The 60,948-nt window shown below is 38.4% G+C and overlaps 3 protein-coding genes across 3 annotated transcripts; 1 reads left to right on the forward strand and 2 right to left on the reverse strand.

The window, feature by feature from the left end:
* Positions 1 to 15,146: 15,146 nt before the first annotated feature.
* LOC110942155 (NDR1/HIN1-like protein 10) lies at positions 15,147 to 16,251 on the reverse strand. Its single transcript, XM_022183886.2, has one exon. It carries the CDS (start codon positions 16,098 to 16,100, stop codon positions 15,246 to 15,248), a length of 855 nt encoding a protein of 284 aa, XP_022039578.1. The 5' UTR covers positions 16,101 to 16,251; the 3' UTR covers positions 15,147 to 15,245.
* A 26,249-nt stretch (positions 16,252 to 42,500) lies between these two features.
* Positions 42,501 to 46,995, forward strand: LOC110942154 (BTB/POZ domain-containing protein At1g55760). The gene is made up of 5 exons (XM_022183885.2): positions 42,501 to 42,624; positions 42,964 to 43,401; positions 43,802 to 43,953; positions 44,042 to 44,160; positions 46,242 to 46,995. The coding sequence occupies exons 2-5, from the start codon at positions 43,262 to 43,264 to the stop codon at positions 46,842 to 46,844; spliced, it is 1,014 nt and encodes a 337-aa protein (XP_022039577.1). The 5' UTR covers positions 42,501 to 42,624; positions 42,964 to 43,261; the 3' UTR covers positions 46,845 to 46,995.
* A 2,876-nt stretch (positions 46,996 to 49,871) lies between these two features.
* LOC110942153 (protein DNA-DAMAGE INDUCIBLE 1) lies at positions 49,872 to 60,744 on the reverse strand. The gene is made up of 16 exons (XM_022183883.2): positions 60,528 to 60,744; positions 60,410 to 60,442; positions 59,194 to 59,321; positions 58,186 to 58,291; positions 57,997 to 58,113; positions 56,863 to 56,928; positions 56,589 to 56,651; positions 56,456 to 56,500; positions 55,573 to 55,634; positions 55,312 to 55,405; positions 54,643 to 54,735; positions 54,500 to 54,569; positions 52,971 to 53,041; positions 52,382 to 52,445; positions 51,427 to 51,452; positions 49,872 to 50,169 (listed from the first exon to the last, which is right to left on the reverse strand). Exons 1-16 carry the CDS (start codon positions 60,591 to 60,593, stop codon positions 50,041 to 50,043), a joined length of 1,233 nt encoding a protein of 410 aa, XP_022039575.1. The 5' UTR covers positions 60,594 to 60,744; the 3' UTR covers positions 49,872 to 50,040.
* Positions 60,745 to 60,948: the final 204 nt, after the last annotated feature.

Genomic DNA, 60,948 nt, shown 5'->3' on the forward strand with positions numbered 1-60,948 from the left:
AGATCATGTCTGGACGAATTAACATGACTCAAGCCCAGTTGACGGCTCTCATTAACGAACAAGTTGCTGCGGCACTTACAGCCGCACAAGCAGGGGGTATATCCTGTAGTCATAGCACACACTAGGATCTTTAGATCCTACACTCCTAAACTAGCTCTCGTGTTTAAACTTTGTCCTATTCGTACACAATAGGTCAACCCGCGCAGCAGCCTGTCTGCACTTTCAAGAACTTCATGGACTATCGTCCAAGCACCTTCAGTGGCACCGAGGGAGCGGTGGGACTCCTCCACTGGTTTGAAAAGCTCGAGTCTGTGTTCGAGATGTGTGAATGCCCTGAGGCTCGCAGGGTCAAATACGCCACTGGTACTTTGGAAGGAATCGCGCTAACCTGGTGGAACGCCCAAGTTCAGATTCTCGGGTTGGCAGCTGCTAACGCCACCCCATGGAACGATTTTAAAGAACTCATTAAGAGGGAATACTGCACGCGTGATGACATCCACAAGTTGGAAGTGGAGCTGTATCACCTGAAAATGACGGGGTCAGAGATTGAAGCTTATACGAAACGGTCAAACGAGCTGGCCATCCTGTGCCCCACTATGGTAGACCCACCGATCAAGCATATCGAACTGTACCTCAAGGGTCTAGCCTCAGAAATTCAGAGCCATGTTACATCGGCTAACCTCGACAACATCCAAGACATTCAGCGTCTTGCTCATCGCCTCACGGATCAGGCGGTGGAATAGAACAAGTTGCCCAAATGCAACAGTGCTACCATTTCAGCCGCTACTCCCACTACCCCCAGTGACAGCAAAAGAAAGTGGGATTGGGATTCTAGCAAAGGTTCAGCAACAGTTCAATCTCAAGCTCAGCAGCAGAAGACTGACCACTACCAGAGTCCTAGTCAGCAATTCTCAATTCTCTGGTGGTCATAGACAGAGAAGATATCAAGGGTTTCACCCCAAGTGTCACAACTGCAACAGACATCACAGCGGCCAGTGCAACAAGAGTCGTTGTCAAAGATGTCTCAAGATGGGTCACGAGGCCAAAGACTGTAGGAGCCCACGACCTGCAAATCAGAATCAGCAACCGCAACTACCAGCTCCACAGAACCCACAGCAGCAGCAGCCACAGCGTGGAAACCGGGGATGTTTCCAGTGTGGGGCTGAAGGTCATTTCAAACGCGATTGCCCTCAACTGAACCAGAACCAGAATCGCAACAACAACAATCACCAGGGCAACGGGAACAACAACGGTGGGAACAACAACAACAATGGCAACGAGGCAAGGGGACGAGCTTTCGTGCTGGGGCGAGGAGACGCAATGAACGATCCCAATGTGGTTATGGGTAAGTTTCTCCTCGACGATATTTATGTTACTGTTTTGTTTGATTCGGGTGCTGATACAAGTTATATATCGCTAAAAGTCAGTAAATTGTTAAAACGTGCACCAACACTCTTAACCACCAAACATGTAGTAGAACTAGCTAATGGTAAGAGCCTAGAAGCCACGCAAGTAGTCAAGGGTTGTAGTATTGTTTTAGCCGGTCAACCATTCTCTATCGATCTTATTCCCATAGTCTTGGGAAGCTTCGATATCGTTATTGGGATGGATTGGTTATCCCAACATCAGGCAGAAATCATATGCAGCGAGAAGATCATTCGTATTCCCCGTACTGGTCAAGAACCTCTCGAAGTTCAAGGCGACAAGAGTGGTGCTGTGGTTGGCATCATCTCTTTCTTGAAGGCTCAGAAATGCTTACGAAAGGGGCACACTGCAATTCTGGCACTTGTCACTGACGCATCAGCAAAGGAAAAGAAGCTGGAGGATATTCCAGTAGTACGCGATTTTCCTCAGGTGTTTCCTGAAGATTTGCCTGGTTTACCTCCTCATCGTCAGGTCGAATTTCAAATCGAGCTCGCTCCAGGAGCAGCACCCATAGCTAGAGCACCGTATCGATTAGCTCCAACCGAACTGGAAGAACTGTCGAAGCAGCTACAAGAGCTCTTGGAAAAGGGCTTTATTCGTCCAAGCTCATCGCCTTGGGGAGCTCCAGTACTTTTCGTGAAAAAGAAGGATGGCATTTTCAGGATTTGCATCGACTACCGTGAACTGAACAAGGTGACGGTGAAGAACCGTTATCCTCTTCCGCGTATAGACGACTTATTCGACCAGTTGCAGGGGTCGAGATACTACTCCAAGATAGACTTGAGGTCAGGGTATCATCAGCTGAGAGTCCGGGATGAGGACGTCTCCAAAACCGCATTCAGAACTCGCTACGGCCACTACGAGTTTCTTGTCATGCCGTTCGGGTTAACGAACGCACCTGCCGTATTTATGGATCTTATGAACAGGGTGTGCAAGCCGTACTTAGACAAGTTTGTGATTGTCTTCATCGACGACATTCTGATCTACTCCAAGAGTCAGGAGGAACACGAGCAACACTTACGACTTATTTTGGAACTCCTTCGGAAGGAACAGCTGTACGCTAAGTTTTTGAAATGTGACTTCTGGCTTCGTGAAGTCCACTTTCTTGGCCACGTAGTGAACAAGGATGGGATCCATGTCGATCCATCCAAGGTAGACTCGATCAGAAACTGGCCTGCACCGCGTACACCAACGGAAATACGCCAATTTTTGGGTTTGGCGGGATATTACCGACGGTTCATCAAGGATTTCTCAAAGATTGCTCAGCCGCTTACACTATTGACACAGAAGGGTGTCACCTACCGTTGGGGCAACACTCAGGAAACTGCTTTTCAGCACCTAAAGGATAGACTTTGCAGTGCACCTATCCTCTCATTGCCTGAGGGCACGGACGATTTTGTAGTCTATTGTGATGCATCCATCCAAGGTCTGGGATGTGTGTTAATGCAGCGCGACAAGGTCATTGCTTACGCTTCGCGCCAACTCAAGGTTCATGAACGAAACTACACGACGCACGATTTAGAGCTGGGAGCTGTTGTTTTCGCGCTCAAGATATGGCGACACTACCTGTACGGTACCAAGTGCACTATTTACACCGATCACAGGAGTCTCGAGCATATTTTCAAGCAGAAGGAATTGAACATGCGTCAACGTCGATGGGTTGAATTACTTAACGATTACGAATGCGCTATCAAGTACCATCCAGGCAAAGCCAACGTTGTGGCTGACGCCCTCAGTTGAAAGGACACACTACCTAAGCGCGTGCGAGCGCTACAGCTTACGATTCAGTCTAGCCTTCCTGCACAGATACGAAATGCTCAGGTAGAAGCGTTGAAACCAGAAAACATTAGGGCTGAAGCCCTACGCGGCTCAAGGCAACGATTAGAACAGAAGGCAGACGGCGCCTACTATGTAACGGGGCGTATTTGGGTCCCACTTTATGGCGGACTACGCGAACTTGTGATGGATGAAGCTCACAAGTCTCGCTACTCGGTACATCCAGGGTCGGATAAGATGTACCACGATCTCAAAACAACTTATTGGTGGCCTAGCATGAAGGCCCACATCGCTACTTACGTTGGCAAGTGCTTGACCTGTGCGAGAGTCAAGGTTGAATACCAGAAACCAGCGGGCCTACTTCAGCAACCCAAGATACCGCAATGGAAATGGGAAGAAATTTCCATGGATTTTGTTACAGGCCTACCCAGATCCCAGCGTGGGAATGATACTATATGGGTGATCGTGGATCGACTCACCAAGTCTGCACACTTCCTGGCTATTAAGGAAACGGATAAGTTCTCCACTCTCGCAGACGTTTATCTTAAAGAAGTCGTTTCGAGGCACGGGGTGCCCACCTCTATCATTTCGGATCGGGATGCACGATTCACGTCAGAGCTATGGCAAGCAATGCACAAATCTTTTGGCTCACGATTAGACATGAGCACAGCATATCATCCTCAGACGGATGGGCAGTCTGAGCGAACGATCCAAACTCTCGAAGACATGCTTCGGGCATGTGTTATTGATTTCGGCAACGGCTGGGAAAAGCATCTCCCTTTGGTGGAGTTTTCGTATAATAACAGTTATCACACCAGCATACAAGCCGCTCCATTCGAGGCATTGTACGGACGTAAATGCCGGTCACCTCTCTGTTGGGCAGAGGTGGGGGATAGTCAGATCACGGGTCCAGAGATTGTAGTGGACGCCACAGAAAAGATTGCACAGATAAGACAACGCATGGCGGCAGCACGCGACCGTCAGAAAGCCTACGCGGATAAGCGTAGGAAGCCATTGGAATTTTAGGTCGGGGACCGGGTTTTATTAAAAGTCTCACCCTGGAAGGGTGTGGTTCGTTTTGGCAAACGGGGCAAACTAAATCCGCGGTACGTCGGACCATTCGAGATCATTGAGAAAATAGGCAAAGTGGCTTACAAGCTAAACCTACCAGCTGAACTCGGTGCAGTTCATAATGTCTTTCACGTGTCGAATCTGAAGAAGTGCCTGTCAGATGAGACCCTCATAGTTCCTTTTAAGGAACTCACTATCGATGAGCGGTTGCAGTTCGTCGAGGAACCTGTAGAAATCACGGACCGGGATGTTAAGGTCCTCAAACACAAGAGAATCCCTCTTGTTCGAGTTCGTCGGAACTCTAAACGTGGCCCAGAGTACACCTGGGAACGCGAAGACCAGATGACAGAAAAGTACCCCCAGTTATTCGGAACCAGTGCAACCACTACTGAGGCTGAAGCTACTACTGCGGAATTTCGGGACGAAATTCCAGATCAACGGGGGGAGGATGTGACACCCCAGGAAAACAAGTGAACGATATAACTTACCTAGCTTCCTCAGTGAGTGCGTACCAAATTTCGGGACGAAATTTCTTTTTAGTTGGGGATAATGTGACAACTCGTATATCGAACCCGTCTTTGTAATGAATGTAACGTATGTGTACATGTGAACTTTGATGTATTGAATGCTATTATGTATGTATGTATGTTATGTGCAATGTGTATTATGTGTATTTATACAAACAAGCCCAAACGCACAACACCGCTCGATCGCACAAGCCCATTTGGGCCACACCTTGTAATCGGACTATAGGGCAGCCCATGTAAGGGTCGGCCCACTCCTCTTAAACGTGTAAACACCCATCATTGGGGTTTGTTCTTTCATTTGTTACAATTACCTCTCACACACGAAAACCCTAGTTCTCTCTCTCCCTCACGAACTCGCGGCAGCCGGACTTGCTTCCTCGAAGACTCTCTTGTTCGTTATTCGGATCACCTACTTCCAACCGGTTAGTGTGTGATGTTATTTGCTTTGATAGATGATGCCTTGATTATATATGATTACATGATAAATCGTGATGTTTTATATGTATGGAAATCGGATGTCTTGTAAGTAATCGGTTGGATATAAGTTGTTTGAATTTTGTTAAGGTGATTGTAAACCGTATGCTTTTTAATCGGTTATATGTTTGTGTTAATCGGGATTCATACTATGTTCGGATTCGGATGCTTGAATTAATCGGCTGTGTTATATTTGAACTTGGTTAATATGTTTAGATGGTAGGGTTTAATCCGGTTGAATGATGATAAGTTGTTCATGCTTGTTCGATTAGAAATTGTGTGAAAAATGCTTGTTTGATCGGTTATGAATCATGATAGGAACTACAATTGTGTTGATTGATAAAATCTCAGTTATGGAAACTATTGAGTTTGTTCAAAACAAATTAATTGAAATTGTAACCGATTGCCTGATTTACGGAATGCTTAATCGGATCACACAAGCCGGATCGCACAAGACCTTCTAAGCGCACAAGAGGCCACTCGCACAAGGCTTTGTGTCGCACAAGGTACCCCAGTCGCACAAGGTTGTCGGATCGCACAAGCTTGACCAGTCGTACAAGCTTGACTGGATCGCACAAGTTGCTTTATTTTATTGGGCCGTAGACTTGGGCTGGGTAATAAAGCTGATCGCACAAGTTGTTGTTCGGGTTAATTGTTGGGCTTACTTAATGTTTGGGCCGGGCTGTTACGGATCGCACAACATGTTGTGGATCGCACAACATGTTGGGCCGATTACTTTTGGGCCTAGTTTTACTCGCACAAGTTGAATGCATTGTTTAACTGTTATGTGTTTACCATGATCTTCACATGTTCGTACTGTGTTAACTTGCTATGATACATACGTGTATTACTTGAGTCAAAACCTGACTTGTATGGTAACCCTGTTAGGACGAGGTTGACCACTTTAGTTCAAGAACCTTTTTGTGTATCTGCCGAGCAAACCAAGGTGAGTTCACACAGCCAAGGCATGGGATTCCCGGGTTGGGAATTGGGTTGGATTATTTGAAATGGATGATTACTCGTACTTACGCTATTGCTAGACTATAGACCATCGTCCTCAGGATAGCCAGGACACTTACGTAAAACCTACGTAAACTAGTATCTACCATTGTCTCCCGGGTCGGGAGGACACTTACGTAAAACCTACATAAACTAATACCTACTACTGTCTTCCGGGTCGGAAGGACACTTACGTAAATCCTACGTAAACCCCACACGTACCACTGTCCTCGGGGAAGGGCACTCACGTAAATCCTACGTGACCTTGTACGTATTCCTGTTCTCGGTTTAAGAAGAACACATGGTTGCAAATAGTCTAGTAAGTACCATAATGGGAAGCCCCCATTAGTAAAGATAAATGTGGGAATCCCCCACTAGTGATATATATATAAGCATGGGAAACCCCCACCATTAGTACATACATGCATGGGAAGCCCCCAACTAGATAAACATACTCATTATTATTACGAACTTACTTTTTGTGAACTCGCTCAACTAGTTGTTGACTCTCTGCTGCATGCCTTGCAGGACCTTAGGTACTTATGGAGCTTGCACAAGGAGGAGCAGGTCGTTGTGGGCATGGATCACGAATGCGTAATTAAACACTTATGACATTCATACATTAATACTTATGATTTGGGCTTTTACTTACATGCTTCCGCTACTTAAACAAAGTTTGGTTTGAATATCAATCGTATTGATTTGGGTTTTATGAACTACTTTAACTATTATATGCTTGTTCAATATGATTGGTGGCTTGATCCTGGTCATGTCACGTCTCCAAGCGGTGGTACTCTGTGTGTGGATTTTGGGGGTGTGACATTAAAGGGGGATATTTTTCTCTCTATATTGATGTTTTTTGTAGGGTGTTAGGATCTTTTTTTATTCATCTATGTAACTGTTGAAGGAAAACGATAAAGAATCTGATCATTCTGATCAGATGTGATTATGAATGAGTCAACATGTCAAAACTAAGGAAGATACTTGACAAAGGACAAAAAAAGAAACAAACAAACTTCAAGGAAGGATGAGGAGGTTCTGATCAATCTGGTGATAATCTGATAATTAGCATCAGATCTGATCTGATCAGAACAAGTAATCAGAAATCTGATGATCAGAATCATCAGAGGCCAGAGACCTGATGATGAATCATTAGAATTCTGATGTCCCTACTTGCCATAAGTGATAAGGTATGCACAACTTCCAAGACGACCAGTGGAATGACAGATTCAATGAATATGCCCAAAAAAAAAAAAAAAAAAAAAAAAAAAAAAAAAAAAACCTTTTTTACAAATCAAGTGTATGAATAAACAAGTTTATTAATACCAAATATTCTCTATAAAGAGAGAATAAAATCCTACACACTCAACTACCCTTTGCTTACATAGAATTCTTTAAGCATTTGTTTTGTAATAGCAAATAACCATCAATTCCCTTGTAATATTTCAAGGTGATATAAACTTGAAAATTTTGTATTTGCCTCTTGAAAGTTTGATTTCTAATCCCACACACTATTTTCTATCTTGTTGAAATTAGTTACCATGTTCATTAAACATTGTTTATCTGGGATCAACATAGGGTCTTTCACATATGGTGTTAGAATTGTAACATTTTCACAAACGGTGTCCACATACTTCCCAATTCAGGGGTGTTTTCACCCACATTCAATTATCTATGGGTCGTGCCCTAAAACATGGGTTGGCTATACCAGATTTCCCAAATCCAGGTTCCACTTCAAAATTGTTGATTCGGACTTTCGAAGTGTGGGTTGTTCTTGAGTCACGGAGTTTGAGTGATATCATGTTAAGAGAAAGAGAAGCATGGATGATGGGATGGGTTGTACCACTTGTTTAACGGATCTAGATTACCTATTTTATTCTTGTTATTTTCAAATTCTCAGTTACTTTAAATAATTCTGGCAATGTCAAAAGTAATTAAAGGTAAATTTTAGAGTAAATTACGTTTTTGGTCTTTGTGGTTATATCACTTTTACTATATTAGCCTAAAATAAGAATTTTTAACATATTTGCCCCCATGGTTTCTATAACTAACTATTTTGGCCCCTAAGTCTAGAGATCATGGGGGCCAAAATGGTTAGTTATAGAGACCATGGGGGCTAAAATGGTTTGACTTAGGGGTCAAAATGGTTAGTTATAGTCTTATAGAGACCATGGGGGCAGATATATTAAAAATTCTTATTTTAGGCTAATATAGTAAAAGTGATACAACCACAGGGGCTAAAAACGTAATTTACTCGTAAATTTTTATCAAACCCTTATAGTGCGGTAAAATTACAAATTAAACCTTTTAATTTAATTTCAATTTTAAATAGCCTCATAGTTAAATATTTTAATATTAGGTATTAGTAAAAACTAATCCTGTAAGCTTTTTTCAATTTGTTTTTACCTGTTTTATAGGCCGTTTACCTATGGCTTTGGCACATATTGTTGGTGCAAAACCTACATATTATTGGTGCTAAACCTATTTATGGTTTTCTCCTAATCATAGTATAATATTCTGATTAATATTAGGCACTTCTCAAGAGATAACTTGATTATATTCTCTTCTTACTGAATTGTTTTTGTTTTGTTTTAACCATAAAATGTTGCTTTCTGTTAGAGTCTCTTTTAGTTTTGATCAATACCTGATATATAAATGTTTGAAGAGTAAATTGTCAAAATGGTCACTGAGGTTTGGTCATTTTTGTCCAAAACTCAAACCTTTTGAATCTGAGTCCCTGTGGTTTCAATTTTGTTGCCATTTTCATCCAAAAGCAAAATCTGATCAAATTTTTTCGGTTAACATCCAATTTTTTCAGTTAAAATCTAGTCAGATTTTTTTAAATTGTTATAATAAAACGTTAAAAACCATTTTGCCCTTTATTGAAAGGGAGGAAAAGGAAAAAAAGTTGGATGTTAACTGAAAAAATCTGACCAGATTTTGATTTTGAATGAAAAATAGCAACAAAATTGAAACCACATGAATACAAATTCAAAAAGTTTGAGTTTTGGAGTAAAGTGGTAAAAGTGACAAAATCTCAGGGACCATTTTAGCAGTTTACTCAATGTTTGAATTTAACGTTTTTCTTAAATTTAATCAAACTAAAAGGTTTAAGTTGTAATTTTATTCAATAAAAAATGGTCAATATAAAATTTGCCTTTGAGTGGACCCAGACTTGGGAATCTAAAAAAACCATAAAAGAAAGCATATTCTTAATTTGTGACAAAACTACAAGTATAATGGTTAAAAAGCTCATTGATGGGGTACGGTACTAAACCCGACCCGAGCGGTCGGACTTCCCGTTACTTATTGCTTTTATATTAATTATTTATTATTGTTGCTACTAACCCAACCGCGAGGCCCAACGCGCTGTAGTTTACTCTACTTTGGGTCGGGGCTTGTAGAGATAACCCCTAACTGGGCCTGGCCCATTGAGGTTAGGGGAGGCCCATATCCCCCTATATAAAGAGGTCTTCACCTCTTGAATAGGGTAGAGCATATGGAGCCACCACACTTTTTGTAGCTGGAAACAGGAGAATCTTCTCCTACCGGCAATCTCTACAGCTCCACTTTCTTCTCTTCTCCATTGCAGATCTAGGTTCAAGAGGAAGAACAAGGTGTGATTCTTTACCCTCATGTAGAACGCGGTCCAGTCATCCCGGGATGATACCGTGTTTGGCGCCCACCGAATCAAAATCTAGTTAAAAAAAAAAGAAATCACATTTCGTTTTTTCTCTCTGTTTCTAGATCTCCTTCTTCACACATACTTTTCGGGTTTAAACTTCAAGGTCTGTTTTAGAGCTAAAAAGAGAATTATTGATGGGACACTTTCCAGATCTGTTTCCTTTTGGAGTTTTACTCAGGAATTTCTAGATTCAAAAATCAATCTTTCCATCACATCTCTTTGTTTATTTAAAGATCATAATACTAAAGAGCAGCAAAGATATATTCGATGAATGAATTAGTACCACATCTTTTTTGAAAAAAAAAAAAAAAAAAAAGACATAAAAGGGGAAATGTACAGCTAGCAAGGTACAACTCATATTGCACAAGGTATTACCTTATTGCACATCCATCTTTTCTTTAGGAGACACATCCTGACATTTGGCAGTAAAAAGGGTACAATGTGTTCGTACATCTGGATACCCTCATTTTTGTCATCTTGCATATTGAACTTTCTTTTACTATGCGATCGTCGACAACCCCATCGCCATGCCTGTGCTTCCATCACCTACCATCTCTGGTGAGCTACCATCACGCTCCACCCAGCTCCACCGCGCAATCGGTCCTGTACGCCAACCATCTGCATGTCAACAGCGGCCGCGCGTTTACGTGTCACAGGCATCCATGGTCTGTGACTCTGTTCTGTTTGTATCACCTACGTTTCAAACATCCAACATCCATGGCGAACAACTCTATCACGTCGCGTGTACCAACTGACCACCTTCCATCTTCGGCATCAACCACGTGCGCATCAATCACCTGCACATGCCATCAAGGATATGCCTCCTCCACCCTACGCACAATGAACAGTCTTTCTCCTACATGTGATGCAAGTACGCTTCAAACAAGGTACAACCTTTGCCTTCGTCTCTATTATGTCTCAAACAAAGTACAACCTACACCGCTCAATCCAGCACCCGCTGCGCGAGCAAGTCTTCATGCGCGGACACGGGTCCGCCGCATGAGTACTTCTACGTGCGCGAGCAAGTCTTCATGCGCGGATACGGTCCCGCCGCATGAGTACTTCTACGTGCGCGAGCAAGCCTTCATGCGCGGACACGGTTCCCGCCGCGCAAGCACTTCTACGTGCGCGAGCAAGTCTTCATGCGCGGATACGGTTCCGCCGCATGAGTACTTCTACGTGCGCGAGCAAGCCTTCATGCGCGGACACGGTTCCGCCGCGCAAGCATTTCTACATGCGCGTGCAAGTCTTCGTGCGCGGACACGGTTCCGCCGCGTAAGCACTTCTACGTGCGCGAGCAAGTCTTCATGCGCGGACACGGGCCGTCGCACGAGTACTTCTACGTGCGCGAACAAGTCTTCATGCGCGGATTCGGTTCCGCCGCATGAGCACTTCTACGTGCGCGAGCAAGCCTTCATGCGCGGACACGGTTCCGCCGCGCGAGCACTTCAACATGCGTGAACACGCCGCCATGCGCGGGTACGGTTCCGCCGCATATGCATTCTTACATGCGCGAGCAAGTTTTTCATGCGCGGACTCGCCCTACATGCGTGAGCAAGCTCACTGAGAAATATCATAAACAACCCAAGTGTGGGTGTCGTCTTGCTGCAGCAAGTGACCTTTTTCCCGCCAGTAGAAACCTCGCGGGCGACATTACTTCACAATCAAATATGCTTGCTAAATATTCAAACGAATTTGACTGTTTTCTAAGACTTCGTTTTCTAGGAAGATGGTAAATGGAAATCATTTAATATAATGAAAGAGAAAGCCTAGATACATGTTATTATCCAGTTAATTAATGCTGTTTGACTTTAGCAAAATGTTGGTCATCATGACGTCAGTAACCATTCTATACACGTTTGTGTTCAAATTCAATTCAATTTAATAATGACAAGGATTAAATAAAAGACCACTAGCAAAAAGGTCCCTTCCTTATCGGTTTTTTTTTAATGACAAAAGCGTGAAAACGTTCATTATATCTATAAATTGTGCACATATTGGTTATGTACAACCAATATTTTAACATAACGCTGGTAACATTTTATTTAGTAGCAATAAAATAAAAAACTAGCATAATGTAACATTCTCATGAAGGTCAAAATTGTTTTCACGAATTACAAGAATAAGAATACTCCTTATAAGGGCAACGTTTTGGTACAATCCTTTCCATACATCAAACTCATTATAATTTATCTTGTCAACTTACTCTAAGTTCAAGCAAATCGAATCAATTCATGTGATTTTTCGATTTAACAGCCATGTGATTTTTCTAGAAACACTCATATCACTGTTTATTATTATTCTATTTCAATGCTACTAACATCTATTTAGCGGCATAAACTGCCATCCCTGCATGGGAGCAACTCAGGACTCGCCGAGCAGATATCTCAGCTGCGCGAGCATACTTCGCCGCGCGGGTCATCTCTGCTGTGCCAGCACACTCCGCCGTGCGGTCATCTCTGTTGTGTTAGCATAATCCGCCGCGAGTCATCTCTATAGCACAACCTTGTTATTGTCAAATTTATTTAAGGCTACGATGATATATAAAGTTACTTTACAAATAAACCTCACAATACATGCCTATCTACATACATATTGTTATTTCACAGTGGTCCGACATGTATTACGTGGAAACATTACAAATAATTAAGCCCACTGCAATATAATTATGGACATCCCCATTTTAGTACAATGCAACTAACAGTTATGTGACAGCAATAGACAATCACACTAGCACGCATGGTGTAACACCATTTCGAGGTTCAAAATTGCTTTCAGAATATCGCGAAGTACGAATGCACGGAACAAACACCTCCTAAGGATGAAGTTTTCGGTATAACGCTTTCCACATATCACTCTTTATTACAATTTAACATGTCAACTTATTTGCAGGATAGGCAATACATTCAATCGGTGAAACGCAACGAGCGATCCTCACGCACACCGATGAAAGCCTAAAAAGCGCCTTCACACATGAGCACGTAAGTCGCCGGCTGGCGCATGCTCCGTTACTTATGAGCACGTAAGTCGCCGGCTGGCGCATGCTCCGTTACTTATGAGCACGTAAGTCGCCGGCTGGCGCATGCTCCTTTACATTGAGCACGTAAGTCGCCGGCTGGCGCCTGCTCCATTACTTACGAGCACGTAAGTCGCCATGCGCGCAAGCTCTTTTACATACCAACACGTTGATCTCCATACGAGTCTGTTGTTCTACAGACGATCATCTCAGCCTCCATGCGACTCTTGATGCTACACATGTAAGCACGCTAATCTCCACGCGACCCTGCTGCTTTACATACGAGCGTGTGTGTCACCCGCGCGCGCATGCTCAGCCATATATGAAAACGCTTACAAAACGTAAACTGTGCTACAAATGCACGCACCACTTTGGGTATACGCAAAAACACATTGGCTGAAATAAAGTTTCGCTTACACCTACAATCTTCAAGACAAGCCACATCTCCTTGCTTCATGCCACATTGTTGTTGTGTCACACCAGAGGATTAGCGCAGGCTCGGGTCTCCACTTCATTATTCCTAACGCAACTTTATGCCAATTCTCATTCGCGATAACCTGTTCAAAGTGGAGTAGCACGTGCAACTATTGTAGACAGCAGTTTACAAAGATTCAAACACTATAAATACACACGCTTCATGGCTTAAGACACGTGCGCACCTTGCGCTAACCAACAGAAGTCACACCATAGGGTGAATATTTTACAATAGCCACACGACTGTGTGCGCACCGCTAAAGCTGGGCCACACTCACCTGACAAAGGCGAACCATCAGTGACAGCATAATGATCGTTGTGTCAGTAGTCAACTCAAGGGTCGCTATCAAACGACATTTGCACCAACCTGTCAGAATTCAAAATTCGAAAAATTTCCCGCTTAAACTTACAACGAGACTTCACACTGAAGCTAGCAAGGGTTGCGCCGTATGCATCATCAGTCGATGATCATGCGCCCCAACCCTCAAAAGCAACACCGATCAGTAAGCAAGCCAGGTGGCTGCGCTGTATTAATTAACAAACACTTACACGCGCACCGGCTACCATAACCTAACAAATGCTTCAAAGAACAATACGCTCTTTTTTCTTAGTCCAGAGCTCCAACCATTTACTCCGCGCATGGAAGCAGCACTGGACTGGGGGGACTTGAAGGGTTATGGTCCCAAAAAGCCGCGCCGACCAATCAGGTCGCACGAAGGACCATACTACTTATATATTAATTTGACTAATCAAGAAACACCCTGAACGAAGGCCCTCAGCCCATCTCCTAAACTACTCCGACTAAAGATAAGGTCCTTCATACACAGGAAGGACCGTAGCTAAGCTCAGGAAGGATTAAGAAGATTAACCCTTATGGTCGAAACATGGGTTACTTAACTAACAAACCTAAAACTAGTTACGTATGCGCAACCTTGAGAAGCTCATGGCAATGCGCCAATAGCAACTACCCGCAATCAGACAGCGTGCGCCAGTTTTGCCCAATCAATTTCCATGATGAACAACCAGGGGATATTCATTACCCCATTTATCTCTACTCACAGTGAAGGACAGACGCAACAAGCATGGACAACAACTTTCCCGCATCTGGGCGACTGGTAAGCCTAAAACTCAATCTTTACTTTCGAGCACTCCTAACAAGTCTAGTACTCCTACCACGCTTGCACGCGGAGCAGCACTAGACTGGGGGACTTGATGGGGTACGGTACTAAACCCGACCCGAGCGGTCGGACTTCCCGTTACTTATTGCTTTTATATTAATTATTTATTATTGTTGCTACTAACCCAACCGCGAGGCCCAACGCGCTGTAGTTTACTCTACTTTGGGTCGGGGCTTGTAGAGATAACCCCTAACTGGGCCTGGCCCATTGAGGTTAGGGGAGGCCCATATCCCCCTATATAAAGAGGTCTTCACCTCTTGAATAGGGTAGAGCATATGGAGCCACCACACTTTTTGTAGCTGGAAACAGGAGAATCTTCTCCTACCGGCAATCTCTACAGCTCCACTTTCTTCTCTTCTCCATTGCAGATCTAGGTTCAAGAGGAAAAACAAGGTGTGATTCTTTACCCTCATGTAGAACGCGGTCCAGTCATCCCGGGATGATACCGTGTTTCTTCACTCATCCTTAATTATGGTTTAATTTTAATCTCTCTAACTACTTAAATGTATGTTTTCAATATATACACATGAAAACATAAATTGAGCTAATTCACATCTCAATTCTCAACCCATTTAACAAAACCATAATATAAATAAAATAAGCAAACAAAAATATCTTTTTCATCTCTTGGTCTTGCAAGTTCGAGCCCTGAGTGAACCGGATGGAGGACTACTCATTTGCAACTCACACCATCCATGCAACCAATAAGAAAAGTGAACCGCACCCCAACTAGCTCGCACCTTAAAGGTCCCTCTCACACTATATAAAACTTTATTACTCAAAACTTGTGTTTGAAGTTCCTTTGCATAGCTTGGTGGCAAAGTGACCAAACTTGATATGAAGTGAATCACCACCACTCCAGTCTCCTTACTTCTTTGGCTAAATGGTTGAATTGATTGCGTAGCGATCACATCATCTTTGAAGTATAGTTGCATGAACGCATGCTCGAATTTAACGTTGAGTTTCTTGTTGGGATTGGAGAAATTTGCAATGAAAGTGAAGTCACCGTTGAAATGGCCCGGCGAGTCGAAATATATACCGTTTAGGGTTGCATGGCTAGTGTCAAGAATGGGTGTTTTTGGCTTGACAACTAGAAAAATGATCAAAGTTGCAATTCCAAAGAATATTACAAGTAGGCAAAATATTAAACATATTATAGCAACACACCACACGGCTGGATTCGTGCGGCGGTGTTTCCTTAACAAGAGTCGAACTCTTGATTTCGTGGTGTCATGTTCGTGTGGAAACTCGGGTGATAACACGTTTGAAATTGTGGAATTTGATGATTGTAGTCTTGACAAGACATGTTTGGTAAGAGGGGATGGTTTGATATATGAGTGTTGTCTTGAAAGGAAACTACGCGTGGTGGGAGAGGGGGTGGTGGCTTTCGATTGCGGCGAAGGCGTGCAATAGACGGATGGCGCCTCTGGTGGTTCTGGCGGCGACGGTGGTGGTGGTGATATGAGGGGTGACATGTTAATAAGAAGTGTTTGGAAGTATAATAATCACACCAAATAAAACAATGACAAATAAAAAGAAAATGAATCATTACATGCATTAATATAGAGGATGTTATTAGGTGGGATTATAGAAAAGATAAAAGGGAACGTGAGTGCTTCTTTGTTGATTGAGACATGACAATGGTGGTGGTGGCTAGTGGGTCCATGATGGTTCCATGGTGGTGTTTTTGAAATGCAAGTAAAGGGGGTGGTGAGGCAGCCATATTCAATTTTTTGTGTCTTTCTTGCACTTTATTGAACCTTGGAGTTGGTGTGGGCTTTGACCTTCCATAATCAAAGGCTTTGATTGAATCTTTATTGGTGATTGTTTATTACTTACTCATTAAGAAAGCAAGCAAAATACATATTTTCTTGAAAATATAAAAACAAATATCATTTTTAGGGTTTTGAGTTTTGGATGGTGACAACAAGTTCAAAAAATGTGGGTTTTCTTTTTATATAATCTAATCTTTATTGTGCTAGAAATTATTGTGTCTTTAAGGTACCTAAAAGTGTATCCTTTATGTAACTTGTATTATGGGCGTATAGTTAGGCAATATCACAATCAAAATCCCCACCATTATAGGTTGCGGAGGAAAAAACAAGATCAAATCAATTTAGTATTAGATTATGTGATCATTAACTTTATTCGTCTAGATTGATCATTAACTAACGTCATATATTTTTGACTATTTTACTTAATGCGTTAAAAATTAATAAAAACTTCGTTAATAAACTAAAACTCTAATATGTGTGACTATTTGATCAATTTCTTTTGTAACAAAGTTTATATCTCATGCCGAAAAATGTAAATCTCAAAGATATATGCTACTTTTTGGTATAGGAATGATAGTTCATGTAAGCTTATATGCTTTTCTTGACGAGGTTACATTATCCTAGTCTCGTGGATCGTGTTCCCTTCATTGAGCTCATTTTAATGATCAAGATGGGTCCATATGCTTTGTAACGAAAGCCTTCATGATATGCCTTATTGCCTTGGGTCATGGGGCTTATCTCGATGATAAAATAATAATACAAAAAGGTTGAATCATATACTCTTATTAAAGGTTGGTCTTGAGAGAAGGATTTTAGTTTACCCAAATTCACATAGAAAAATATAAGTGTAAAAGCTAACACATATAAGGTTGTTCCATGGAATTATAGTCTAGTGAGCAGAAAGTTTATCAGATTCAAAGTGAGTTCTAACTCATTTTCTCAACTATTTTCTTTTTGTTTCTTCTTCCTTAACACTTGGATAACCTCTAGAAAGGTTTTCACAAGATTACCATGGTGATCTAAGGTGAAACCTCACCACATTTAACCAAAGTATGTTTTATTTTCTGATTTTATTTATGTTCATGTAACTTCAATTTTTTCATACTTTCTTCACCACATCTTCTTCTACATAGCTTGGAATACCTATTGGAGTGTTTCCACAAGATTACCAAGGTAATCTAAGGTGGAACATCACCATATATGTATATTGTCAAATCTTAAATTACACACATATGTATATAGTTAATTTTAAACTATATATATGTGTATATTATGAAAAGCTTAAGGAAAATGTGTGGACTTCTCAAGTTTCTCAACTAGCCTAATACTTCTAACACGATCCTAACCCATATATATAAGGTAAGTTAAAATAGTAAAGTTTCATTCTTTTCACAATATAAAATTTTCATTTACACTTCATGCACTTTCATTGGTTTATTTTTATTTTTTTCCTTTGGTTTAGACTAATTCATGTTTCTAACCCTAAATTTTAATAAAATTATCATCCAAATTCAAATGTGTCTTTTAATGCAAACTTCCGCTTACCTTTCTGACGACGGGGGTAGCCCAAAGACAAATAAAACCATTAATATGCAAAGAGCTTAAAAGGTTGAAAGGTTCATCGGATGAAAAGCTGCATAATGAGTGAATCGAGGAACAATAACTAGTCATGTCCACCAACTCATCTCACCAACTCACGCTCACCAACTCACAAAGTCAGAGCAGGTCTGTACAGGCACACCCTATTAACCAGGGGTCCAAAGCCTTGAACCCCAAAAGGGGAAACCCTCCATAAGCAAACAGGTCTCACTAGTATAGTCCATACCATTTCGAGAAGTGTCTTCCACTATAAGAAGACAGCTCAATAACACTTCAAGGACATTCCGAAAAGCAGAGAGATTCCTTAATCTCTTGTCATTTGAAGAGTTCTTGTCACTTCCAAATAACTCTTCATCAGATTCATCTCATTCATTCTATTTGCTTTCTTTTCTTGATCCGAGTCAATCTTGGAGAAAGAACTTCAAAGCAAATAACTCAAATATACTAGTGAACCTCCTTCCACGTTTTGCAAACGTGGAGGGACCCCGCGACCTGCGTTAGGCAAAATCAAACCTTTCAGCCCTTTTGCCTGACCAGTCCAGCTACCATCCTTGGTCCCGTGTTTGTTGCATCAACAAGTTGGCGCCCACCGTGGGGCTACGCCGCTGTTTCTCCTCAAAAGAGACCTGGTACGTGTAGCTCCTTCCATTCCAAACCACTATGTCAGAAAGTGGATCTCCGGGAGAGGTAAACCAGATCCCTAACACCTCTACCCCGGGAAGTGGTCAAGCTCACACAACAATAACAACGCCTTTTTCAACTCCGGGGAGTACACCCGAGTTCCTCACCTTTAACACACCAACCCCATCCAGATCTGGAGCTCCGTCTCCCAACGTTGGTGTGTCTGACACTCCGACACGCGTTGAACTTACCCCCGAGGGGGTCGCTCATAACTTCCTTGAGCTGAGATCACTTCTTAACCAACATGTGAACAGAGAAAGGGAAAAGGGTGTAAGGATTCGTCTAGATTACGACGAGCCTGAGCCAACGTTATCTCCTGGACCACCTCTACCACCCTTCGTTACAAGAAGTGAAGCCGGTCCTAGCAACCCTTCAAACCTGCACCCTTATCTGTCCACTGTGACGAACCCCACTGTTCATCCCATTCTCTCTTCCCTACCAACTGTTAGTGGTACCCCTCTGGGACACGAGTTAACACTCGACCAACTCCTACAATCCCCGGTGACCAGTTGTCCCACTTCTCTGAATACCACATGGGAGCAAGCCCTGTCCGTGCTCCCTTTAGCACGAAGTGCTGTTGGCAGCACCCCTCTGGGGGTAAATTGCTCGGTTGGACCTGGAAGCCTTCAAGGTTTCAATTTCGTGCCCAATGTGATGTCTCAGATGATGGCCCACTTCCCTTGGCAGCACTTCATCAATCAAGTGCTGGCCACCCAGGGAAACCAAGGCAATAATAACAACGGAGGCACGAGACCTGAAGAGGACTTGGCTAAACCTTACAAGCCAAGCAACCTTTCATGCTTTTCAAGACAGATAGCTGATTATGACTTCCAGTCAAAAATCAAAATGCCTGCCCACATCAAAACGTATGATGGGACCGAAGACCCCGAAGATCATCTTCAAATCTTTACTGGTGCTGCTCGAATAGAAAAATGGTCGAATGCTGAATGTTGCCTAATGTTCATGCAAACCCTCATTGGGTCCGCTAGAATTTGGTTCAACGACCTACCTGCTCAAAGCATTCGAAGCTTTGATGATCTCAGCAGAGGCTTCCTGGCAAACTTCTCCCAACAAAGGAGATACGTTAAAGACGCGACTGTAATCTTCCAAATAAAACAACGAGATGATGAAAGCCTACGAGCATTCATTGAACGGTACAAGAAAGAAGGGCTAACCTACGTGGGGGCTGATGAGAAAATGAGGGTTGCCGGTTTTATGAACGCCATAACCTCCAAGTATCTCACACGAGATTTCAACAAATCTCTACCCAAAACCTTGGAAGAAGCCCTTGAAAGAGCTGAGGCTCACATCCGAGGAGAAGAAGCTGTTGATATCAAGGAACAAAGGAAAAGGGGTTCCGGTTGGCGAAGCAGCAGCCCAGCCAGAAAGAGAGGAAACTTTAATTCCTACGACAGACGCTCAAAGGGTTCAGACCCTCGAAGGGTTGAAGGGCGAAACCCTCCAAGCAGGGATAAGAGTATGAGTTTCACTCCTCTCACCAAAACCCCTCAAGAAATCCTGGCAACGGAAGAGGTCAAGCAAAACTTCAGACCTCCCAGGCCTCTTCCCAAAAGTCGGAAAAACGAGAACTCCACTCAGTTCTGTGAATTCCATGAAGAAAAGGGACATCACACCAACGATTGCTTCCAGCTGAAAAAGAGAATTGAAGAAGCTGTCAAGTCAGGGGAACTTGCCCATTTGGTCAAGGGAGTTCGAGACAAGATGGCCGAAAACAAAGGGAAGGAAGTAAACATGGTATGTTCTGATGAAAAGGTCCCTTACAAGAAGCGACGGTTGGAGGATTGGGAACTTCAGTGTGTTTGCTTCCCCCCAACAAGGAAGGACCCGCTCCCTGGTCCCCTTGTGGTTGAAGCCATCGTGGGTACCTTACAAACATGCAAAGCATACATAGACACGGGAGCAGCCACTGAAATCATGTTCGAGAAGTTTTTCAATCAACTAAGCAATGAGGAGCGTTCAAGGCTTCAACCCTCCGGGACCTCCATAAAGGGTATCGCTGACATAACCCTGAAGCCTTTGGGGCAAATAACCCTTGATGTTTGTCTTAAAGAGGGATCAAAGGAAAGAACCCGATCACTAACATTCGTGGTTATCAACATCCCTTCCAACTACGACGTAATCATAGGGAGGCCCGGACAATGTGCATTTTACATGGCTGTGTCTGTTGGCCATGGCACTGTCAAGTTTCCAACCGAGAGAGGGATTGCAACCCTTCAACCCTCTCAGGAAGCTTACCTGATCGAAGGAGAAAGTTCTAATGACGAGAAAGACAAGCAGGGGTTAGTCATCAACCCTAAGTACCCCGAACAGCGGATAAGGGTCAATCCCAACCTCTCTCAAGATACTCTTTCATACCTTGAAAAGCTGCTAAAACACCACAGCGATGTGTTCGCCTGGTCTCCCGAAGACATGACCGGGATCCCTCGAAGCATTGCTGAACATGAGCTGAGAATACCACCGAATGTCAAGCCAGTGGTTCAAAAGAAAAGAAGTTTGGCACCTGAAAGAAGCCTGGCAGCTTGCCAAGAGGTTGAAAAGCTTGTATCAGCTGGCATCCTCCGAGAGGTTAAGTATCAATCATGGATTGCTAATCCTGTCATGGTCCGGAAACCCGACAACTCTTGGAGAATGTGTATAGATTTCAAGGATCTTAACAAAGCTTGTCCTAAAGATTGCTACCCGCTCCCAGAAATTGACCTTAAGGTTGATTCCCTCACGGGATACCCGTTCAAATGCTTCCTTGATGCATACAAAGGCTATCACCAGATCCTCATGAAAGAAGAGGATGAAGAAAAAACGGCTTTCCACACAGACAAGGGCATTTTCTGTTACCAAAAAATGCCTTTTGGTCTCAAGAACGCAGGAGCCACTTACCAACGACTCGTCGATAAAGCCTTCGAAAGCCAAATTGGAAGAAACATGGAAGCGTATGTCGATGACCTGGTAATCAAAAGCAAAACGGAGTACCAGATGCTTGATGACATCCAAGAAACCTTCAAGAATCTTAGAAAGATCAACATGAAGCTTAACCCGGAAAAATGTTCGTTCGGATTTGATGAAGGAAAATTCCTGGGTCATATTGTTGGAAAACAAAGCATCAAGGCCAACCCCAACAAAGTGAAAGCTGTTCTCGAAGCTAAACCACCAAGAACCAAGAAGGAGGTTGAAAGCTTGAATGGGAAGCTTGCAGCCTTGAAGCGTTTTACCTCAAAACTGGCCGAAAGGTCCCTACCGTTCTACAAAACGCTCAAGAATTGTTCAGATAAGAAAGATTTCAGATGGACCGAGGAGGCTGAGGAAGCTTTCAATCAAATGAAACAGCACCTTGCTTCACTGCCAGATATTGCAGCACCTGAAACCGGGGAGCTCATATCGGTGTACCTCTCAGTTGCCGACGAAGCCATCAGTGCAGTCCTCACCATTGAAAGGGACAAGGCTCAGGTACCCGTCTATTTTTTCAGCAAAACTTTAAAACTAGCTGAAACCAAATATCCTCCCTTTGAAAAACTAGCCCTAGCCTTGGTCCAAACAGCCAGAAGGCTTAGAAGATACTTTCAAGCACATCCTATACAAGTGGTCACTGACCAACCTGTCAAGAACGTGCTTGAAAAGCCTGAAAACTCAGGAAGATTGGCAAAATGGGCAGTGGAACTAGGTGAACATAACATCACCTATGTCCCACGAAAAGCAATCAAAGCTCAAGTTTTGGCTGACTTCCTAGTAGAAGTCCCAAGCCAAAAGACTGAAGAAATAAACACCACAACCACTGAACCCTCCAACCCTGAAGCCTGGAAACTGTTCACCGACGGGGCTTCAAGCGTTGAAGGGTCAGGAGCTGGTGTAATCCTAATCAACCCTGAGGGGCTAGAATTCACATATGCTCTTCGTTTCAACTTTCAGACCACTAATAACGAGGCTGAATACGAAGCACTGATCGCTGGCCTCCGGCTAGCCAAAGAAATGAAAGTCAAAAAGCTTGAAGTGTTCACTGATTCGCTACTAGTATCAAGCCAAGTCAATGACAGCTATGTCGCCAAGGAGCCCAACATGAGAAGGTACAAAGAAAAATCAAAGGAATTAATGAACACCTTCCAGGCATGCAACATCAAACAGATTCCAAGATCCCAAAACAAAAAGGCTGACGCCTTAAGCAAGTTAGCGTCCCTCACATTCGCCCACCTCACAAAAAAGGTGTTGGTTGAAGTGTTGAAGGCTCGTTCAATTGACGAATTGGAAGTACAAGATGTGGTCACCGAGGAAGATCCAAATTGGATGACTCCCATAAAGAAGTTCCTTCAAAACAACGAACTACCAAGTGATCAAATAGAAGCTGAAAGGGTAAAGATCAAAGCAAGACAATATGTGTTGCAAGGAGAAATCCTCTATAAAAAAGGATACCTTGCACCATTGCTAAGGTGTGTGGGCCCTGAACAAAGCAAGTATTTGGTTAAAGAAGTGCATGAAGGAATATGTGGAGCTCATTTCGGAGCTAGGTCGGTGGTTGCAAAACTCATGAACTTGGGATACTTCTGGCCTTCAATGCATCGGGATACCGTCGAGCAATTGAAGAAATGCGATGCCTGCCAAATCCACTCCCCAATACCAAAAAGTCCAAAACATGACTTGGTCCCCATAACTTCAGCATGGCCATTCCATAAATGGGGAATGGACATAGTTGGACCATTCCCTCCAAGCAAAGGGGGAGTAAAATTCCTGTTGGTAGCAATTGATTACTTCAGCAAATGGCCAGAGGTCAAACCCCTTGCCAAAATCACAGGAAAGCAAATCATAGACTTTGTATGGGAGAACATCATATGCCGCTATGGGCTGCCAGGGGTAATTGTGACCGATAATGGGAAACAATTCGCTGAGAAACCCTTCAGCCTTTGGTGCAAAGAGTACAGGATCAACCAAATCTTCAGCTCAGTGGCTTACCCGCAATCAAACGGTCAGGTTGAAAGGACCAACAGAAGCATAGTGGAAGGCATCAAGACAAGATTGGGGAGATATGAAAGTAATTGGCTGGAAGAATTGCCTAGCGTTTTATGGGCAATCAGAACAACAGAAAAAGCAAGTCACAGAAAAACACCTTATAGCTTGGTATTCGGATCCGAAGCCGTAATCCCCGCTGAAATAGGAGTTGTAACCCAACGAATTATCAACATGGATCCCGAGGTAAACACACAAGAGACCATGTTGAACTTACAACTCTTAGAAGAGGCCCGGGATCAAGCAGCAATACAAGAGGCCAAATACAAGCAAAAGATGGAAGCATATTACAACAAAAAGGTCAAGAACGAACGATTCAAGCCAGGAGACCTAGTCCTCAGAAACAATGAGGCCAGCAAAAAGGAAAACCAAGGAAAATTAGGCCCAAAATGGGAGGGGCCATACACCATCCTCGAAGCACACAAGGGTGGATCCTACAAGCTGGGAGATCTAGAAGGCAAAAGGCTCCCAAGGCACTGGAACGGAAAAACTTTAAGAAAATTCTATGTTTAGAAAGTTTGGTTTGTGGCAAAACAAAAACCTTTTGTAAAAGCAAATGTTGCTTGAATGAATGAAGTTACTTTATCAAACTTGTCTTTCTATCCTAATATCAGGTTGAGAACCTAGCAAAAAACTCCATGGCAAGGGCCATGTAAGGGGATGAGCTCCCAGGCCATATCGCTCAATAGGTTCAAGGGTTGAATGGACCTATATAAGGGGTGAGTTCCTAAATCAATACAACTCCATGAGACTTATCAAAGAAAAACCATAGTGTCTCATAGACAGGTTTGAACAGCCTACACCAATCGTTCCTTAAGTCTAAAAAATGTACCCAATAATCAGACTTACGAAACCAAACAAATCACAACGAAATAAAAGAAAAGGATAGATACTACGTCTTGATGATAAACACTAAGGCAAAGTGACTGCAGCATTGAACCCTTTAAAGTGTAAAAAACATAAAGACAAAGTAAACAAAGACAAGGCAAGAAAATAAAAACAAACAAGCCTATCAACCAAACATACAAACCAAATCAGAAGCTACCCAAAGATCAACCAACAGGCACCGAGCTTGAAAGGTTAAAGGCTTCAACCCACCAGCAACTGTACAAAAAGCCTGAAGGGTTGAAACCCCACAAAACAAAACCAAGCAAATGGAACCAACAAAAACATCAACAACAAACATCATGTCATAAGTTAGAAAGGCCATAAAAGACCTTCATAAGACAGTTAAAGCAAGCCCTAGTGACTTGCAAATAAAACTAATGTTCAACAGCCATATAGGCCCAACCAACCAACCATGGGAACCTTAAGGGTCCCCAAAACCTAAACATTGTTTAAAACATTACAAAACATAAAATGTTTGCTAAGAAAGCTACGAATAAATGTCAGTTATCAGAGGGCTTGGCACCTTCACCCTTAGACTTTTTAGCTTTCTTTGTCTTCTTCACCTTCACAACTTCTTCACCACCAACTGCAGAGGTTTCCAAACCAGCATCTTTCGAGGTTTCAGGCAGACTCGAAAGGGTATCATCACTGTCCCCGGAGTAAGACCTCTTCTTTGACAAGGAACCCAAAACCTCAGCACAAACCTTCTCATTTAACCCCTCAGGCTTCAACCCCTGTAAAACAGACAAAGGCTTACCAAAACAAGAGGATACCTCATGAATAAAGGGGTAGGTTAGCCTCTCCATCTGCTCAACAGAAGCCTTGAAGACATCAGAAGCCTCAGGGCGAAACATGGGTGATTTCTCCAAAGGTTGCCCAGATTCATGAAGTTTATAGCCAGCAGTAAGGCCTTGATGCTTCCCCAGGTTCAGCAGCTTTGTGTAAACATCACCAAGGGCAGAGTTAAATTCCTTAGAGTGCAAAAGATAAGTCACAACCTGCTGAAACCCATGCTCGATCAACCACTGATTATCCGCAGTCACTTGACCAACGGAAGCCTTCAACCCCTCCTTTTCTTCACGAAAAGCCTTCTGCTGGACAGATAAGGCCTCTCGGTCAGCCTTCAATTTCAACAAATTTGCTTCAAAACTTTTCCTCAGGTCACCCATCTCAATGGCATGCATCTTCTTCAGATCCTCAATCTCCTTCTTCCAAGCTGCCTCCTTCTCTGCAAACCCAGCCACTTCCTTCTTCATCGATGCAAGGGAGGATTTCATTTTGTCTTTCTTTTTAGAAAAATCCTCATACTCCCGCATCCTTTGGCGAAAGCGTGTAATCCCTTGGGGAAGCATGGCTGCAAGGTTGCAAGTAGTTAAAACCATGCGAGATAACATAGTGTCATCATCCATCTCAGCAATAGCTTCACGAACGGAAGGAGGAGCAAGATGACTAAGAGCATCTTCACAAACAGCAGCATCCTTAAAAGTGTCATCATTCTTAACCAACCAAGTAGGCACATAAGTGCCCTCAGGGTTCAACCCTTCAACGTCTCTGCTCGACGATTCTTGAACAGGGGTAGCAACACCCTTCTTCCCTCGAACCTTCTTACCATGCACAACTAATTCCTTCTCCTTCTCAACCTCCACTTCAGCCTGATCCTCAGAAGCCTCGATATCATCACTCAAATCCACTGGCTCAGTGGAAGTGGATTGAGGAGCAGCTTCCAGTAAACGACGAGATAACCGGCGAGTTGAAGGCTTGGGAACATTGGACTTGGTAAAACCCTTCGCATTTGCAACACTGACATAACCTGAACCCTCAAACCTCTGCTCAGAGGTCCTCACAACAACATTTTCACCCGGAACAGTCGGAGCATCTTCAAAAACCACATCGGACGTATCGTCACTCTTGATGAAGTCCAAAGCAGACATAACTGCCAAAAAACAAATAAAGAAAATAAGTCACAAACAAAGTAAGATGAAAAGGTATAAGGGAAAAAATGCATACCAAGGCCATTTCTCATCAACACCGGATCCCGATCAACTTTTGCCCAAATATTACTAACCCCTAAAAGCACTAACAAATGTTCGGGAAAAGGGCGAACCCTCGAAGGGCACCCCCGAATGGCTGAAAGAAAGGCATCATTCAATTCAGACTCGGAAGGCTCCGGATCGTTGAGAACAGCATCCGGATGCCTCCACACCATTTTGAAAGGAATAATGGATTCAGAAACCCAGAAAAACGTATTCTTCCATGATCCAAGGGTTGTAACCATGGATGAAACAAGACAAGTATCAACCTTTGTGTTCTCAAAAGTAAACCAATCACCATTTTTGGCTAACCGGAAGAACCTCCGAAAGAGCAACAATGAAGGATCATAACCTAAAGCACGACACAGCACTTCAAAGTGCAAAACCCTAGCCATTCCTTTCGGATGTACTTGCCCAAAAGACACTCGATAATATTCAAGCAAATTTAGAACAAAAAACGAAAAAGGGTAACGAAGATTAGACCACTCAAAATGCCGACAATACAAAGCAATAAAACCAGGAATCGGTTTGTCAACGGAAGCATCGCAAGCAGGGGCGGTCGGATTAAACTGTTTATCGATACCATATTCAAGGCAAAACAGGTCTACCTCCTCTTGTGTCAACCGAGAAAATGACCTCGCTAAATCCTTAAGGGCACCCATGATCGAAAAAAGTAAAAGTGAAAACGGAGAAGAAAACTAACCTGAGGGAGGAAAAACTGTGAATGATTGAAGGGAAAATGATGAAGTTTTGTAATTGTAAAAATGAATATAAGAGTAAAGTAAGGGTATTAAAGATAAAAATAAAAATCTCTGCCAATCCGCCGCCTGACACATGTCCAATCAACTGTCAAATCGATTAAATTTCAAAATTCAAAAAAGTAACCGCCTCAAACCCTTCAAGCCTCCAAACAACGAACCCTTGAAGCCTTTAAAAGACATGCATAAAAGTCAGAAGTCTTTGAGCCTAATACCCCAAAAACCTCTGACTTGGGGGGCTGACGACGGGGGTAGCCCAAAGACAAATAAAACCATTAATATGCAAAGAGCTTAAAAGGTTGAAAGGTTCATCGGATGAAAAGCTGCATAATGAGTGAATCGAGGAACAGTAACTAGTCATGTCCACCAACTCATCTCACCAACTCACGCTCACCAACTCACAAAGTCAGAGCAGGTCTGTACAGGCACACCCTATTAACCAGGGGTCCAAAGCCTTGAACCCCAAAAGGGGAAACCCTCCATAAGCAAACAGGTCTCACTAGTATAGTCCATACCATTTCGAGAAGTGTCTTCCACTATAAGAAGACAGCTCAATAACACTTCAAGGACATTCCGAAAAGCAGAGAGATTCCTTAATCTCTTGTCATTTGAAGAGTTCTTGTCACTTCCAAATAACTCTTCATCAGATTCATCTCATTCATTCTATTTGCTTTCTTTTCTTGATCCGAGTCAATCTTGGAGAAAGAACTTCAAAGCAAATAACTCAAATATACTAGTGAACCTCCTTCCACGTTTTGCAAACGTGGAGGGACCCCGCGACCTGCGTTAGGCAAAATCAAACCTTTCAGCCCTTTTGCCTGACCAGTCCAGCTACCATCCTTGGTCCCGTGTTTGTTGCATCAACACTTTCATATCTCTAAACTTTAATAAAGTTGCAATACAGACCCTTAGCTTCAATGAAGTTTTTTTTTTCCAGTTTACAATAGAGACCCTAAATTTTAATAAGTTTCAAAGTTTCTAGGTAATAACAAAATACCTATTGCAACATCGTGAATTCTTTTAACGATTTCGCCTTTTTTATATAAAGTTTCGAATAATATCAATGTCCCTGCCGCATCGAGTTGGTTTACGTCAAGATTTCGTTTTTTATATAGATTGTACGCCCTCCCCCAATGTATGGGTATGTGTTAGAGTACATTACTTTTTTTCACGGTTTAACGCCACCACCATACCCCGCAAATTTTCGTTTACTAATGAAATCATACATATGACCATAACAAAAGTTGTTAAATACTTAACTGGCTCGGGTATACATTAGATTATGGATTGTTTGGACGTTGGTCTAAGAAATTTAAAGTGAAATGAGTTATGGTGTTTTTCATAGTCTAAGAGAAACCATTTGGAAGTCTATTTCTTTACCACAAATTGTAAAAAAAGATCAATGAGTTCGTGTACTTTGTTTTATTATATGTTTAATAGTGGAGAGTTCAAATGAGAAGAATTAAAAATTAAGAATAAAAAGAATAAAGGATACAAAGGTAATTTGAACAAATCATTTAATAAGTCTATTATTTATTTTTGTTATTCAAATTAATGAACTCTAATCATTTAATAAGCCTTTCTTATAAAATAGTTGTGCACCTTAGACAATAAAAACAATCCTACACATGATCTTACATTTTCAATGTTTCACACCATTAAAACAATATTTTAACGTAGGATACAGAATGTGTAGGACTCAGACACTTTTAAATAATCTTGCGACTCATAATAAAATATGTGTATGACACAAAATTTTCATTCTAATAAAATTTGTGTAGGAGCCAATACATTAATGATGGTGAAGGAGAAATTTATGGTTGCATTAATAACACTTTAGTAACTCTTTAGAATATTTATTAATTTTCAATATCAAAATGTGTATACTACCCTTAGTAATTAAAACATTAATTAAAAGTAGACAAAAATGATATCTTGATTCACAACCATTGATAAAAAAATGTAAGATTTAGATTAATTCATTTTTTCTTCTTTTAAGAATATTCTTCTCAAATGAAACTCCCCCATGTTTAATATTACTGCATCTTAGAGCTAATTACAAAAGGGGTTTGCAAATATTACATCGGGGTCCTTTTTATATTTTCATTTACCAAAACTCAAAATTAGCTACTACTTTACTAGAGGTGCACAAACAGGTTAATTTTAATAATCGGTTCGGTTAAACGGTTGTACCGATTACTTTGACTTTAACCGGTTAATGCTTTAACGGGTTATGTTTTTAACTGGTCCGGTTAATTATTTTAACCGTTTATATTTTTAACTGGTCCGGTTAATTACTTTAACCGGTTACTTTCGGTTAATAACCGGTTTATTTGCTTTTTTTTATTTTTTGGTAACCGGTCTGCCGGTTAATAACCGATTTCTATACTGAATATCAATAATCGGTTACAAACATACGGTTAAAATTAATTATTCCTTGATCGATTATTAACCGGTTACGGTTTCAATTAATAGGTGGTTATGATTAATCAACCGGTTATTTTGTGCACCTCTATTGATATCTTAAATAATCCTCAGTTAATAAAGACCACAATCCTCAGTTACTATAGACTCTATAGTAAGTTAATTGGGCTTATTATATTCATTTAATTATTCAATGGGCCAGTATTTGGGCTTGAACCTTGAAATGCCTTGAATTCACTCGTATGGGCCTGGATCGGGCTCTATCGTCACATTGTTTTTAGAGTTTAGACTTTAGAGTAAGTTAATCGTGCTTTTTATACTGTCACAATGCTTAAGAGCTAAGAGTAGTGGTGCGAAAAAAAAAAAAACTCAAACCCGAAAAAAAAACCTGGACCCGTACCTTGGTTTTTTAATACCCGCACAAGGTTTTTTGATACTTGATTATGTATACACTTTTATGATATGTAACCTTGTAATATTTATAAGTTTCGAATAAATTGAAAGTTTTATGTTATTATGTTAAAGTTTATAAACCCAAAAATAGAGTTGGAAACATAAAAATACTAAAAATATGAAATATAAAAAAGCAGCGATATCGGGTTTTTTTGCATACCCGCACCCGATTTTTTGCATACTCGTATAGAGTTTTCTAATACCCGACCCGGAAACCGGGTTCTTTTATACCCGCAAATATGGTATTGAAAACCTAAACCTGGGTACACCAGGTATAGCTTTCCTGGCCAATACCCGGACCCGAACCCGACCCGACCCGACCAGTACCCGAAAAACAATACCTGGTGATACTTGTACCCGAGTTAAAGGTGTACAAATCGGTTTTTTTTTCAAAAACCGGTTCCGGTTATTAACCGAACCGGTTTTTTTCATCAAAAACAAAAACCGGTTTTTTTTAATAACCGGTTTCCGTTACTAACCGGTTTTTTCATCAAAAACAATAACCGGTTACGACCGGTTTTTAACCAGTTTATTCAAAAAAAAAAAAAAAAAAAAAAAAGGTTTTTTGCTAGTTTAAACCGGTTTCGGTTTTAAAACTGGTTTCGAAGATGAATATCCCTAAACGATCTACAACCGGCGATTCGGTTCGGTTTTAAAACCGATTATAAAAAAACCGGTTAAAAAACGGTTTTGGTTCTAAAACCAGTTTTTTTGTACACCTCTACCCGAGTATATACCCGAACCTAGGTATTCAAAAAAAAAACCCGGTTATGTGCGCCTCTACTTTAGAGTAACTATATTTTATTTTTATTTTCCGAGAATTCAAATCTTTTCAACTTTTTTAAACCGTTTTTTACAGAACATAGGTTGTCATAATCAAACTTTATTTATGTTTCTATTTTTATTTATTAGTTTCCCTATTTTTATTGTCGTTCTTTTTAAATATGTTTGAGATGGCTCTTATTCATTGTATGATAATGTGACAATCTTTAATATTAAGAATGTGTGGTAAATAGATTTAAACGTGCAATGGTAAGCCCCTTAAAAGCGACAAAATATATAAAAATTAGTATATTTTATAACAATTTTCGTTTACTCACAAATTTAAATTCATCATTCAAAGTGCATATGTATGCCTCAAAAGGACGTAAGACCATGGGTAATGGTTAATGCCCCTTAAAGGGCATTTTTTTGCCACATCAACATCATAATTAGGGTTGTAAACAAGCCGAGTCGAGCCGAGCTAGACCCAGCTAGAGCTCGGCTCGAACTCGATTCGAGCTGGCTCGGCTCGAGCTCGAATTTCAAATCGAGCTGAGATTTGAGGCTCGAGCTCAACTCGATTAGAATTCGAGCTAGCTCGGCTCGGCTCGATCTAGCTCGAACAAAAAAAAACCCGCAAAATTTACTACTTAAAAAGCCCTTAAAAATGAATTCATTCATAGACGAAGGGTCATAATTGTCATTTAATTTAACCATATGGCTAAATATGCAAGTATAAATAGTTAATTCACTTTGTACATTGTCTTTACCTTCTTTTATAGGAGGAATAATCCCTTAGTTTTTATTTTCTAAGTGATAGTGGGACAAAAAATAGAGGACGTAAACCTTATCGAGCGAGCTCACGAGCCGAGCCGAGCTGGCTCGTTAACAACCAAGCCAATTTCGAGCCGAGCTTTCTTCGAGCTTTTTTCGAGCAAGTTTCGAGCGAGCTGCGAGCCACGAGTTTTTTGAACACCCCTAATCATAATGCTACATGTAATGGTTAAGACTTCATAATACCCTTTTATTTATTAGTTTCCTTCTTTTTCCTCTTCAGTGGGCATTATTCTAGAAATATCCCTCCATCTTCATGCCCTTATAATGCCCATGAGGAATGGTGTAAGGGCGTTATTAAAACTTTTCACGCCCCTATAAAGCCCCATTACGTATGGTCTAAAAGAGTCGAATAAGTCGAGCTCAAATTTAGCTTATTTAATTTAGAAAGAGTTTCTACTTGAATTTGTTATTTGCCTCTGAACGGTTAACCATTATACTTGAGTTTCTACTTATTTAATCAACTCCAGCTCAAATTTAACTTATTTAATTTAATGTCCTGCTCAAACCATACCGGAGGTGAATGGATGGTTAATAGCGGAGAATGGAGCGCGGACTCCTTATAGGTATAACATATGGTCTTAGATTAGCCTGCATTAGAATGTAAACAAGTCTCGATTTTGGTTTCAACTCGTTTAAACTCAATTCGATTTAAGATTTTATTAAACCGATCTTAAGTAGCTTGTAATCCGCTCAACACGGTATTAATTATTTTAGAATATTAAACAAAAATATATTAACATCAAAGAAAAATATTCTACATTAAGAAGTTGCAACAGGTGTCCCTTTGGAAGTCATGGCTCTTTACCTAACACTCCTACCTTTGAAATATAACTCCAACATTGGACATTTCTATTACACATAAACACCCAATCAAATCAATAGGTGTCATTTCTTAATAATGTATTGTTAAATTGACTAATGCTAATAACTATTTAGAAGTTTAAGCTCGAATCTAACTTTGAATGCTTCTATAATAGATTAATTATACTACACATATATATATTTTTTAATGATAAACTACACCTACTCTTAAAATCTATACAATTTATCTCAAGTGAGACTTAAACCCTCACTATATCATGAGAGAGACCCTGATACAACACCTTATGATTAACACAAACCATATGTTACATGTTTAATCATTAACTTTCTTATATGATAAATGTTCGGTTAGTGGATTACAAAGTTTGTAATTTTTTGCAAGTCAAAAGATTAAATCTTAGAATCTAACTGTTTATTCCTTTTTTTAACGGTAATTAACAAAAAAAATGTTTGTAGTTTCCACTAGAAGATGTGTAATCAAGGTTAGAGTTTATTTTACTTTTATTTTTTGTGCACATTTATTTTTTCTATTTTCTTAAAAAATAAAAACAAATCATTATATAAATTTTAATGAATCTAACTTATAATAAAAGATTACAAACAATGTCACATGACATTCTCTCATTCAAGCTTATAAATTTTATTTATATTTGTTTAATAAATTTCTTTTAATATTAATATTAATATTAATTAATTACCAATATATAGATATCAATTATTTTTATTGTTATCTTTATCTAAAATTAATAAATAACTTCAATTTTGCAATTTAAACCATTTGTTTTATTACTTTTAACCAAAAGTTTTTCATCTTTTACAATTTATCCCAACTCTTTTTGATTTTCAATTTTGGTCCACCATACTTTTCATCTTTCCCAAATTTTTCGTTTCGTTCTAAATTTTGTGAGTTAACGCACCGCAACGTGCGTGTGAGGTTCAACATTTTTTCGTATATTTTTTTCTCGTTTGACTGTCCCGTCATGTCACATCTATTTTTATGCGTTTGAGAAGTTCGTCCAACACGCGGGTCCTGGATAAACTTTATTTTTTCTATGTTTTACGTCTCGGTTTAATTTCTCAGCAATGAGCGTGCGTGATTCAAAGATTTTACGTCTGCTTTTCGCTCGACGTTATTTTTTTCCCGTTTTTAATTATTTTGTTTTTACGAGCTTTTCCGGTGTTGGTGGTCGCTGACAATGGTATAGTATTGCTACTATTTAACACAGTTTTATGACAACCGCTGTAACGCAGGGGCTTAATACTAGTCTGGATATAAACTAATTATCATATGAATATTATTTAACAAATAGTGTATTAATTAACGTAAAGGACATTAATCAATAGGGATAAAATAATATATAAAAAATGGTGTTGCACAAAATTTGGTGTTGTATCACCAATTAACAATTTGATGATTTGCTTCGTGATTTTTTAACACCAAAACAACAAATTTGATGTTTTGATACATACAACACTAATGATTTAATAAAATAGTCGTATTAACATCCAGGTAACACAAGCATAGTTGATTATTAATCATTATTTTTTAAGGGCAAATTTTATTAAGAAAAAACAAAAACAGAATACAAAGAAGAGGAACGTACAACAACTAATTTTATACTGACTTGTATTTTTAGCTTGTAGATTTTAAATTTTTTATTTATATAATTGTGTCTTTTTTCCTTGATATTGTGTTATATTTTACGATTTATTATGTCTTTGTACCCGTTCTAGATTTAAAAGATTTTCTAGAATTACTTTTCTCATTTGCTTTTACTTTTCTCATTTATGATTAAAAAAATATGTTGGGATACAAATAGTTTCAGTCAAATCGTTCATGTGCAAGAGCTAATTTACTTGTGGTCTTATCGGTTCTAGAATAGCAGAATTACTTACTTGGCTGTAGTTGTTGTCATCTAACATTTTATAAGACCTTAGTGTAAGAAGTCAAATTCGTTAAGGACTTTCACATATATTGTCTCAAAAACTAAAGATAAACATTAAATAAAATCAAAATCTATTACTTATCATGATCATAAAATTGGAGAATTATAAAAAGAGATACAAGATTATTTGTAAAGTAATTTTAATAATTATCCTATTTTTTTTGTTTTTTTTCATGTCTTTCGTATGTTTTGTACGATAGGGCTGTTTGTACGTGAACTTAACTCTATCTATCTACGCAACCTTATTTTTTGTGTTTTTCACCTAAATCATATACTCATTTCACTTACACGCGGATCCTTACCCGTTTCAAAATTTACCCAATTTACTTTTCAAGATTGAATTTAATACATTTCTTATTTCGTTTTCATTAACTTCGCACATTTTCACTATTTAAACTTTACCACTCATTTTAATAATAAAATTTTAATTGGCCGTTATTATACTTTTTTCTCTAAATTTAAGAGTTCTAATTCTCATTTTCCTCTTTTGTCTTTTATAACCACACATCTTTACCATTACAAGAATAAAACCAATTTTTACTAATTTAAAGCGTTTGATACACGAGATTCTAATCTAGTAATTTATAAACAAATACTATATGATATCTATATATGTATTTAAATAAAATAATATTAATTAAATGATAACCAAGCCAAACCTAAGTCGAACTCACACTTGAAAACTTATTAAGGATTCAAGCTTGAGCTTTAGACATAGAACTCAAAATAAATGAAGCTCAAACTATCTTAGACAAGCCGATCTCAAGGTTAGACAAAGTCTAACTCGACCCAACCCAACCCAACCTATCCTATCCTATGTATCTCAATGTAAAAGGCATAATGAGTTTAGAAAAATTGAAAAACGTTTTAAAACAAATAATAATACATAGAAGAATATGGTGGAAATTTGGTTCCACTTGAGGATGTGGATTGTGTATATCGAATCGGCCATTACCCAATCAATCTTGCGACATGTAACCCATTCCGTCTTACCCTCTTTCTGCAAATGGGCCACTATATTGTGACTATCAAATGGTCCACATTTGACACTTCATTTCTTGACATTATATTTATGTAATTAAATTCTAAAAATCTTATAACTATGATACATTTAACATGATATATTCTTTTCTGTAAAGTTTATAAAGTGTGTATATTATAGAGGGCATGGTGATTACGGACTGAGTGTCGAATACGAAATATATATCAATGTTTTAACGATATAGTGAGAGAGAGAAAGAGATGTGATTACGTAACCGTGTTATATCATAGTTTAAATAAAAAAACATAAGGTAGTGTTTGGTATGCAGGAATAAGAGGAGGAATGGAATGAACTATTACGAGAGAATGAAAAATGTGTTTAGTTTGTTAAGGTATTGAAATCACCAATCTTTGTGTGTGTATTGTATGTATATATCTTAATCGATATAAAAACAATTTATTTAGGTTGGAGGGTCACGCCACGTCAGATCCACATCAGACAGAGGGCTTTATAACGCCTTCCTTGCAGGTGTGGGATAAAAAAAAAAACCCTATTAAACAAAATAAAAAAAAAATTCATTGGTTGAAAAGAGGTGGGCCCCACCTGCACCCCCTTTTTCTTCCGTTACCATGCTCGCGACACATCAATGGCGTCTCGGTTTAACAAGGTGCGTATGGGTGGTGGCGCCCCTATGATGCTATCGTTGATGAGGTGGCAAGAGTGACACCCTCCACACCCTCCGGCCTTGTAATTGATGTCACGTTACATATTTATATTTCTAGTAGCATAGGGATGCGTAGAAGGATTGGTGGAAGTGTCCCACCCCCACTCTCTTGTCTTCAGTCAAAAGCAACCACCAATGTTTACTATTATGCTTTTTATCCCTCTATATTGCTTTTCTTTTTCTTCCAAATATAAGCCTTTAGCATTTTAAATTGTTTATAGAGTAAATTGTGTTTTTGGCCCTTGTGGTTATATCATTTTTACTATATTAGCTCAAAAAAAAGATTTTTTAATATATGTGTCCCATGATCTCTATAACTAACTATTTTGGCCTCTGAGTCTAACTCAACCCCAAACCCTGGTTAATTATTAGTCAACATGACATGCACATGATGGGTAAATTGATAGTTATAGAGACCAGTGGCCAAAATAGTTAGTTATAGAGACCATGAGGACAAATATGTTAAAAAATCTTATTTTGAACTAATATAGTAAAAGTGATATAACCACAGAGGCCAAAAACGTAGTTTACTCTTATTTATATGTATGATTATGATTACTGACTTGACTAATTTTCTCATTATTAATTCATAAAAGGGTTTTGTGAGTCAATTTTACTATTTAATTTTGTATAAATTATTATAGTATTGATACAATTAACTAAGGTATAATTCATTTTCCTCTTTGGTTCATCCATCATTCCATTGGTTCATGTATTCCTACTTTTAGTTTTGGGACTTTTACATGTTTTCCCCTTCTAAACTGGCTTATTATATATTTTCCTAAATAAAAAAAAAACATTTACATATTTCCTCTCCCTAACCCATATATATTATATATTTTCCCTTTTCATTAAAAACTCTTATTAAATGACTATTGTACCTTTAATAAACTATTAAATGAATATTTACATATTTCTCATTTCTAATATTATGAATCAATTACATATCTCCTCAATTCTTCTACTTGCTACTATTCTCAAACAATACTATAATAATCATAATAAAAATACAAACTTTCAAAAATTTAATCCTTACTTCACAATCAAAACTAGGGTTAAGACCCGCACGCGTTGCGGCGAGATACATCGTAAACATTGAATGGATTAGTCCAAACGTTATATGATGCATTAACCATATGAAAACACCCATTTCGACGTATCCAGTTGAACTCAATATAACCTGTATAAGCATTGTGATTGGATCAAACGTAAAGTAAATCAAATTCATATCGAACAATCATAACGTATTATATGTGACCTCACTTGATTCAAAACAAACTTTACAAAACATACATAAAATAAACACGAAAACATATTATATTTGACCTGAATCATTTCCCAAAACAATTTACGTCGAAACGTAGAACAACTTGAATTTATACCAAAAAGTACATAAAAATATGCACGTAAAAATGGTTTCTTTAATCGAAAACGTATTATATTTGAACTGACTCGTCTATAAAAAAAGTTTACGTCGGAATGTAGAACAAATCATATTTATACATACCACCCGTACATAAAATATGCATGTAAAAAATAGTTTTTAAGTAAAGAAAGTATAGGGGTAAACCGAAACAAAATATTAGTAAAAAATTTAAAAGGTTAAAAATGTTCGTAAAACCGTGCCAAGTAGCACCAATGTCACAACGACATCGACTCTCAACATCGTAAAAATAATATAGATAAAATGATAAAAATTACACTGAACGAAAAGCAGACTAAAATCGTTGAACCACGCACACCCGTTACAGTGTGTTAATGCGAAGAAATTAATCAGAAACGTAAAACGTAGAAAATAATAACTTAGTCGATCTAGGACCCGCCCGTTGCGACGAACTTTTCAAAGGGAAAAAATGGACGCGTTGCAATGGGTTTGTCAAATATGGAAAAATAGAGCAAAAAACATTGAACATCACATGCACGCTACGACATGTTAACTTGCAAAATTTAGAACGAAACGTAAAACGAAAAACTTGCGAAACACAAAAAGTATGGGGGATCAAAGTTGTAAATAATAAAGTGTTGTGTTAAACTAAAAAAAAAAAATGAAAAAGTTTGAGTTAAAAGTAAAAATTTGAAAAGGGTTAAAATGTAAAAGAAAAAACCTTAAGGTTTAAAGTGGAAAATGAAGGTTTTTTTTGTTTGGAAAAGTTTAGCATGATGTACAAGTCATAATGCACAAGAAAGTTGCTAATTTATATATGGAATAATTATCATGGAGCCCGAGCCAACCCATTTTCATTTATACGCAAACAATTTGGAATCACAACAGCAATAACAAATTAAATGATAACGGTGAAACCTTTTTGAATCCACAGACAAAAATTAAAACCTTTGAATTAAACTGACAAAAAGACCAAAACCAAAAGGACTAAAATGACATTTAACTCTAATTATAATTACATAACATTGATTGATTTTCTTTGTTGGTTTTAGGTGATTCTCTATTTGCTTTCTTTGTTGGTCAACGGTAAAAGTATTTTTACTTTTTAACTATTTTTCACTTCAGACCATTTTCGTTCTATTCATGTTTTTAACTTTTGTTGTAATTGTAATGTAATGTAATGTAATTTTAAAGTAAATTTAAACTTAAATTAAATTAAATTTTAATTTTAATGGATTCAACTATAACTACTTTTCTATTCATGTTTTTTACTTTTGTTGTAATTTTAAATTTAAATTTAAATTTTAAATTAAATTTAAATTTAAATTTAAATTTAAATTTAAATTAAATTTAAATTTTAATGGATTCAACTATAACTACTTTAATCCTTTTGTATCTTTACTCTTTAGATATGGACTTTATATTGAATTTTTTAATCTTATAACAATTTTTTAAGCCTTTAAAAATCCAAGGGAAATTCAAATTTCCAATATATACAATTGTTATGTAGATCATTTAGATTCTTATACATAATATTGTAGGTTATGTAGGAAGAACTTTTATTCATACAAGATATATAAAAACATCAATCAATTTCCGGTATAAAACTAGATAACGAGATTGTTGAATTTTTAAATCATGCATAACTTTTAATGTGGAAGTGTTATTATTGGAAGTTGAAAATATCAATTTCCCCTAGTACTACACAAATAAAAATATGAGCTTGACCCTACACTTTGCTAGCTTTTTTCCTTTTGAGTGAATCAAAACCGATACTTTGCTTCAAAGGACATAGTACAATTTATGCCCAAGCTTTAGAGTAGTGTTCGATCGGCCTAAACGAGATTCGAGCCCGACCCCTTAAGATACACAGATGATATGCGCGTCAACTGGGCTACAACGTTTTAATGAAAAGGCTCATACTCATATAATATATAATTTTTTTAAAATCCTGAGGCCCTATAGATTTGGTGGCCCAAGGCTCAAGCCTCAAAATACTTGGGTTTGGGCCAGCCCTGAGTATGGTCTCCACTCTCCTCTACCCGTTAGGAATAGAAAGACTATTTCTAATTATACCCCCGGCTCGATAGTAGTTTTGCATCAAGTCTTGGACATAAGGAACATAATATTCAATAATCGGGACAAAGGCCGATTAGTGCATGTACCCCTTTTGTCTTTCTTTTTTTGAAAAATAAACTTCATTAAAAACAAACCTCCGACCCAAACGAGCAAAAGGCCAAACAAACACACACCCCCGACCCAAACGGACAAAGGGCCAACAAATTACACCCCTTTTGTCTTTCAGCTATCAACGCCACTACATGATGCATGATTAGCCGTCCACCACTTTTAACGTTATTTTATGTAATTAGTAAAATAACTTTAAAATTAGTACAATTTAACTTTTGTCCCCTGAGGACCCACACATATATACATTATATGTGCACACCGTAAGCGGGGCGTAAGTAACTTTGTAGGTGGTTTTGTTTCGTAAACTAGTATATGACTTGCAATATTAACACATTCCTTCAAGTTCTTTATATCACAATCTTGAAATCAATCCAGTTTGTTAGATGTCAATATTGGAGCAAAATTAACAATCATATTCCAATATTTTCCTTCCATCGTGTGGAAAAAAACAGAAAGATATATAAAAAGGACGCGAGTTAGATTAGTATTAGGGGCCACAATGCATGGAAATATGGAATCAAAACTAGATATTACGTGGCACACAATATTTGTCCATTTTTTGAAATTGACATAAAATTTCTTAATTCCTAAATTTTAATATTCCGATTATATAAATCTTATTAGACGAGTTCATATACATCAAATGTTATTTTCTTTTTTATCTTGTGTGTGTTTCACTTATTTAGCAGAATTACTATGAATATGAAATTAAGAATGTCATATTATCTGCTATAATTTAAGATAATAATTTATGCATGACACAAAAAATTATAATAAGGTTTTGGTTGTTACATCTGATCTGTTTAATAAAGGGATCATGTCACTTGACATGTTAAATTGGACAAGGCGATTCTAGGTTGATCCGTTTAATTAAACAATGCATTTTCAGGTTGATTTATTTAATTAAACAATACATATTTTAAGTTAACATGTTTAACCTATTTAGGTAAAAGGTCTAGCCATTGACCAGCTTAATTAAACAGTTCGACACGCTATCTCAATTCTGACCCTTCAATCCAAATTTATACAATTCACTAACATGATTAACACATTTTCAACTTAATCTTTATTGTCAAACCTTTTGACATGTTTAGATTATAGGTTACATGAGCCATGTTCTAGTTAGACAATTTTATGTATGTGCATGCTAGGGTTGATGGTTTTAAAATGAATAAAAGTATAGGTTGTGTTTGACTGAACCATTCAACCCATCAACTTGAAATGCGCCAATTCACAAACCGAACACGATTACAGACTTAGAATAGTGTAATTCTGGTAATAGTTAAACAAACATTTAAAAACCAACCTTTTGAACGATGAATTGGTTTGATTGGTGGAGCTTGATGATGGCCAACCGGTGGATGCCATGTGGTATCCACTAAGTGTTTTTTTTTGTTTCCTACATCACGCTTTAGTATACATGGGGTGGAACAAGTTTTATATCCAAAAAGGAGGTTGGTTTAGTAGTAAGTGTGTTTGTATGTGAACGGGTAAAGGCAGGTTTGAGCCTTTATAAGACTACACGGAGGCGTGAGGGAAAGGACAAAGCCCCCACCCTGCCACGTAGACCATGTGGGCTTTGCCTTCCATATAAAAAAAGGGAAGAGGTGGTGTTGTGGGCAAATCCCCCAAAAAATCAAGTTGGTCAAACGGAACAAGAGGAATAATGCTCGTGAAGATCCTGCCTTAGAGAGGGGCAACGCCATTATGGCGTGGTCGAGTTGTGCCCTTCCATTTTCACGCCCCAAGTTGTGTAGTCTAAGAAGGTTGGTGGTGACAGAATCAGTTTTATATCCCCAAAAGAAGATTAGTGTAGGGGTAACTATGTTTGTATGTGAATGGTTGGATGCAAGTTCAAGCCTTTGTAAGGCCAATTCTTATAGTCTTTAAAACAAATATTTAGCTCCACCCCTCACACTTTATTCAAGTTAATTGATCATTTTTGTTTAACTAATTCATTTTTCTATCCTTAAACTTTAACAAGGTTACCATACAACCCTTGAGGCCTGAACTTTAACAAAAATATATCTATTTTTTTTTCAAACCAACCCTAAACTTTTCATCTTTCCAAATTTAACAACATTTTTTTTATCTACGTTTTCAACTCGCCACGCAACACCAGTAATTTACTTACCTTCAGACTTAATGAAGTTACCATACGATTCCCGAACTTTCGTTATCGTCACACATTTTACACACGCTAGATCCCGCCCTAATGCACAGGTGGAAAACCAACTAGTAAACACATACAAATAATCAACCAGTGGCGGAGTGGTAAGTGAGAGACACAGTGTTTCAAGTGACCCATGTTCAATTCCTGCCCCAACATTTAGTTTCTGCGGCACCTGGCGATGATGGGAGACTAGACGAGTAGGCGGCGATTGCTAGTTCGATCCTTGAACTGAGCGGGTTTTACGTCACCGCACTGTCTTGCCTTCGGGTGAGTGTTCACGGGCTTCGTCCCTAGGTGAGGGTTTTCCTCGATTCAGAAAGCAAATGTATCTCGATGTGATGAATTTCACCAGTAGTCGATTCGAGAAGGATTCGTTAGTCATTAAAAAAATACATACAAATAATGTGGAAATACAATTTTGTCCAAAAACAAAAGTCGTTGGAATTTTTTCTTGGAAATTGGAATGTCTTTAAAATAGACTAAATTATACCAAAGCTCACAAGCAAGCAAGAAACTTTTCACAATACCACCACTACACCATCTCCATAAGTTGCTATTAGGGTGAGAGGGGCGTCTTCGGGGAGGGCAAGCGGGGAGGGGTTTCACCGGTCGGGGAGTACACCGCCATTGATGCGGTGAGTAGAGAGAGGAGGGAGGGTAGGTGGCGGCTCACCGATGAGAGGGGAGGAGAGAGAGAGGAGAGAGGAGAGAGGGGACCAATCACAGCTTTTCTTTATTTTTTTTTTTTAAAAAAAAAACCAATTCACCTAATAGGGGAGTGGCGCCATCAAATGGGGGTGTTAGGGGAGTTTAAGAGGGGAGTTGACGTGGCACACGGGGATTGGTTTGGCGTAAGAGAGGGCACTCACCTATTAGGTGTGCACCCCCTTCACCCTTAAGGTAAACCATTAATGGCGTAAAAGCTTAATCAAAGATTCAAAGCCATTGCGTGCCCGAAACCCACAACAAAATCGGGCCACAATCCCTCAAAACCCACTATTTAATCCATCAAATTGGGGTTTAAACAAACAGGTAGCAGAAACAGAGTATTGAAGAACACACACACAGTGGGTGTGAAAAGGTGTAAAGATTGTGTTTTTTTTAAATATAATTATATGTACATACTTCATTAGCAAACCTGGGAAAGCACGGAGAGTTGTTGTTCGATGGAATCTTCAACTGTTTTCATGAAATCGCGATGGCGCTTGCTTTCGCGAGGATGAGTGATTCTGCTTATCGAGTGGATACGATTGCACGACTCGCTCAATGGCGTATTGATAGTTTTGGGGCTTCTTCGTACCGGAAATCTGATCCGTTTATGATTGGAAAGTGGAATTGGTAATCGGGTTTTGTTCAGTTCTGTTGTTTTGATGATTTTTGAAGTTTGAAAGTCATGAATTACAAATCTTTAATGCTAAAAGATTATGATAGTTAGGTGTTCGACGAAATGCGTGACTGAAGAAAATGAACAATAGTTTCTTAAATTAAGATTTTGGTAACATTTTTTTGTGGGTCTGATTTAAAATTTCTTGAAATTTCTTGCTCTGGCGAACGAGCAGAATATTGATAACTAACGATGCTTTTATTTATCGTTTTTTTCAAGAACTGCTAGTAATCCGCTAGTTGTTCGATGAAATGCGTGACTGAATCAAATGAACTATTTTGGTATATCATTTTATGGGTCTGATTTAAAAGACATAATTATTGATTTGGGTTTATATAAATTTGCAAATTGAAGGTGTTTGGTAGTGGAAAAGAATCGAAACTTGATCATTAAACTCTTCCCAGTGATACCAAAATCAGCCCGGGATAATCTTAATCCTCCGATTGCTTCATTCAACATTCGTGTAATCTCATCGTTGGGCAGTCGCAAGACTTTGGTTCATCCAGGTAAGTTTAGTATTAACAGAATTACCTACCACAAACTTAACTTTGTATATATTATTAACAAAAGTAATGTTGTATGTTTTGAATGCAGAGATTAGGGATAAACTGTTGAGAAGCGGTGAAGGTTTTGTTTGGGCGCTTGATGTTCAATTGACGGGTAGATTCATCGTCGATCTTGAGTTTCTTGATCTGCAGACTGCATCTCCAAACGTAATTTGTTCGTTTATCTTTTTGAGTACATTGCTAAAATCGTCCCTGAGGTTTGGGCATGTTTGTCATTTTCATCCAAAACAACTTTTTTGTACATTATAATCCTTCACTTTTAGTAAAATGCCATTTTCGTCCTTGAGGTTTAGCCAATTTTGCGACTTTCGTCCAAAGGTTTGTTTTTCCGCATCGGGATCCAAAAGGTTTGAAATCTTGTGATTTTCATCTGGCTCGTCAACTCCATCCATTTTTCATCGTTAAGTCAGGGGTATTTCCATCTTTTTTGTTAACTAAAAGGGCAATTTGGTCTTTTTCACTTCATGTAAAAAGACCGAATACCTCTGAAAAAGACCAAATTGCCCTTTAAGTTAACCAAAAAGACGGAAATACCCCTGACTTAACGGGGAAAAATGGATGGAGTTAACGAGCCGGATGAAAATGGCAAGATTTTAAACTTTTTGTCTCCAGATGCGGAAAAACAAACCTTTGGATGAAAGTCGCAAAACTAGCCAAACCTTAGGGACGAAAATGACATTTTACTCTATTTTTTTAAAGTTAAAATTTTATTGTTTTTGGAAAGGATTGAGATTTGAGACATGGTTGGTGAACCTAATATTGTGACTTTAGTATTTACATATGTTGGTTGTTAAAACTTAAAACAGGGTTACCAATCAAATGGTGGTCAAATATCATGGTCAATAGTTTCTTGTTAGCAGACTTTAAGGTCAAACTCATTAATCAAAGGTTGTTGGATTTTGAAAACCAGTTTAAAATTCAGATTTTAAGGTCTATCAGATCTTTAGTGTTAAGTGAAGCAAAAGTGTTATTTATTAGGTGAAATGGGTCGATCCGGGTTGTGATTTAGCAAACTCATGTCGGTTACTACTTTGACTCGTTTATATATGAATAGGTTGCTCGTAGGGGTACAAACGAGCCGAGCCGAGCCCGAGCTCGGCCGGGCTCGAGCTCGAGCTCGATTAACTTATGAGAGCTCAGGCTCGAGCTCGGCTCGATTCGAGCTTTGTTTTCAAAGCTCGAGCTCGGCTCGTTTGTATTTTATCAAGCTCGAGCTCGGCTCGGGCTCGGCTCGTTTATTATCTATTAATTAGTATATTAAATAAAAATAATATAAATAATAGACTTTTTAGGCTTGCGAGCTCGATAAGTAAAGCTCGGGCTCGTTTACTAAATAAGCTTATTTTTAGGTTCGAGGTCGGCTTGTAAACAAGTTTAAATAAGCTCGGCTCGACTCGGCTCGTTTACACCAAGGCTCGATAAGGCTCGACGAGCCTAACGAGCTTCACACGTGAGGCTCGAGCTCGGGCTCGATAAGCAAACGAGCTTTGTTTTGAGGCTCAAGCTCGGCTCGGGCTCGATAAGGCTCGGCTCGTTTCGAGCTTTTTCTCGAGCCGATCTCGAGTAGCTCGCGAGCCGCTTGGCTCGTTTGCGCCCCTAGTTGCTCGGCGTTGTCACTAATCTCGAAAGGGTTGAATGGGTCTAATTGAAAACATTAGCTACAAATGAAACGAGTTAAATGGGTTGATCATTTATATACTTTTTTAAACAGACAAAAAGTGTTTTGTGACTTGTGAGTTGACCCGACCCGACCCGTTTTGACCCAAATAAATTGTAGTCATAACCCGAACTCTTTTTTGGCCTTTCCGTCTTGCCACTTTGTTAGGTGAATTACATAAATCTGTGTTCATGATCTGATTTTAAGACGAAACCGATTGAGTAAAATGTCATTTTCGTCCCTGAGGTTTGGCCACTTTCGTGACTTTCGTCCAAAGGTTTGTTTTTCATCGAAAATGTTTGAAATCTTGCAATTTTCATCGCTGAGGGCCAAAGTCGAGGGACGAAAGTCGCAATAGATTGCCGAACCTCAAGGATGAAAATGACAAGATTTTGAAACGACAAGGACCCAAATGCGAAAAACAAACATTTGGACGAAAGTCGCAAAAATGGCCAAACCTCAGGGGCGAAAATTGCAATTTACTCAAACGGATTTTACGCAATTATTCGATAAATGTTAGCTTGCTGAGCTGGCTTTTCTGATACAACATTATATACAAAAAAAAAAACAGGGTGGCGAATCGCATTCCATTTGGAGTGAAGGGTTCACACAACACAACACGAATTCAACAACACTTTCGTCCGTTGGCAGAATGTTATCAGAAAGCATCCACACGGATATCATCATTTGTGCTTCCGACGGAACAATCGGGGCCCACCGGGCTGTTCTCGCAGCCCGTTCACCCGTCTTTCACAGCATGTTCTCCCACAACCTCAAAGAGAAAGAAATGTCCGCCATTAACATCAACGACATGTCAATTGAAGCTTGCAAAGCTTTTCTTAGCTACATATATTCAAACATAAAGCATCAAGATTTCATCAAACACAGACTCGATCTTCTTCGGGCCGCTGATAAATACGATGTTTCGGATCTAAAAGATGCGTGTGAAGAAAGTTTGATAGAAGATATCGACACGAAGAACGTGTTGGAAAGACTGCAAAGTGCTTCTATGTATAGATTGGGAAAGTTGAAGGTTACTTGCATTCAATACCTTGTGAAGTTTGGTAAGATTTTCGATATTAGTGAAGAATTCAATGCTTTTATACAATCTGGTGAGAGAGATTTGATAGGTGAAGTTGTTAATGAAATTCTTTCTGCTTGGAAAGGTTTCTGAACTTTGATTGACTACTTGTTTGTTGTTGTATCTATTGACTTATGAAACCTGTATGGTGCGCGATTCGTTTGTCGCATATTATTGTTTCATTAAAAGGTATGCTACAAGATTCATTTGTAACATCATTTGAAGAATGCAGCTCGGTTATGTATATCTGTTGTTCTTGTCCGTTTTGGTTTGTTCTTCTTTACTTTCTTTTGCAAATAACCTGAAAACACGACATGAACCTAACACGAAATTCGTGGGTTTGGGTTTAGTCTAAGCGGGTTCAGGTCAGTTTTCAGGTTGAACCCGCGAACCTGGTTAGCTAAACGGGTCAGGTTGGCCGGTTGACCCGTTAACCCATTTATTTTATATAATATTATATTATTTACAATATGTTTTATTTCATAATTTTACATTGGGTGTGTATATTAATATACTATGTCACAATTATAACTTAAAAAGAGAAATTGACGTAAGATTTTAAAATTTAAATGTAACTGTATTATATACATTTGTGCTTTTTTAGTAAAGTTTAATTTTAATATGGTAACTCGTGGAAAAAATTCGGGTTGAACGGGTCAAGTTCGGGTCAACCCGTGAATATTCTGGTCGTGTTCGGGTTCATATGTATGACACAATTTCGGGTTCGGGTCAGGTTGAACCCGCCAACCTGCGAACCCGGCCCGTTTAGCTCAAAGCTAATGCGCCAAATTGAGAATGTATGCTAAACCCACACGTATGAGCTTATGACAAGCTAACTGGCTTTTTTTTGACTACCAAAGCCTAGGCTGAACCTTACATGAAAGGGTGTTTGTTGGTTGGTTTAGGGCCCTCGTCGAACCAAAATCGATATTTTTGTTACGTGGATTTGGAAACTGACCGGTTTTAGTTAATTGTTATGCGCGATGGTTTTGTTAAGTTAATCAAATGATGGTTTGTTTATCTTTTTGTCTTTCTTCTCTTTCGGGTTCGTTTTTTCTTTACTTTGGTCCTGAACAATACATGCTAGCTCATGGGAGCCAGCAAGCCTACTTGCCAGCGTTTGGCAAACCCACGCGTCTGAGCTTTATGACAAGCTTAAACGAGCGAAGTTAGCCTCTTAGATTATCCTAGGCAGTTCACAAAGATATGTCATGTACATGTGGTGCGGCCTCAAGGCCGTTTTGTACCAATTTTTTCCCAAAAAAGGGTGCCTCACCTGCACTTATTGTCAACCTCGAGCCTTATGTAGGTTGGAAGCGATGACCCCTGCGCTTCGGCGCACTTTTTTAAACCAAGGTTTTTATTGTCCTTTTTTTTCTAGTTTGAATCGGCGTTTGATCATTGATGATGAATAGTTGTTTTAGGTTCATCTGATCATTTCCAAACTAGGCCATGTTCCGTTCGAGATGCTAATCGTGTAACTGTGTTTTTAGTGTTTAAATTAATCAATTAACCATTAGATACAGTGGCGGATCCAGGATTTTTTTCACCGGGTTCCTTTTGCTAGATTTTCACTAATTCTCACTATTTTTTTCTAAATCATATAAAATTTCCACTATTTTTTTCATTTTTTTCCAAACCGAGGAGGTTCCCGGGAACCCCCAAAACACCCCTAGATCTGCCACTGATTAGATATATTATGTGTTAGAAATTTATGTTATAATGTTACAATGTACATATCATTTGAATTTGATACGGTTGCGTTGCTAACGATGGATGAACTTTACGTTGATTCGTTTGAAATTAAGGACGTTATGACCCTAAAAGGTGAACATCTTTAGCGTGCGATTGGAAGGCTTTCAGGTAAAGGTGGTAAAACGAAATTCGCGATTGAAAATTCGACGAAGACACAGATTGTCATTGCGGATACTAAGATTCATATATTGGGTTCGTTTGCGAATATTAAGGTTGCAAAAGATTCTTTGTGCCGTCTTATAATGGGATCACCTGCAGGCAAGGTGTATTCAAAACTAAGAGGTGTTACTTCAAGATTAGCTGAAAGGTTTTGAGTTTCATTTTTATAAAAAAAATAATAATAAAAAAATATATGAGGAGTTTTTGATGTTATGCATCCTTTGGAGTTTTTTGGGTTTGTAAGGAATTTTGAATTTCATTGATATATTGAATATTTTCTCTTTCTAATTGTTTCATGAATCTGATCATGTAATTACTGTTCTATTAAGAAAAGTTTAAAATAAGTAATGTAAAGCGGTTTGTAAGGGTGCAAAGAGCCGAGTGGCTATCGAGCTGCTTGAGAAAAAGCTTGAAACGAGCCGAGCCTTATCAAGCCCGAGCCGAGCTTGAGACTAATATAAAGCTTGTTTATTTATTGAGCCAAAGCTCGAGCCTGTCATGTGAAGCCCGTCAGGCTTGTCGAGCCTTATCGAGCTTTACCATAATATTAGTTTTTATTACTATTTAATAACAGTTACCTCTTACTTAAAGTTGTCAAGTAAATGAGCCGAGCCGAGCTTATTTAAACTTGTTTACAGGCCGAGCCAAGCTGAGTCTGGACCAAAAAAATAAGCTTGTTCAGTAAACGAGCGCGAGTTTGAGACTAATATAAAGCTTGTTTATTTATTGAGCCCAGGCTCGAGCCTGTCAAGCTCGTCGAGCCTTATCGAGCTTTACCGTAATATTAGTTTTTATTAATATTTAATAACAATTACCTCTTATTTAAAGTTGTCAAGTAAACAAGCTGAGCCAGGCTTATTTAAACTTGTTTACAGGCCGAGCCAAGCCGAGTTTATTTAAACTTGTTTACAGGCCAAGCCAAGCCTAGACCAAAAAATAAGCTTGTTCAGTAAACGAGACCGAGCTTCACTTTTAGAGATCTCATGCCTAAACAAGTATATTACTTTTAGTTATTATAACAATTAATAGATAACAAACGAGCCAAGCTTGAGAAACTACCAACGAACCGAGCCGAGCTCGAGCTTTCATAAGTTAATGGAGCTCGAGCCTGGTCGAGCTTGGGCTCGGCTCAATTGCAACCCTAGTTTTAACTTTTAAGTCTAGCTTGGATATGGAACATCTCCAAATCAGAATGCAACACTACAATAAGCAGACAAAAGTTTAGATAAACAATCTTCATGAACAAGAAAAGTAAAGAACATAAGTTGATTATCAAGTTAAAATAAGCTTAAAGAACATAAGATGTGACTTAACACTTAAAAGAACAATGTACATAAAAACTATAAATTATGTAAAAGTTAATTAAATGAGGTATTTATCCCCCAAAAAGATATCCAGCTGCTTGTTCTTCATTGCCATCAAAAAACTTGAGAGCTTGTATGACTGCATCTCTACTAAACCCTAGCTCAACTAACTTCCCAATTTTGGCTTCAAATTCAGGTCCCTATATTCACACCATATACACACATTTCAATTCATAAGTTATTTGATTATAACTTCTTAATCATATATATAAGTAAAGGCAAATAGCATATACTAGCGACGTATTTTAACAAGCGTTATGTTTTATGCAACTTTTTTTTTCTTTGTACGCCTTAAAATAGTTCAAAATTTTATACAGAGTGAATTTCAAGGATTGTCCTTTATCTTTATACCCATTTTCAGGCATTGTCCTTTATGTTCAAAATTGACGAGTTTTGTCCTTTATGTTTTCATATAATACACGTTCTGTCCTTTAGGCCTAACTCAGTTAGTTTTTTTTTCAGTTAAATTTGGTCATATGCTTTGCACATGAGGGCATTTTTGTCAATTCAAAGGTAAGTTGAACGGCAGAGTTACAGCTCAAAGCTTCTACAACCTTTGAATTGACAAAAATGCCCTCATGTGCAAAGCACATGACCAAATTTAACTGAAAAAACTATCTGGGTTAGGCCTAAAGGACAAAACGTGTATTATATGAAAACATAAAGGACAAAACTCGTCAATTTTGAACATAAAAGACAACGCTTGAAAATGGGTATAAAGATAAAGGACAATCTTTGAAATTCACTCTTTTATATATCCTTCCATTATTTCGTGGTATTATATTTTACCTTTGGAAAATCCTACAAAAATATTCAATAGATTTATAAGAGCATCTTTCACTGAATAAACGAAGAGAGCATTATGCGCTAAAACGATTCGTGATTAATGTTGTTTGTGTATTCATTTATTCAGTGAAACATATCGTTGTAAGTAACTGGTTTTATATGATTTACTATGAAATGAGTAAGGATGTCAGATTTAGTGTTTTAAAGTGTAAATAATATATAGAGTAAATTATGATTTTGGCCCCTGTGGTTATATCACTTTTACCCTTTTAGCCCAAAAAGGAATCTTTTAGCATCTGAGCCCCCGACGTCTTTTTTTTCTAACCCTTTTGGCCCCTAACACTAACCCCATCCATTTACTTTTAGGGGCCAAAAGGGTTAGAAAAAAAGACGTTGGGGGCCAAAAGGTTTAGAAAAAAAGACGTTGGGGGCTCAGATGTTAAAAGATTCCTTTTTGGGCTAAAAGGGTAAAAGTGATATAACCACAGAGCCCAAAATCGTAATTTACTCAAATATATATGACACTTTGAACTTTAAGAAGGATATAAATGAAAGTAAGTTGTTAGTATATGTCATTTGCCAATAAATAAAGGTATATAAACAAAACTCACATGAGTGAGACCACCATGGGCAGACCCTGCAGGATGACCAAAACATGAGTGTTAATCATTACTATTGAAATATATAAAGCATTTCTTTCGATCATGCGGTATCATGGTACAAAATTTCAAAAAATTAGGCTTGATTTTATATTTTTAGTCCAAATGTGACAAACTAATATTTGGAGTTACTCTATTCGAGTAAACTGCCATTTTGGTCCCTGTGGTTTGGTCAATTTTGTCACTTTAGTCCAAATCTCAAACTTTTTGCAATTGGGTCCCTGTGGTTTCAGTTTTGTTGCCATTTTGGTCCAAAAATGAAAACAGACCAGATTACCCTAATTAAACCCTCAACTTTTGTCCTTTTCCTCAGGGGTATTTTAGTCATTTACGTTTTAATACAACTGATTATCAATTAAAATTAATAAAATTAAATTATAAAAACTGAAACTCAGTCTCTCTCTCCCCTCTCTCTCTCTCTAAACGCTATCACCACACACACAGAGAACTTAATCAAACAGACAAACACCCACCACCAACCGGAGAACATCCACCACCACCTCTAATAGCCATCGCCCACCAGAAACACTCCACCTCTAACCGCCATCGCCCACCACCGGATCGGAACCCTAGAAAACTACCAGCCGCCATCGCTGGAATAAGAAGAGTTCAAACCACTAGGGTTAGGGTTTCGTTGTCGGCAGCACCTTAATCGTTGAGCCAGAGGCTTCTAGATAACATGATTCCGTATGTTGTTCCGTCACCGTAGCCGGAGACGATGGCGTTGAGGAATATGAGCTGAATTCACTTTTGGACCAAAATGGCACAAAACTGAAACCACAGGGACCAAAATGAAAGTTTTGGACTAAAGTGGCAAAACTGCCCAAACCTCAGGGACCAAAATGGCAGTTTACTCTATTCTGAAATTTGATACTTTTTTTAAGTTCTAAAGTGTTTGTGTACTAACCAGAAGATTGGCCCCCAGATGGTGTTATGGTGTTGCTCCTCTCTGCTGCTGATCCAGATGAACCCTAAAATATAATAAAAAATAAAATTAAAAAACAAATAAATAAGAGAGTAAACTTCCGTTTTGCTCCCTGTGGTTTGGTCACTTTAACGGTTTTGCCCCAAACCTTTAAAAATAGCCATTTTACTCCCTGATGTTTTGGTTTTGTTGCCAGTTTGCTCCCTGCGGGGAGCAAAATGGAAAAACAAACAATTTGGATGGAGTTAGTGGCGGGGAGCAAACTGGCAAAAAAACCGAAACATCAGGGAGTAAAATGGCTATTTTTAAAGGTTTGGAGCAAAACCGTTAAAGTGACCAAACCACTGGGAGCAAAACGGAAGTTTACTCTAAATAAGATGACTATATCGCCCAAATTGTGAAAAAAGATAGTTGAAGGTAGAAAAAGCTTAAAAGCCTACAACTTTTACGGTACTTCTCGAAGCATAAAGATTTTTTGTTGGATAAATAACCACCGAACTAGAATTCCTTTTAAAATGATAAATATTTGTTTGAAGTCATGATTATGAGAAATGGAAAACTAATATCTTACTCTAGTTCCGGAGCTAGATGCTTCCTTTAACTGCTTCTCCTCGTCAAGAAAATGGCGTGGGATGTCCTTTTCTGTAGATTTATAAAAAAAGATGGTAATCATGTTTATCTCAAACATATCGTATAGCTGAAAAAGGACACATGTCGAATGTGTTGAAAATCAACCAAAGTGTATAGGCAATGCGTACTATATTATAAATAATTACTATATTATAAATACTGTTTTTAGAAAACTAGCTTGTTATTGTAATGATATATTCTTTAAATCATATTGAGTAAATTACTTTTTGAGTCCCTGTGTTTTAGTCCAAAATAAAAAATTTTAACGCCCTGAGTCCCTAACCGTTCATTTTATAACGTTTTGAGTCCAATTTTGTTTATTTTATAATGTTGAGTCCAATTTTGTTAAAAAAAAATGGACTCAAGGTTAAAACCACTAAAACACAAGGACTCAAAAAGTAATTTACTCAATCATATTTAACACATTTATTATGTATTATTTTGTTTGTAAAACAAAAAAAAATATTGTTTGTGGGTCAATCCGGCACGACCCACTCATTTTGCCACCTCTATTGCATATGAGAAGATTGTTTCACTAATAGAAGATATGACACTTGTTCTCATTTAGAGGTCAATATTCATTAAATAGTGTAATTTAATGCATACAATCTTTTAAATTACTTCATTTAAAATTTACACTCTTAAGGCCATGTGTAGTCATAAAGCCCTTTTGTGGGCGTTATGCGACACGTGTCGTGCCACGTCACACAGGGGCTTTATGGGGCGTTATGTCACTAGAGCCCGTAGTCATGAAGCCCCTACCTCATCATAACCAAAGTGTAAAATGCAGGGACCAAAGTGTAAAATGCAGGGACCAAAGTGTTTTAATGCAGGGACCAAAGTGTAAAATGAGGGATCAAAGTGGAAAATGCAAACAATCAAAACGCCGTGAAAATTATCGCGCCATACCCCCATTTTCATTTATAGCGCCCTCATAAAGCCCCCCGTAATGGTGTTCAAGGGCCTTATGGGGCTTTATGAGGTGAGATGGCGCCCCACTACACATACCCTAATGCAATAATGTAGTTTTTCGTAATTGTATTTAATGTATTAATAATTTATATAATATATTTTTTTTTGAAATCGACGCTTTAACACATTCGACACTGTGTTTTGAGTTTTGGCACATCTAATGCATAGGCAAGAAGTGTTTTAGTTATATGTAGTATGAGACATTTGTTATTATTTAAGAGTCGCTTTTATAACAATTTTTTATAGAGGAAGGTTAACGTACATTACGGCTTAACGTACATCACGTACGACAGGTAATTACGCACGTTCATTTTAAAATCACGCACGTTATAACTCAAAAATCCAAAATCACGCATGTTGAAACACAATAATCACGCATATTGAAAACATTAATCACGCATGTTATAGAACAAATCACGCACGTTGTCGTACGTGAAGTACATTAAGCCGTAATGTACGATATACTTTTTCCTTTTTTATATTGATAGAATAACAAACCTTGCAAAAAGGGTACCGCAACCTCTCCTCCACCAACTCTCAAAACATTATCTTTCAAATCAATTGTGCACTGTGAAAAAACCAATATATCAATGACAATGTTATATGGAATTAAATATTAAGTAAGTCAAGAAAGAAATTACCTGGTGCTTACGAAGCATATCTAATCCGAAAAGGAATTCCATATTGGGTGAATCCAGCACAACAAATGAACACGGATAGAAGTTATTGCCGATCTACAAAAAAATAAATACAAGAAATCCGTTATCCATTAGACGGTCATAAACAGATACATTAAAAATTTAGCAACAATTCAAGATATAGAATAATAATTTTTTTTTTTAGAAGGTGAAAATTTTTATTTCATTCCAATCATCAGGGCAAATTACATAAGGATAGCAGGTAGACGAGCAACAAACTGCGCCGCCATCCCTTTCTGAATAGAAAACCCTAATCTACTAAAAACAAAGCCTCGCCCCTGAGGGGTCGAAAAGTTGTTGTGGACCACACGCTGAACTCTAGACAAGAACCGAACTGCCTCCGGCGCCAAGGAGCCGAACGTGTCAAATGCCAGGGGGACAAAGGCATGCTGATTATCCTCACAAGCTTTCGCGTGCTTTTCCACCTTCTTTAACTAATTATTATTTAACTAATTATAGGGGTACAATGAGGGTAACGTGACATTTAATGATTCTTCATTAACTTAACAAATTTATCTTTTAGTTATTTTTTCACATACGCATTTTTGCACATGTGGCATCTGATGTGGCACTTTACAGGTAAAATGAATAAAGTAAATCAACAACATTTACCTTAATTGGAGCAACATGTATCCTACCAAGAATCTCTGATTGGCCAACTCCATGAGCAATGCCCTTATAACGTTGGTCTAAAAGCCTCAACAATCTAAAAGGGACGGAAAAAAACAGTAAAATATTTGATTATTTTGTAAACAATTTCCAAGGGAATATGAGAAGTGGAAACAGTGAAGGTGATCAAGCAGTAAGCACTAAGTAAAACGGATGCAAAAGGTATAACTAGTCTATCCCAAAATATGAAAAAAGGGCTCGTACCCCAAACGCTCTGCACAACTTTTTGATATTATGGTTGATTGGGCCCCGCTATCAACAAATGCCTGAATTGAAACAATACACACTTAATAATTTCTTTGAATATACTTGTATGAATATATCAACATTGAAGAAATAGTTATACGGATATCCGTCTAAAGGTTCAAAAATTCATATATATTTCTAAACTCCATAATATTATTTTTACATTTACCCTTGCAAAAACTTAATCTATAACACTAATCCATTCTATAATAAAATTAAAAAAAAATACTTATAACTTTTTGCTGAAAATGATTACGGTGATTCATCTAAACGCATAATGTGTACTTCATTCATTCAGTGAGCATGTTGTTATAAGTAACTATTTTATTTAGAGTAAATTACAAAAAATCGTCCTTTATGTATGTCACTTATTGCAAACTGTGTCCTTTGTCTTCAGTAAATACAGAAAACATACTCGATGTTTGCAATCCCTTGCAAGTTATGTCCTTTAGCCCTAACTCAGTTAATTTTTGTGGTTAAATCTGACCAAATAGACCCCACATGAGGGTATTTTTGTGGTTAAATATGACCAAATGGACCCCTCATATGGGGTCCATTTGGTCAGATTTAACCACAAAAATTAACTGAGTTAGGGCTAAAGGACATAACTTGCAAGGGTTTGCAAACATCGAGTACGTTTTCTGTAGTTATTGAAGATAAAGGACACAGTTTGCAATAAGTGACATATATAAAGGACGATTTTTGTAATTTACTCTTTTATTTATGGACTTAACATGCAAATATGATATTATGAAATCTATAAGGATATATGTGAAAGTTTTGAACTTATAGAAGGATATATAAGAAGCATGGAGGTGTCGCCATTATTTATAATCGTTACCTTTATGGGAACTCCGTTAACTTCCATGTCAACATAAAGCATGACCTGAAAATTTAACCAAAAATTGTTGTTCATGATTAAAAAAAAATTCAAAATTTTAAAATATACAATTACGATACTAAAGAATACTTACCACCCTTGCAAAAGCTTCAGGGTTGTGTTCTAGTGCAGCAGCCCAGTTCTCATCAATACCTTTCTGTAAAATAACGCGCACCCATTAAGACACCAAAGTAAGAACCATTAAGATTATTAATTATTATACACATTTGTTTTTGTTTTCCAACTAGTTATTTTCCGCCCGCGCGTTGCGACGGGACCCAATGACTACAAAAGGCGTGTCAGCAACGGCAAACAGATACCGAATATCAAAACATAAATAATTTTCCAATTGAAAAATGTTCCTATACCTGTCGAATTGCAGCTTCAATTTTCTTTTGTGCTTCCACATCAAAAGGGTCCGCATACAGAAGTGCCTTTCGGTTTGGATAAACAACAAATTAGAACGGAACTCGTATGTAAAATGCTGAAATACAAACTTAGATATAAACAACAATGACATTACTTTTCCTTACGAGTGGAAACTTCGACTTGTTCAAACTTTAAATGGGGCGATTCGGGTTATGTTTAATGTCAACAGGTCAAACGGGTCAAAAGTGGCCCAAGGTGAAATTTTTATGCATAGAACCTCATAATTTTCTTGTTTAAATTTGAATTATTACTGAACTAATACAATTTTCTTGTTTAAAATTTGAATTATTACTGAACTAATCCAACCCTGACCCGTTTTGGCTTGTTGACGTATAAGTGGGTCGAATGGTCGATTCGAGTTATGTTTCAGATATAAATATTCAAAAGAGTCGAAGTCGAGCAAGGTGTAATTTTTGTGCATGAACCTCCTAAATCATTCTAAGAAAAGTATATTATTACTGAAATCATATAATTTATCTGTAGAAAAATTTAAAATTTTAGGAAAAAAAGTGTGCTAGGTCAACCCAACCAAACCCGACCCATTTGACTATTTGAGCCCGTACCAAGAGATTGCCCGTGTTGACCCGTTCCCCAACCAGTTAACTTTGACTCTCTTAATGCCAAAACTAACGCATCGATTATTTTTTTCAAAAAAAAAAAAGAGTAAACTTCCATTTTGCTCCCTGTGGTTTGGTCACTTTAACGGTTTTGCTCCAAACCTTTAAAAATAGCCATTTTACTCCCTGATGTTTTGGTTTTTTGCCAGTTTGCTCCCCGCCTCTAACTCCATCCAAATTGTTTGTTTTTCCATTTTGCTCCCCGCAGGGAGCAAACTGGCAACAAAACCAAAACATCAGGGAGTAAAATGGCTATTTTTAAAGGTTTGGGGCAAAACCGTTAAAGTGACCAAACCACAGGGAGCAAAACGGAAGTTTACTCAAAAAAAAAATTGTTTTGTGCTCATGCCTGACACATTCAGTAAATTAAAAGAAAGATGAGATGGGCAAGAAAGTGTTATTTGGGTCAACCCGAATGACACCGATTTGACCACTAACCCAACCCGCTCAACTTACCATCTCTTCTTCTTGTTGCCTGCGTAATTCAGATCTCTGATTGTGTCGTCTTCTTAATAAGTCCTGCAACTTATTTAGGTCATTCCCGATAATGATTTGGGCCAACTCAGGATCACTCTGCCATTCACATCCAACCGTTAGAAACTCAAATTTATATAAAAAATTGAAGGGTCACAAAAATAATCCAACCTGAAGCAACTGGGCCATTAAATCCGAATTATTTCGGATTTGCTGCTGAAACGCAGCTGGATTCACTGCAGAACCGTCTGGATTCAATACTTCATTACTAGAAACCCTGAAATTTGAAGACCTCGTTATTGATTCTTCTTACAAGGTGTAGTGTTCTTCTTGATTAGGGAATTTTGTTTAAAAGCTATGCGGTTAATATCGGTGATATATCGTTTATCGCTCCCCATGTAAAACATCGGTGTCAGATAACGGTACCGATATTATCGGCGATATTGACCGATATATCACTGATATTTGACCGATATAACCGATATATCACTGAATTGTTTAAATTGCTATATAAATTCTGCATGATATTAAAATTACCGATATCCCACTGATATCTCATCGAGATAACCTATATCTCAAAATATCGGTCCTTGACCGATATCCGATATTTTACCACATTAACTGCATAGTTTAAAAAATTGTTTGATTGCCATTTTGAAAGTTGTTCTTTGTTGTTGTCTATGTAGTTAATATCCCGATATATCAACCGATATGTCAGTGATATATTGGTTTTCGGTCCCTTGCCGAGATAGCGGTACAAAATATCGGTTAGAATATCGGTACCGATAATATCAGCGATATTGTCTGATATTTGACCGATATAGGACCGATATTTGATCGATAAATCACCGATTTTCCCGATATCAGTACCATTCTTCTTATTTCTACCGTTCATTTTCTTCTTATTGCTGCTATTAGTGTCTTAAGTCTTAGTTGTTAGTTGTTACTGTTAAATGTTAGTGTTTAAAGTCTTAGTCAGTTCTTACTTGTTACAATTGTTAGTGTGAAATTGCTATATATATAAATTTAGCATGATATTAAAATTACCGATATCCCACCGATATAACCGAAATCTCAAATATCGGTCCTTGACCGATATCCGATATTTTACCGCATTAACTACTTAGGTTGTTGTTTACCGAAAGCTTAAAGATAACAAAATGCAAACAAAAATCATACGTTGAAGAAGCGTTGGAAACCATCATCACTAAATCTCCATCGACAACACCCAAACTACTTAGTGTTGCAGAATTCTTCATCTCCTTTCCATTGTGAAGCAGTTGTTGTTGTTGAAGTGGGATTCGACTCTGCTCATAGTAAACACGCCAAACATTGACTATATGAAGGAAAATTATGAAAAAGAAATACTCACCGTGTAATGTTATTACTTGCGAAAGTCAAGATTGGATATTTTCGAAAATTAGTGTGTTTGGAAAATAAACAGGACACCTAGGGCCTTTTTTGTTTCTTATAGATTACTCTAAGAAAAACAGATTACTAGACTATTTCTGTATTACTATGTTCTAACATTCGAAGGTATCTTTGTGTAATATCTAAGGGGCTGTTTGTTTACCTCTTAACGAGGCTCTTAATGGTTCAGACCTCTTACTGGTTCAGCACTTAATGGTTCAGACTGTTTGTTTCACGAGCAGGTGTCTGAATGGTTCAGACATTTGCCTCTGAATGGTTAAGCATTATACTAAGTCTGAATAGTTAAGACCTCTAATCTGAATTGGTCAGACATTTGCCTCTGAACGGTTAAGCATTATACAGGCTCTTAATGGTTCAACACTTAATGGTTCAGACTGTTTGTTTCACGAGCAGATGTCTGAATGGTTTAGACATTTGCCTCTGAATAGTTAAGATTTATACAGAGTCTGAATGGTTAATACCTCTAATCTGAATTGGTCAGACATTTGCCTCTGAACGGTTAAGCATTACAGACTCTTAGTGGTTCAGACCTCTTACTGGTTCAACACTTAATGATTCAGACATCTTACTGGTTCAGCACTTAACCATTCAGATGTTGCCAAACAACCCCTAGCTCTATATACAAAGACCTATGTAACCCTTTTATGAACACAATCAATATACAATACAGTTCTTTGATTATCCCATATAACAAAATAAAATCTCAAAATTTGATTTCAATAGTGTTTGATTTATTTAGGTATTTACATATAAAATCATCCCTTAATAACTATATAATCAAAATCAATTTATTTTACTCTAGAAATACACTAAAAACACATAACAAGCAGCTTAAAAACCCACAATAATCCAACAATCATAAATGCAGCACCCCCTAAAACCAGTTGAAATTCAAAAATCATCAAATTTATAACAGAACAAGTTGAATTTTATTAACAACTAATAAATAAAATCAAAATCTCACCTCTATTTCAAGCAAAGCTTTCAAATTTTCCACCTGTGAAGAAAAACCCAACTCAAATTTCAGATTATAAAGATAAAAAAGGGGGAAATTGATGAGGAAACGATGAATGGTTACATACAGATTCATTATGGTCGACTTCTAATGTAATGATTTGTTCATCGGTGGTCATTACAGTGATCTTCATCTTGTTCAATGGGCTTGGAGTTTGTCGTTGAAATCTTGATTGAAAACCCACAATTCCTCGTTTGCTTCGCTTGCAAGATATTGATGAACTCTGTGGTAAAAGTAAAACCGAATTTACTTGATGTATGACTTGGGTTTTTATAGATTTTTTGTATGTGGGTTATTTTTTCTTGTTCCGGCCCGTTTAAAAAACTTGAATTAGTCCAAACCTAAAATTAAGTTTGACGAGTCTGAGTCTGAGTCTAAGCCCGAGTTTTCTTTGTGGAGCTTACGGTCACGAGCCTAAATAAATAAGTGTATTACTTATATGACTTTTATTTAGTACCATTAAATATAACATACTATCTATCTACTCT

The sequence above is a fragment of the Helianthus annuus genome, chromosome 5 (assembly GCF_002127325.2).
Source record: "Helianthus annuus cultivar XRQ/B chromosome 5, HanXRQr2.0-SUNRISE, whole genome shotgun sequence".
NCBI lineage: Eukaryota > Viridiplantae > Streptophyta > Magnoliopsida > Asterales > Asteraceae > Helianthus > Helianthus annuus.

Coding starts and splice junctions, on each gene's coding strand:
- LOC110942154 (XM_022183885.2), top strand. CDS start 43,262: ATGGCGCTTGCTTTCGCGAGGATGAGTGATTCTGCTTATCGAGTGGAT. Junction 43,954..44,041: donor CAAGACTTTGGTTCATCCAG/GTAAGTTTAGTA, acceptor TTTTGAATGCAG/AGATTAGGGATAAACTGTTG. Junction 44,161..46,241: donor TGCAGACTGCATCTCCAAAC/GTAATTTGTTCG, acceptor AAAAAAAAACAG/GGTGGCGAATCGCATTCCAT.
- LOC110942153 (XM_022183883.2), bottom strand. CDS start 60,593: ATGAAGATCACTGTAATGACCACCGATGAACAAATCATTACATTAGAA. Junction 55,406..55,572: donor AGTTGTGCAGAGCGTTTGGG/GTACGAGCCCTT, acceptor CGTCCCTTTTAG/ATTGTTGAGGCTTTTAGACC. Junction 51,453..52,381: donor ATCTGGGGGCCAATCTTCTG/GTTAGTACACAA, acceptor GTCATCCTGCAG/GGTCTGCCCATGGTGGTCTC.
- LOC110942155 (XM_022183886.2), bottom strand. CDS start 16,100: ATGTCACCCCTCATATCACCACCACCACCGTCGCCGCCAGAACCACCA.